This window comes from Strongylocentrotus purpuratus, unplaced genomic scaffold (assembly GCF_000002235.5).
Source record: "Strongylocentrotus purpuratus isolate Spur 01 unplaced genomic scaffold, Spur_5.0 spur5_scaffold_20, whole genome shotgun sequence".
In the NCBI taxonomy this organism is placed as follows: Eukaryota; Metazoa; Echinodermata; class Echinoidea; order Camarodonta; family Strongylocentrotidae; genus Strongylocentrotus; species Strongylocentrotus purpuratus.
In genome coordinates, this window is record NW_022145606.1 from 31,357,022 (window position 1) to 31,429,110 (window position 72,089).

General features: G+C 38.2%; 5 protein-coding genes and 1 long non-coding RNA gene across 6 annotated transcripts; 4 read left to right on the forward strand and 2 right to left on the reverse strand.

Moving 5' to 3' along the window:
- Nucleotides 1-3,760: 3,760 nt before the first annotated feature.
- Nucleotides 3,761-11,476, forward strand: LOC115927396 (uncharacterized transporter YybO-like). Its single transcript, XM_030993191.1, has 3 exons — nt 3,761-3,803; nt 8,417-9,397; nt 11,218-11,476. The coding sequence occupies exons 2-3, from the start codon at nt 8,431-8,433 to the stop codon at nt 11,361-11,363; spliced, it is 1,113 nt and encodes a 370-aa protein (XP_030849051.1). The 5' UTR covers nt 3,761-3,803; nt 8,417-8,430; the 3' UTR covers nt 11,364-11,476.
- Nucleotides 11,477-19,866: 8,390 nt separating this feature from the next.
- LOC115927686 (monocarboxylate transporter 2-like) lies at nt 19,867-23,809 on the forward strand. The gene is made up of 4 exons (XM_030993853.1): nt 19,867-20,008; nt 20,267-20,407; nt 23,431-23,616; nt 23,781-23,809. The coding sequence occupies exons 1-4, from the start codon at nt 19,930-19,932 to the stop codon at nt 23,807-23,809; spliced, it is 435 nt and encodes a 144-aa protein (XP_030849713.1). The 5' UTR covers nt 19,867-19,929.
- Nucleotides 23,810-24,022: 213 nt separating this feature from the next.
- Nucleotides 24,023-26,500, forward strand: LOC115927397. Its single transcript, XM_030993193.1, has 2 exons — nt 24,023-24,411; nt 26,232-26,500. The coding sequence occupies exons 1-2, from the start codon at nt 24,030-24,032 to the stop codon at nt 26,375-26,377; spliced, it is 528 nt and encodes a 175-aa protein (XP_030849053.1). The 5' UTR covers nt 24,023-24,029; the 3' UTR covers nt 26,378-26,500.
- Nucleotides 26,501-33,710: 7,210 nt separating this feature from the next.
- On the forward strand, nt 33,711-42,993 carry LOC105438055 (monocarboxylate transporter 12-like). The gene is made up of 4 exons (XM_011665379.2): nt 33,711-33,789; nt 34,547-34,687; nt 40,144-41,139; nt 41,832-42,993. The coding sequence occupies exons 1-4, from the start codon at nt 33,711-33,713 to the stop codon at nt 41,975-41,977; spliced, it is 1,362 nt and encodes a 453-aa protein (XP_011663681.2). The 3' UTR covers nt 41,978-42,993.
- Nucleotides 42,994-52,943: 9,950 nt separating this feature from the next.
- Nucleotides 52,944-62,565, reverse strand: LOC105438054. Its single transcript, XM_030993194.1, has 2 exons — nt 61,590-62,565; nt 52,944-53,212 (listed from the first exon to the last, which is right to left on the reverse strand). Exons 1-2 carry the CDS (start codon nt 62,554-62,556, stop codon nt 53,067-53,069), a joined length of 1,113 nt encoding a protein of 370 aa, XP_030849054.1. The 5' UTR covers nt 62,557-62,565; the 3' UTR covers nt 52,944-53,066.
- A 3,378-nt stretch (nt 62,566-65,943) lies between these two features.
- LOC115927398 lies at nt 65,944-69,272 on the reverse strand. Its single transcript, XR_004065610.1, has 4 exons — nt 69,228-69,272; nt 68,020-68,287; nt 67,327-67,413; nt 65,944-67,017 (listed from the first exon to the last, which is right to left on the reverse strand). It is a non-coding gene; the product is annotated as an uncharacterized LOC115927398 (long non-coding RNA).
- Nucleotides 69,273-72,089: the final 2,817 nt, after the last annotated feature.

Consider the following 72,089-nt stretch of genomic DNA (forward strand, 5'->3'; position numbering starts at 1 on the left):
CCTTATCATTTGAATTGGATTGGAATAATCACACTTCTACTTTGAAGGTAAAATTGTCATAGCAAGCTCCATTGTGTATTCCTGTGTATGTGATTGTTGTAGAAGCAAGTTCGTGCCATAAGAAGGTTTGTTCTACTTGTTAATGGTACTGTGATCGGTAAATGTGTCTGTGTTCTTATTACTACTATGGTTGAGTGGTATGTAACACGCCTTCGATGATTATCCTCCTATTATGTAAGCAAAAGTGTGATATGTCTTTATAATTACGTTCCCAACATATCTATATTGATTACCTCATCTATACACCGATTCGGTTTGGGGGTTTTATGTACCTGCCCGCCGGTGGCGGCGCTATAACTGGGGGGCTTCTCCGATCCAGCTGACAGTACAGAGAGCTCGAGAGCGGTTACTAGCTAGCGGAGCAGCGACCCTGGCCGGCCTGGGCGAGGTTCGGTATAGGTATAGCATACCCGTTGCAATGTAAGCTAGCTAGCTGCAGTCAGACGCGGTTGGTTGGTTCTTCGTTTAGATGGCGCTCTTCAATCTCAAAGATTATTTGCGCCAGTCAATTTCGTGTATAGCTTTGGCGTGGGCTTCGGAAATCAAGCCCACGAGCGACTTTCCTTGGTGAAATGAAATTAATAGTGATATGGTTTTATTAAAAAAAAAAAAAAAAAAAAAAAAAAAAAAAAAAAAAAAAAAAAAAAAAGGCTGCAATATTAAAATTGCATAAAATGCACAGAAAAGGCGAGATGGGAGTTAGTTGCAATTGTTCATGGAAAAACCGCAAATACTTCATTTTATATATTATTACAGGATCGACATAAGTTAAGGGGATCCCTGATAGCTTTAAAAGCTATCTAAAACGATTAGTATCGTATATGTAACCCAATAATTCACGAGTAAAAATTGGGTTAGACATCAATAATTGTTTCAGATTGGGGTTGTTCAATTTAATCCTTTCTTTTAAGAGACGTCTATCTTTGTCGTATTTTGTACAATAGAAAATAAAATGTTTAATTGTTTCATCTTCATAAGGTGACGCCAGTTATGGCGTCACCTTATGACGGCGCACTTCCACCAGAAGTCGCCCGAATCGGTGTATAACGTACACTACATCATTTTACACTGCAAGGAAATGTATACCCAAACCTTCAAACAGTCCTATATACATTTACATTCCATATAAATAATATTATTGCCCATCACTTATTTATTCAATGAACATTGCCATGATATGCAATCATAATCCAACTCTTGAAATATACCTAAAATCAATGACGGATTCCGCGTTAAACGGATTTTAAAAGAAATTGATCTGTGTAGAAGATAAAGGCCTAGCGAGGTGCATGCAACAAACAAAGGTCAAGGTAGCAATTGTCGAGTTACAGTTAAACTCCGATGAATTTGATAAATAATAGATTTCCCAAACCAGTCTTTAATAATTCCTGTTGAATATAAGGGGCCTTTCATTGGGAATAACAAAGCCGATACTGGCCAGAGATTCACAGACTTTGACCTATATAATATGCATTCATTCAAGCATTGCGTTTCGATTTCCATTTCGTTGACGTAACTCTCAAACTAGGCACAGCCTACGTCTACACGTTAAGTTCACCGTCCATTTCCGCGATAAAGGCCAATCGCTTTTATCTTTGGCACTGATTTTAGTACAAGTTTGATAATAATTTTGTTCTTGAATATTTATACTTTATTTTGTTTAGTATTGATTTAGAGGAACACGTAGATATTTCATGTAGGTTCTATTTGATGGGAAGCTGATGAAATATATAAATATAAGGAACTGCTTTGCCACGAGACTTTTTGCTTTAGGGCCTATGTCGGGTAGCAGGGTCGCGGCAAATTCGGCCCCACATTGATCCACCACTGATTACATTGCCCAGACTCTGTTCCTCTTCTGCATAGTCGTCATTCGAAATTCCGATGAATCTTTCGTTTTTTCTTCAATGCAGTCATAAATAAACAATTACATTTTTAATAAATGTATGCCTCCTTACATAGGGAATCATGAAGCCCATACTCTATATCCTTTTTCCCATATGCATTCATACATCCTCTTGCTATGCACATGTATTTGCATAGATAATAATAATATACCTTATATAGCGCATATCAGAATATGAGTCTGTGCGCTGTATACTACGGGTTTTTTTTTTTCTCCTTGTAATCCACGGAAAAACAAGCTCTGCTTTTTAATTGGATTTCTCTTTTCATTTAGATTAGACTTAAATTATAATATACTTAGGCCTGTATATTATATATATCATTTGATGATTTTATTACGTGTAAACAATTAAGATTATAATTACGAACACGTTTAATTTCATATGTTGTATTGCAAATGTCATTTAAAGTTCATTTAACGTACAAATTATCGAGTAATGGACAAAAAGATTTAAACAAACAATGTCACACAAATCTGTTTTCCCCAAGGTAATCTATTGAAAGGTGCATACATGACAATGGCGTACTCCGTGGTCTTTCATTGGGAATGATACTGCACATCATTGGTCCCATAGGCATTCAGGCATCCTCTTTCTATTAACGCGTATTTGCATGTTGTTCATATTGCAAGTTAATCGTCAATTGTCGCAATACAGGGATACTGATTTTAACTTTGAAACAGACTGTAGCCGGAATGTCGGTTTCTTGTTGAGATTCCTGCCAAGTTTTTGATATGTATACGACTATTTTCTAGTGTTCATTTAGATGAACTTGTAGATATTTCATCAAAACCTGTTTGAAGAGAAGCTGATGGGAATATTAAGAAAGCACATGTACTTTGCCACGAGACACTGTACTGTGGAAATACAGTAGAAGAACCGTCTATTCTTTGTAGCCTACACACTGAATAAATCAACGTGAACCTAATTTTGAAATAATCATCGACTCGAAAAGCAACTTTGGCGGACGTTTGTACGCAGGAGAATGATCTCTTATTTGGTGCAAAATTGTGGAACGGGCCCTATACCTCTTTGGAAGTCAGCTTCATCCGTCTAGTTCATGGAATGTTTGAAGCCCTATCTATTTTGCTAGACAACACTGGATTGTTTTGCCCAAATTGGTCCTGTTTAAGTGAAATCTTGCTTTGGTGACCCTATCATGTGAAGCGATATCTTCAGGGCTAAATAAAATACTTGTTGGATTCGATTGGATTGGATTAATCATACATCTGCATTGAGGGTACACAAGTTATAGCAAGATTCAGTATGTGGTATTGGGGCTACTGGATTGTTGTTGCCAAATCCGTGGTACTTTTTATAGTAACTGGCATCGCGAAGTCTTTCGGTGTTTTTATTCCTACAATGGTCGAGCGTCTGGAGTCAGATTATGCTACTGTCGGATTGATATGTAGCTTGCCTGCAACATCTATGTACCTCTTAAGTAAGTCAAATGTGTCCTCCTCCTCCTCCCCCACCTTGAATGTAATTCCTTATTATCTGTTTAAATGTCACCTCATATTCGGGTAGCAATATGGTATAATCATGTTGTCATGTAAGTATAACTCTGACATTTGGATGATGGGAAATTCCTAAACGTTTCTAAAAACAGTGTTTACTTTTGGACGTAATTATATCACGTTTTGTTCATATTTGTAACTTTAATTTAGTATCGTTTCTCCTTATTTGTCAACATATAAGGTCCTTTTGTAACACTTGTTCTGAAGAAGATCAACCATCGTGTTGTCGCTATGCTAGGCGGAGTGTTGTGTGGATCATGTATTATTGCCAGTGCTTTCTTCAAAAACTCAGTTACTGTAGGAGTCTGTCTCGCTTTATCAGGTAAGCAAAATATCTTTTAGTTTAGCTATGTAATGGAATATTTCATTATGTAGCTCATGTTGTGCCCTGCATGGTATATAGAGAACCATACATACGAAAGCTTATGAAAGTACCAGGCTGAATAAACATGACTATGATGTCATGAACGTCATGCGCATTGCTTAACTTGCGCTGCATGAAACGCATTGGACAGCGGGAGTTATAATTATGTAGCAGTCCCATATGTATTTCCTCATCATTTTCGTAATTACATACGCGCCATTTCGTAATGATTACAAATATGATTCTAGACGACCCATGTATGGACGAAAATATATTCCGTTATCAATAACGATGAAAATGAAAGCACAAGAAATGTTATGTAGATAAAAAATGAGAGAGGAGCTCGCAGATACGTCATAACGTTGCCAACTAAACTCATAACATTCATCTTTTTAATTGAATTTTGCTCAAACTTTCACTGAGCTGCTTCTTTTATCAAAAACCAACAAAGGGTGGCCTTCCCCTATAATGGTGTTGGTCCTAGGATGGGTGGAGTTAGTGATATGATTAATGCATTGGGCTTTAAAGCTGAATTCCATTCATATTGAATTAGGTATCGTTAGAAAGGTTATTTTCAGTTCTTCATTTTTGTTTTTAAGTTCATTGTCAATAAACATAAGGGGAAGGAGATATAATGGAATGAAGTTACGAGAATCAAGTTTTTCTGAGAGAATTTCGTCTACGATACCATTAGGAGATTTGAGCATGTGACGTCATTCCGTGGACTATTCACAACACGGTCACCGCGCGCATTCTATTCGCAATCAGATAGCACTGCAGTGTACATATCAGAGTGAAAGTATAGACGTTGTATCGGGATATTAATCATCAGTAAAAATGACAGAAAACAGCTCAGATGAACTCGAAATGATCTTTGAGTATGATGAAGAAGAAGTTAGTAGCAGTGATGATGGTATATAAGTGAAGATGATGGTGAATTGGGCGAATTAAAGACGACGAAAATGTAACGCTGATCGAATCGTGATGCGGGAGTTCAAGCTGCCAGCTAGGCCTACTCCAGGAAGCTCCGACGCCGCGAGCTTCGGCGGGTGCATAGAGAAACATTCAAACATGCAGCGGGTGAGGCGACATTATCTCAAAATATGCGAAGGGAGTAATTACAATTTTGACTCTAGGTTGCTCGACTTCTCTGAGCATCTGGCTGGCCAGTTGAAATTATAACTTGAAGTACCGGTATTAGTCTTCGATGGGGAAAAGGGGGAGATTCTTCGTCCTACCCCGACGATTCTTCCCTGTTGTATATCGTAGATTCAACATGCATGGCGAAGAGAAAGTACCGCACTACCGCGCCGTCTCTTTGCTGAGTTTTTTTTTTCGATCAGCACTGAGACATTATTTTCATCTAGACCAGTAGTAATTACAAGCCGAGTAATAATACTTAATTTGTTCGAATGACAGACGTTTCAGCTAATTTATAACCCGAGAAAAACAACTTTATCTCCAAAAAATGTCACGCTGCAATTGCAGCTCAGCTCAGCTCAGCCGTTCGTAGTGCAGTGTTCACTGTGTTCAGTGTTCACTGAACACTGCACTACGAACGGCTGAGCTGAGCTATCGCGAGTTCTCCCCGTGCCGCGAAATTCAAGTTACGCTAATTATCGAAACAAAACATAGGCGAAGCCGGTGTGTCAGGATCTGCAAGACGATCAATTTTACAGTACCAAACGTCAATATTTCAAGGAAACCAAACATCGGGAAGTAACCAATGCTTATATAATTGAAAGAATGTTTATTTCTTGATTGTAAATTCGATAAAACACTTCATTAAATATCACAAAAATTGCAAAATCTACTAACAAAATTACCAATGTTTGTGTACGTTTTTACATTGAAATAATACGTTGTACTTCCGGGTTTAGGAACAGTCCACGGAAATACGTCACATATACTACGTCACGAAGGAGAATATCAACGCTTCCGGGTTCCTCTGCTTACACTTTTGATCTTTCCAAGTCTAATAATAATTTAACAACACATGCACAATTTCTGTCAATCAATCTATTTGTATTCCTTATGTCATAAGCATTGCAACAATAGCAAACATGCATATTTTCACCACTTTCTTCCAAATTCACCTTTAAGAGGTTGGTTGAAGTGGATAGCTTGAATGGAAAAAAAAAGTTTTCTTCTTCTGAATTAATTTGACAGAACATCAAGAGAATCATATCATTATGTCAATACAATTATATTATAAAGTCATTCGTAGTTCCATTCATTAAAAAAAAAAATAACCTGGTGCATTACTGGAGCAGGAACACGGAATGATAGATATACGAATTGGCGCACATATATGCTGACGAAAGTGATGAGTAAATACATAACATATGGGGCTGCTAAATCATTATAATTCCCGCGGTCCATAGGCCATTTTATACAACGCCTACTAAGATTCTTGCAACCTCATTGGTCAATTCTTGATCACATGACATGCGCTAAAAGTACCATTGAATGGCATCATTGACGCGGAGTGCAATTTCGTTTGATCCTTTCGCACCATTGCACTCTGACGTCACTAACAATGTACAAAGTATATGGTAAGCTAAGTGACGTCAGAGTGCAATGATGCGAAAGGATCAAACGAAATTGCACTCCGCGTAACAATAAACATAAAGGTTTGCTGCCTGCTTGATAGTGCGCGCTCACTATCATCAATTTCATGAATTGAAAACAAACAAAAATCGCTGAGATTTAGGCCTAGGAAAACTGTGTTAAGCCCGTTAACGTCCGAGGTGTTGTATAAAACAAATAGTGAATGGTCTTTATTCGTGCAATGGAACAATATTTTGCATTCGGTGAAAGATGAGACGCTCCATTCAACTCGGCTGCGCCTCGTTGAATATAGCGTCTCTTATCTTTCACCTCGGGCAAAATCTTGTACCATTGCACTCATGACCATTCACTATTTGTTTATTATATACCTCATACATAGATTGTCATTCACTGATTGGTCAAAACTATATCACATGTCAAAGAGCATTTCGATATATCAAGTTTTTTATTACGTCACAGGGTTTGATAGCTACTATCAAACCCTGGGATAGGACCCCGAACCCCTCCCGCGACTTAGTTGCGCACACAATTTTTATGAGTTGCTATAGGCTACCGCGATCGCGCGCACGGTTACGCGCAGCGCGTAGGAATTCAATACTCTTGCCTTTAATTTTGACTTGATGTTGGATTTTTCTTATTCTAGTGAGTGAATTCCTCTTGATCTCGTTTCCTGATTTTTAAAGCCAGATCTAAACATACAGCTAGAACTAATCATGAATCAATAAAAAGGATGAGGTATATAAAACAAATATGGACTGCTCTGTAATCGGATGATGGTGGGAATTACCACTCCCTCGGTGGTGTTCACACCATCATCCTCATGAGCAGTCAATATTTGTATAGTATTGCACAGCGTAAGTTGAACGATATGGATGGCGTATCATGACGTCATAAATCATATTTATTAATAAACGTCCAGCCTGGCACTTTCATTCGCAAAGGCCCGAATTTACAAAGGAGGTTTGTCGACAAATCTAGGTTTATATGTGTCATATGACGCGTTTTGACGCGTTCCAAACCAAGGTTTGTACAACAAAGTTTGTATAACCTTGGTTTGAAATGCGTCGAAACGCGTCATATGACGCACATACATCTAGGTTCGTCGACAATCCTCCTTTGTGAATTCGGGCCAGAGAATTTGCCCAACAAAAGCCGTATTATCTATATTGAGCCCAACTACAACCGAGTTGGCCAAACTCTCCTAATCAGTAGCTCCGTGTAGGTACAGTTAACAGCGCCATCTCACGACGTGATTACTCAGCTACAAGAACATTACATATTGAAATGGTTTGACGGAAAACGCAATAATCGCCATCAACTTTTAAGAAAAAGCAGCTTGGTATTCCTATTTTGGTATTATCATGATAATAGTTATTATCATTATTAGCGTTTAAGTATTATACAGTGCGTCCAAGAAAAAACGAAACCGAGAATCATCGATGTTTTATCATAACTTAATCACAATTATAATTGATAAATGACACATATTTGGAAAGCTTAGAAACTCTTCTTTCATTTGATGCAACTCATATAGTGCATATTTCACGCATGAGTGATTAAAACCAATTTGAAGAGAGGAAACCAAACATTTGGCGGGCGGTATCTGAATTTCATAGAGAAAATCACATTTCTAGAAAGTTGAGTTTCTACCCTTTCATATGACACCTCAATCATGAAAAATGAGCAAGGAATGCCAAAGTTCCGTTTGTTTAAAGTAGTGCTTGCATTTCCATAATTTTATCAAACGAAATCGTTTTTACTGGCTGCCTGCCGTAGTAGCAAACAGAGTTGACAAAAGACTTAACTCCGTTTCGTAGACAATCAGCCGTAGATGAAAGACTTCATGCATAGCTGATTGTCAACGAAACGGAGTTAAGTCTGTTGTCAATTCTGCATTCTTCAGTAGTAATATTAAAAGTAGTATAGTAGTAGTAGTAGTAGTAGTAGTAGCACTAGCAGGGACGAACGCAGAATATTTCATTTTCATTTTTTTCCCACAGGTGTTGGCTTGTCAATGACCTACATGCCAACAGTGATTGCACTGAATGATTTCTTCAGAGAAAAATTCGTTTTGATGAACACAATCACGTTGTACGGCTACACCACTGGATCCATGCTGCTCCCTATTATAATGGAACGGTCATTCGAAGCATATGGCTATGTAGGGGCTTTTATTATCCTTGGCGGTATTGCTTTTAACCTTTTCGCGTGCGGTGCAACGATATGCAAAGCACCAAGAAACGCAGCTACAAATGAAGGCAGAAGTGATAATGAAGTAAAAGAGAAACAGAAGTGTCTCTCTAAAGGAGAGCCTTCAATGCAAACAGAAGGCATCTGTTATCGCGAGGAGGAGGAGGAAGTGGAAAGAGAGGAGGATAAGGAGGAAGATGATAGTGAAGAGTGCGTCTTAGAGAAAAGGCGTTTGATTCAAAACGAGAGACGTAACACCAGTACACAGGAAACATCCCCGAATGCGCGCTCATCTTGGACAAGCTCCGCCTTTCAAACCGGCAAACGGTTCTGTGGAATATTAAACGAACCACTCTATCTTTTCACCATCCCGATTAATTTCTTGTGCCTTTTCTCCATGTATTCGTGGATGCTGTTTCTGGTCCCCCACGCTGAACACCTGGGAATCCCTCCTTCCAAAGCTATCTTCCTCTCCACAATTGGCGGCATAGGTGGCATCATCGGTCGGACCATCTTCATCATCCTCGTCGGCAAAGGCATCAATGTTTATGTCGTCTACATCGCCATAGGTCTCATCGGCACGGCATCATTTCTGCTGGACTTCATCAGTTCTGCTTACGCGGTGCGTGCTACCTTGGCTTTTGTCCAGGGTTTCTCCTTCTTCATCGAGGATGCTATTATGTCCAGTTTATTCAAAGATGCAGTCTTTGACAATCGGAATTTTAACATGGCCGTGGCTCTCGGTTTATTCGCGGGAGGACTGGGGGCGACATGTGCAGGAACAATTTCAGGTGAGTAATTCATAGCCAGCTTCTTTTTATTAAACATGATGAACCTTTGAGAAATCAACTTAAGTTCAATTCCTCATTGTATATATTGCCATTATAAATCATTTTCGGATTATGGACTGACAGCATCAATGCTTTGGACTGGATTGCTGTTTGAGCAGCTAAATAGAAAATTTGAAGACAGAAAGTTATAGAGAAACCAGTGTCTCAAGTTCAATTTCCTTGTCGCTCTGCGGCCTCTATTAAGTTAAGAGACGTAGGTAGATTATCTAGTCAGGCCTAATCATACATTTCAAAAGATGACGCACGAGTCTAGTTTAAATTGCCTTAGCTTGATTTTCTCAAAGCTCTTGGTAATCATGTTTAGTAGTACTATTCCGTCACTATCAGTAAACATTTAAAATTATGTGTGGTATTGTGAATGGAAATTGTAAAGCGTGTTCACTGGTCACACAACATAACTCTCTTTTAATTTAGCTACGAGGAAGCAAGGTCACACTGGCAATAAAATACATGATAACAAGAATTTCCTTTTCGTTATTTTATTGAGGTACTGACCTGTACACTAAACACTTGCAAGGTGTTGTCATGCTAGCGAATAAATGATTCAGAATACGAATCACATAAATGAGAATCAAAGATAATGCACGGAGTTTAAATGGTCATGTAATGAGATGGACATGGATAAATGGAATGACATGAATGAAAGCTTACGACTGATAGAAATGGCGTCGAAAGTCCAATGAAGATTATGACGGGTAACACGAAGGAAGGTGCTCACGCGATGATGGTGCGGAGGCTTGATGGCGGAGATGTTGCTTCGTTGTCGTGGCTGAAGAGCCGTGAAGAATCTCAACGCTGACGCTCGTGATGATGATGATGATTATGAAGCTCACAGGCGAGAAGGCAGCTAGTCGCTCGATGTCGGAGGCCAATGTTGAAATGTGGACATCAAAGCCGGTGGTGATGAAGGGCAGAGGGTTGCTCGATGGATTAATGAGCCGGCCTTTGAAGTGAAATCATCAGAGTTGCAGTGAGTCGAACTCGTTGATGAAGGTTCAGACGAGCTACAGTGAATCGAGCTCGTGTGTGAAAAGAGCTACCGGAACGAACAAACTGGCAGCTCCCGGCGAATATCAAGAGCCATGTCGGGTCCTGATTTAAACGTTCCACTGCAGGACTGCCAACCCGTTGAAGACGGCAGAGAAAGGGTTTGCGTGCCGTAAAAGAGGTTATAGGCACGAAAGAGAATCTGCCCGGAGAGAAAATCATCAGACGTCTTGCTTGGCTCGACTGAGTTGTAAGCAGGAGTTGTTGACTCGACCGAGGATGTAATAAGCGGGAGTGAATAAAAAAATCGTGTTGTTGAAAATACGCGGGCTGAACGAGTGCACGGAACCACGATGCTCGATTGGAAGTTTAAACACACGTGCTACGAATAATAAATATAAATAAGTACCGTGATAGAAAATTATTATGTACAATATGAATGTATAATAAAAGTAAGGCGAATGAATGAGTCGCTACAAACAGGCAAAGACTTTCGTGAGTTTTAGGTGAAGAGAGTTAGCTATCGACGGCGCTTCTGTATACGAGTCATATATAGTTGAGAGAGAAAGATGCGTCTATGGAAATTGCTCTTGCTCGGTCAGGCAATTCATGTAGCCTCAAATAGTTCGAACTCTGTCACAAAGATCTACCTGGTAGGATACTAATAGGAGTTTTAAAAGGCTATGGTCGAAACTGTATTTTAGCACGCTTTGCAATTTTAATATTACAATTCCTTGACAAATACTTATGATTATGTTATGATCATTTCCTAGGTTATCTGTTTGATGTCACCCAGTCATTCACGATGGTGTTCATCATCGTCGGCTTCATTCACGCCATCATGGTCGTTCATCTCTTCATCATAGCGATCCTCATCAAGAGACGACGACAAGATGTCAGCTCTGATTTTGACCATTGAGGTTTTAGAGGAGGAGTCAGAAACTTCTACCTATCCTCCTTCCTTTTAAAATAAATAAAGGAGGTGCCCTTAACAAGTTGATACCGAACAACCGATTAATATAATAATAACTAGCTGTTTTTTCCATGATTATAAACTATCTGTTTTAATTGGTTTGAGTTTACATATTTAAAATGATAATGGTTATTGGTTATCTATGAGTCGGGGGTATACCCTGTAATTACTTCCGAACTTTTACTCAAGGTTTATATACTTCGCCATGTTATTGGGACATTTTGTATGTTAACTTTGGTTTCATTGACAAGACTGATAACCTTTAACGGAAAAAGAAGAAGTTTGGAACCGATTGTGACTGGCTGCCTTCCTGACACAGCAGTGGACTGATATTTTTTTTCAGGTCGTTCAGGGTATTGTCAGGTTGACCTTACGCCTGGGCGCGGCTTAGTGGTTGGTTAGTAACGATTTATAATGGCTAACTGTATTCCCATGAATCTAAACCATATGTTTTGTTTTTCTAGTTTACTCATTGAAAATGGCCCTGGATAATGACATGGTTAATATGCATGCATTTATCAAAACAGGGTTTTGGAAACGACACAAATATTATGATTATTCCAAACTATTTGATAAGTAACTTCTAAATTGTCTGGGTTAATAAAACTGAAATAAGCTTTCAACATTCCTTTATTCAACATACCACGCCTCAAAAACATGGTTTTTCCCAAGGTCACTTATTGAAATGTGTGAACATAACATTGACGTAATTCAAACCCGATGTCTATAGGACAAACAGGCCCGAATTCACAAAGGGGGCCTGTTGACAAACCTAGGTTTATGTGCGTCATATGACGCGTTTCGATAAGTTTCAGACCAAGGTTCAGACAAATCTTGGTCTGAAACGCATCAAAACGCGTCATATAACGCACAGGTTTGTCGACAAACCTCTTTCGTGAATTCGGGCCAATGTGCAGGGCTTCTCAGAGTCCAGACCACCCGGGAGGCTTTTTTCCTTCTTTTTAATCCTGAAAGAGCCGGGGCAGGATCCACCGCCCGGCCGCGAATTTTTTTTTCCCAAACAGGTTTACCTATGAGAGTAAAATCCTGCCTCCTGATTGGTTCAGAGGTATACGCATCATGAATATTCATGACTGAGCTGAAAGATACTAGTAGTATTACGCACGCTCATCGAAATCCAAGTTTGAGTTCGTTGATGCAGCGCAGCTATAGTACGTAGGCTATACACTGCATGCATGGATATGCATGCGCAGTGATTGGCTCTAAGTTATAACTTTTACATGAGCTATTACTATTAGTATTATGGCGGAGTCTACAAGTAGGCCTACAACTCTCTGCAATTTTGGTATGCATATCAATAATAAAAGCTTGTCTTTGACATGTGTAGAGCCTGTATATATTACTTCATGTCCTTTGTTTTCTTTGGCCAGGTTCATCTGTCACAAAGGAACCAGAACCACTGATATGTTTGTTTGTTTTGTTTTATTTCCACTTTTTCATATCAATACAAAGAAACATACAAATAAATATAATGAATAACATGTAAGTTTGACAAAATTTGTTTCTAGTTAAAATAAAAGTTTCATACAAAAGGAAAAAGCAGGAGACCACATGTCGTAAGCGTAAATGCTTGAACATGACCGTGGCATCTGCTGAGTTAACAAAATAAAAGAACAACCCATGCAACTGCATTGTATTCAATGTTAAATAAGATATAAGTGAAGTGATTAAAAGTGAGCATGGCTGAATTAATTTTGAGTGAAAATAACAAAACAAATTTAGTGAAATATTTCGTGTTGAGAAGTGCATTTGTGCAAGGTGCAAAAATTAGCTTGGTGGAACAAAAAAGAGACTAATACCGTGATATTAATTGTGTGTTGGTTTCAGTTACGGGTGATAATATTAAATGTTTGTCAAGATATCATGCTCAGAGCAACACAGTGGCTTTGACCCACATCCAACCATCTCATGTCGGACCATCCTGATAAGATAATTCATACCCCTTGTGTGTGTCTATTGTGTATTCTTGACAGCTAGTGTGTGCATTTGTTGCTTATGTGTTTGTAAATACATGAGGGTGGGTGGGTGTGTGTTTATAGAGAGAGAGAGAGAGAGCGCGCGAGAGAGAGAAAGAGAGAGAGAGAGAGAAAGATAGTGTTTGTATGTATAGCCTATGTGTGAAATTGGAATATTAGTGTGTGTACTGTAAGTGAACTCTTTGAGAGAAAAAAATCCGCAGTGTAAAATTATATAAACCAAGCACCAGAATAACCAGAAATGTTCACAAACAAACAGACCCCCCCCCCTTCCCCCAATAAAAATCCCCTCGCACCACAGCTAGCTCACATACATTTTGTACACCTAAATGGCCAGCAAAACTGAAGTCCACGTGCATGCGTAATACTGGTACTGCAGCTCAGCCACAGTGCTGTGAACTCAGCTCGTGAATATTCATGACGCGTATACCTCTGAACCAATCAGGAGGCAGGATTTTACTCTCATAGGTAAACCTGTTTGGGAAAAAAAAATTCGCGGGCCACCTATCTTTTGATACCAAGTTTATATAATTTCTACCAAAGTAAAGGCAAAATTCGATGCGTAGCATGCAGCACAAATGGACATTTCGCTATTAACATTATGAACTGTACACAATGCAGAATTGTCAATTTGTGGATATTTGTAAAGTTCATTAGTAATCATTTGAGATATAGATATTAAATTTTATGAACTCATTCTTTGTGAGATATTCTATGTTTGCTAAGTTAGATTATTTACCTGTTTTCGATGGCCGAGATTCTAAGAGTGCACCCCCCCCCCCTCTCTACCTGTCCCGGCTGAGAGAGTACCAACATAACCCTGCACTTTTAGGTTTAACCTGTAACAAGTCACCTTATATCGGATAAAGACCCACGCGTCTAAAGCAAGCCTTTTTCCAACAGTACCGGTATATCAGTTCCAGTGGCTGATGCAGGGGGCCCAGGGGCCCACCCCCCCGGAAAAGATTTTCCCCCTTTTTTATGGAGATGCCCCCCCCCCCCTCCTGGCGCTCAAGTGCGGAGGGGGGGGGGGGGTGCAATTTTTTCAGATTTTCAAAGGCATCCCAACAAAAAATTGTGTACATTACCCCCCCCCCCCCCCCCCCCTGAGCAAAAAATCGGCCGGCACGATTTTCATATTTCATCACACTAAATTCAAAATTGATTTCAAATTTGGGCCCCCACCCCTAAGAAATCCTGGATCCGCGCCTGATCAGTTCCATTACAGCAATTTTCGAGGAGTACATCATCTGAACATTTTGCCTCGATATCTTCGTCTTGCAATCACGCCATGCATGCTGTATTATTTTCCTTTTTTACCAGAACTCAAGACTTTAAGGCAGCTTACTGCCGGAAAAATGTACAACTTTTACCAACATTTTGTCCATTTGTCAACCGCTAAATGTTATTATTCTTAAATAACTGAGCTACAATTGTTCCCCTTTATTAATATATGGCACCAAATATAATTTCATCACAAAGAAGACGAAATACCTGATGCATGGCTGATCTTCAAAGAAACGGAGTTAAGTCTTTTGTCAACTCTGTTTGTTTCTACGGCAGGCAGCCAGTGAAAACGAACTCGTTTGATCAAATTATGGAAATGCAAGCATTTTTTAAAACAAACAGAACTTTGTTATTCCTGGCTCATTTTTCCTAATTGAGGTGTCATATGAAAGGGCAGAAATTGAACCTTCTAGAAATGTGATTTCCTTTCGAAATGCAGATACTGCCCGTCAAATGACTTCTTGGTTTCCTCTCTTCAATTTTTTTTTAATCACTCATGCGTGAAATATATGCATCATAAGAGTTGCATCAAATCAAAGAGGGGGATCTAAGCTTTCCAAATATGTGTCACTTATTAATTATAATTGTGATGAAGTTATGATAAAGCATCGATAGTTCTCGGTTTCGTTTTTTCTGGGACGCACTGTACAGTGTAGCTTACGCTGTGCAGGGACGTGATAGAGAAGGACTGGAATCAAGCCGCTCTCCTTTGACCCCATGCTCCAAGCCGCCGAAAAGTTATGCGCTAATCTGCAACTGTTGACCAGGTGGTGAGATAAAAGAGCGCATGAAATTTCAGGAGTTAGAATTCCTACATCAGAAAATGGTATCACTGCAACTGTTCGCTGTCCCTTCCAATGATTTTTCATCCATTGCTGAATGTGTAAAGAGTAGAACAAGCGAACACAAACTTGTGTACTTTCATCCTTTTTTAAACTTGAAAAGTACAAAAAACACGCGAAAACACGCATTAGCAAACTTAATGTTATTGAAGATTGTAAATCATGGATCAAATAACGGGACATTAAAGCATGCACAAATTAGCCCATCATCCTAAAATATTGAGTTTTTGACAGGATGTAATTTTTCTTTTACCAACTCTGGCACACAAATTAAAGGAAGGACGGAGTTCTAAATTTGAAAATTTGTTTGATGCACTATTCCCAATAAAATCCCCATATAAAGTTTTTGATTTACACTGAAATTTTGCCGGTAATTTAATATTTTGTAATAAATGTAAAACTGGTGCCTGGCTTTCGAAAGTCCCCGCAGTGGAAGCGCGGTTCGGAGCATGGAACTTCAAAGCCAAGTGGAATGTTACACATCCCATTGTTACGCTTTAGAACTCAAGAATGCGTTTGAATAAATTACAAGAGTTTCGCCTCCTTTTCTTTCACCTCCCTGCGCTGTGCCTTCTCTATCATTTATTCTACCCGTACAATATATTGTAAAGCTTTGCATGAAATCTATTTTATAATAACTGTGGTTTTGAATTAGACAGTGCCAGTTGTTACACTGGGAATTTATTTTCGGTGTATCTTTGACATCGGATACTAATAAATACCTCTTTGGAATTATTGGCACAAAATATATGTTTCAGACTTATATTTTTAGTGCATCTCCGTGTTTGATAATCTTTAATTAATTGAACCGGCGAGGACATACAGAAGGCCTGTGACATATATCTGTTTTTTCATTTTCGCAAGGACTATTGTACATCAAAGGGCAGAAATACATCTTAGTTTCCAGATTACCTGCGCTTTTTCTTTCGGGAGAGGATTCTTTCGAGTCGATTTTTCTAACATAGTTGAAATTGTGCTTTATTTATATGTGAATAATTCGATATGTGCAGCTCTTTGTAACTGCAAAGAAAAGGCACAAGGCTTAATTCAAATCCTTATCATTTGAATTGGATTGGAATAATCACACTTCTACTTTGAAGGTAAAGTTGTCATAGCAAGCTCCATTGTGTATTCCTGTGTATGTGATTGTTGTAGAAGCAAGTTCGTGCCATAAGAAGGTTTGTTCTACTTGTTAATGGTACTGTGATCGGTAAATGTGTCTGTGTTCTTATTACTACTATGGTTGAGTGGTATGTAACACGCCTGCGATGATTATCCTCCTATTATGTAAGCAAAAGTGTGATATGTCTTTATAATTACGTTCCCAACATATCTATATTGATTACCTCATCTATACACCGATTCGGTTTGGGGGTTTTATGTACCTGCCCGCCGGTGGCGGCGCTATAACTGGGGGGCTTCTCCGATCCAGCTGACAGTACAGAGAGCTCGAGAGCGGTTACTAGCTAGCGGAGCAGCGACCCTGGCCGGCCTGGGCGAGGTTCGGTATAGGTATAGCATACCCGTTGCAATGTAAGCTAGCTAGCTGCAGTCAGACGCGGTTGATTGGTTCTTCGTTTAGATGGCGCTCTTCAATCTCAAAGATTATTTGCGCCAGTCAATTTCGTGTATAGCTTTGGCGTGGGCTTCGGAAATCAAGCCCACGAGCGACTTTCCTTGGTGAAATGAAATTAATAGTGATATGGTTTTATTTAAAAAAAAAAAAAAAAAAAAAAAAAAAAAAAAAGGCTGCAATATTAAAATTGCATAAAATGCACAGAAAAGGCGAGATGGGAGTTAGTTGCAATTGTTCATGGAAAAACCGCAAATACTTCATTTTATATATTATTACAGGATCGACATAAGTTAAGGGGATCCCTGATAGCTTTAAAAGCTATCTAAAACGATTAGTATCGTATATGTAACCCAATAATTCACGAGTAAAAATTGGGTTAGACATCAATAATTGTTTCAGATTGGGGTTGTTCAATTTAATCCTTTCTTTTAAGAGACGTCTATCTTTGTCGTATTTTGTACAATAGAAAATAAAATGTTTAATTGTTTCATCTTCATAAGGTGACGCCAGTTATGGCGTCACCTTATGACGGCGCACTTCCACCAGAAGTCGCCCGAATCGGTGTATAACGTACACTACATCATTTTACACTGCACGGAAATGTATACCCAAACCTTCAAACAGTCCTATATACATTTACATTCCATATAAATACTATTATTGCCCATCACTTATTTATTCAATGAACATTGCCATGATATGCAATCATAATCCAACTCTTGAAATATACCTAAAATCAATGACGGATTCCGCGTTAAACGGATTTTAAAAGAAATTGATCTGTGTAGAAGATAAAGGCCTAGCGAGGTGCATGCAACAAACAAAGGTCAAGGTAGCAATTGTCGAGTTACAGTTAAACTCCGATGAATTTGATAAATAATAGATTTCCCAAACCAGTCTTTAATAATTCCTGTTGAATATAAGGGGCCTTTCATTGGGAATAACAAAGCCGATACTGGCCAGAGATTCACAGACTTTGACCTATATAATATGCATTCATTCAAGCATTGCGTTTCGATTTCCATTTCGTTGACGTAACTCTCAAACTAGGCACAGCCTACGTCTACACGTTAAGTTCACCGTCCATTTCCGCGATAAAGGCCAATCGCTTTTATCTTTGGCACTGATTTTAGTACAAGTTTGATAATAATTTTGTTCTTGAATATTTATACTTTATTTTGTTTAGTATTGATTTAGAGGAACACGTAGATATTTCATGTAGGTTCTATTTGATGGGAAGCTGATGAAATATATAAATATAAGGAACTGCTTTGCCACGAGACTTTTTGCTTTAGGGCCTATGTCGGGTAGCAGGGTCGCGGCAAATTCGGCCCCACATTGATCCACCACTGATTGCATTGCCCAGACTCTGTTCCTCTTCTGCATAGTCGTCATTCGAAATTCCGATGAATCTTTCGTTTTTTCTTCAATGCAGTCATAAATAAACAATTACATTTTTAATAAATGTATGCCTCCTTACATAGGGAATCATGAAGCCCATACTCTATATCCTTTTTCCCATATGCATTCATACATCCTCTTGCTATGCACATGTATTTGCATAGATAATAATAATATACCTTATATAGCGCATATCAGAATATGAGTCTGTGCGCTGTATACTACGGGGTTTTTTTTTCTCCTTGTAATCCACGGAAAAACAAGCTCTGCTTTTTAATTGGATTTCTCTTTTCATTTAGATTAGACTTAAATTATAATATACTTAGGCCTGTATATTATATATATCATTTGATGATTTTATTACGTGTAAACAATTAAGATTATAATTACGAACACGTTTAATTTCATATGTTGTATTGCAAATGTCATTTAAAGTTCATTTAACGTACAAATTATCGAGTAATGGACAAAAAGATTATATCAAATGAATTGGATTAAACAAACAATGTCACACAAATCTGTTTTCCCCAAGGTAATCTATTGAAAGGTGCATACATGACAATGGCGTACTCCGTGGTCTTTCATAGGGAATGATACTGCACATCATTCAATTGGTCCCATAGGCATTCAGGCATCCTCTTTCTATTAACACGTATTTGCATGTTGTTGATATTGCAAGTTAATCGTCAATTTTCGCAATACAGACCTACTGCTTTTAACTTTAAAATCGATTGTAGCCCAAATGTCGGTTTCTTGTTGAGGTTCCTGCCAAGTTTTTGATATGTATACGACTATTTTCTAGTGTTCATTTAGATGAACTTGTAGCTATTTCATCAAAACCTGTTTGAAGAGAAGCTGATGGGAATATTAAGAAAGCACATGTACTTTGCCACGAGACACTGTACTGTAGAAATACAGTAGAAGAATCGTCTATTCTTTGTAGCCTACACACTGAATAAATCAACGTGAACCTAATTTTGAAATAATCATCGACTCGAAAAGCAACTTTGGCGGACGTTTGTACGCAGGAGAATGATCTCTTATTTGGTGCAAAATTGTGGAACGGGCCCTATACCTCTTTGGAAGTCAGCTTCATCCGTCTAGTTCATGGAATGTTTGAAGCCCTATCTATTTTGCTAGACAACACTGGATTGTTTTGCCCAAATTGGTCCTGTTTAAGTGAAATCTTGCTTTGGTGACCCTATCATGTGAAGCGATATCTTCAGGGCTAAATAAAATACTTGTTGGATTCGATTGGATTGGATTAATCATACATCTGCATTGAGGGTACACAAGTTATAGCAAGATTCAGTATGTGGTATTGGGGCTACTGGATTGCTGTTGCCAAATCCGTGGTACTTTTTATAGTAACTGGCATCGCGAAGTCTTTCGGTGTTTTTATTCCTACAATGGTCGAGCGTCTGGAGTCAGATTATGCTACTGTCGGATTGATATGTAGCTTGCCTGCAACATCTATGTACCTCTTAAGTAAGTCAAATGTGTCCTCCTCCTCCTCCCCCACCTTGAATGTAATTCCTTATTTATCTGTTTAAATGTCACCTCATATTCGGGTAGCAATATGGTATAATCATGTTGTCATGTAAGTATAACTCTGACATTTGGATGATGGGAAATTCCTAAGCGTTTCTAAAAACAGTGTTTACTTTTGGACGTAATTATATCACGTTTTGTTCATATTTGTAACTTTAATTTAGTATCGTTTCTCCTTATTTGTCAACATATTAGGTCCTTTTGTAACACTTGTTCTGAAGAAGATCAACCATCGCGTTGTCGCTATGCTAGGCGGAGTGTTGTGTGGATCATGTATTATTGCCAGCGCTTTCTTCAAAAACTCAGTTACTGTAGGAGTCTGTCTCGCTTTATCAGGTAAGCAAAATATCTTTTAGTTTAGCTATGTAATGGAATATTTCATTATGTAGCTCATGTTTTGCCCTGCATGGTATATAGAGAACCATACATACGAAAGCTTATGAAAGTACCAGGCTGAATAAACATGACTATGATGTCATGAACGTCATGCGCATTGCTTAACTTGCGCTGCATGAAACGCATTGGACAGCGGGAGTTATAATTATGTAGCAGTCCCATATGTATTTCCTCATCATTTTCGTAATTACATACGCGCCATTTCGTAATGATTACAAATATGATTCTAGACGACCCATGTATGGACGAAAATATATTCCGTTATCAATAACGATGAAAATGAAAGTACAAGAAATGTTATGTAGATAAAAAATGAGAGAGGAGCTCGCAGATACGTCATAACGTTGCCAACTAAACTCATAACATTCTTCTTTGAATTTTGCTCAAACTTTCACTGAGCTGCTTCTTTTATCAAAAACCAACAAAGGGTGGCCTTCCCCTTTAATGGTGTTGGTCCTAGGATGGGTGGAGTTAGTGATATGATTAATGCATTGGGCTTTGCTGGTTGAAGTGGATAGCTTGAATGAAAAAAAAAAAGTTTTCTTCTTCTGAATTAATTTGACAGAACATCAAGAGAATCATATCATTATGTCAATACAATTATATTATAAAGTCATTCGTAGTTCCATTCATTAAAAAAATATAACCTGGTGCATTACTGGAGCAGGAACACGGAATGATAGATATACGAATTGGCGCACATATATGCTGACGAAAGTGATGAGTAAATACATAACATATGGGGCTGCTAAATCATTATAACTCCCGCGGTCCATAGGCCATTTTATACAACGCCTACTAAGATTCTTGCAACCTCATTGGTCAATTCTTGATCACATGACATGCGCTAAAAGTACCATTGAATGGCATCATTGACGCGGAGTGCAATTTCGTTTGATCCTTTCGCACCATTGCACTCTGACGTCACTAACAATGTACAAAGTATATGGTAAGCTAAGTGACGTCAGAGTGCAATGGTGCGAAAGGATCAAACGAAATTGCACTCCGCGTAACAATAAACATAAAGGTTTGCTGCCTGCTTGATAGTGCGCGCTCACTATCATCAATTTCATGAATTGAAAACAAACAAAAATCGCTGAGATTTAGGCCTAGGAAAACTGTGTTAAGCCCGTTAACGTCCGAGGTGTTGTATAAAACAAATAGTGAATGGTCTTTATTCGTGCAATGGAACAATATTTTGCATTCGGTGAAAGATGAGACGCTCCATTCAACTCGGCTGCGCCTCGTTGAATATAGCGTCTCTTATCTTTCACCTCGGGCAAAATCTTGTACCATTGCACTCATGACCATTCACTATTTGTTTATTATATACCTCATACATAGATTGTCATTCACTGATTGGTCAAAACTATATCACATGTCAAAGAGCATTTCGATATATCAAGTTTTTTATTACGTCATAGGGTTTGATAGCTACTATCAAACCCTGGGATAGGACCCCTAACCCCTCCCGCGACTTAGTTGCGCACACAATTTTTATGAGTTGCTAGGCTACCGCAATCGCGCGCACGGTTACGCGCAGCGCGTAGGAATTCAATACTCTTGCCTTTAATTTTGACTTGATGTTGGATTTTTCTTATTCTAGTGAGTGAATTCCTCTTGATCTCGTTTCCTGATTTTTAAAGCTAGATCTAGACATACAGCTAGAACTAATCATGAATCAATAAAAAGGATGAGGTATATAAAACAAATATGGACTGCTCTGTAATCGGATGATGGTGGGAATTACCACTCCCTCGGTGGTGTTCACACCATCATCCTCATGAGCAGTCAATATTTGTATAGTATTGCACAGCGTAAGTTGAACGATATGGATGGCGTATCATGACGTCATAAATCATATTTATTAATAAACGTCCAGCCTGGCACTTTCATTCGCAAAGGCCCGAATTTACAAAGGAGGTTTGTCGACAAATCTAGGTTTATATGTGTCATATGACGCGTTTTGACGCGTTCCAAACCAAGGTTTGTACAACAAAGTTTGTATAACCTTGGTTTGAAATGCGTCGAAACGCGTCATATGACGCACATACATCTAGGTTCGTCGACAATCCTCCTTTGTGAATTCGGGCCAAAGAATTTGCCCAACAAAAGCCGTATTATCTATATTGAGCCCAACTACAACCGAGTTGGCCAAACTCTCCTAATCAGTAGCTCCGTGTAGGTACAGTTAACAGCGCCATCTCACGACGTGATTACTCAGCTACAAGAACATTACATATTGAAATGGTTTGACGGAAAACGCAATAATCGCCATCAACTTTTAAGAAAAAGCAGCTTGGTATTCCTATTTTGGTATTATCATGATAATAGTTATTATCATTATTAGCGTTTAAGTATTATACAGTGCGTCCAAGAAAAAACGAAACCGAGAATCATCGATGTTTTATCATAACTTAATCACAATTATAATTGATAAATGACACATATTTGGAAAGCTTAGATACTCTTGTTTCATTTGATGCAACTCATATAGTGCATATTTCACGCATGAGTGATTAAAACCAATTTGAAGAGAGGAAACCAAACATTTGGCGGGCGGTATCTGAATTTCATAGAGAAAATCACATTTCTAGAAAGTTGAGTTTCTGCCCTTTCATATGACACCTCAATCATGAAAAATGAGCAAGGAATGCCAAAGTTCCGTTTGTTTAAAGTAGTGCTTGCATTTCCATAATTTTATCAAACGAAATCGTTTTTACTGGCTGCCTGCCGTAGTAGCAAACAGAGTTGACAAAAGACTTAACTCCGTTTCGTAGACAATCAGCCGTAGATGAAAGACTTCATGCATAGCTGATTGTCAACGAAACGGAGTTAAGTCTGTTGTCAATTCTGCATTCTTCAGTAGTAATATTAAAAGTAGTATAGTAGTAGTAGTAGTAGTAGTAGTAGCACTAGCAGGGACGAACGCAGGATATTTCATTTTCATTTTTTTCCCACAGGTGTTGGCTTGTCAATGACCTACATGCCAACAGTGATTGCACTGAATGATTTCTTCAGAGAAAAATTCGTTTTGATGAACACAATCACGTTGTACGGCTACACCACTGGATCCATGCTGCTCCCTATTATAATGGAACGGTCATTCGAAGCATATGGCTATGTAGGGGCTTTTATTATCCTTGGCGGTATTACTTTTAACCTTTTCGCGTGCGGTGCAACGATACGCAAAGCACCAAGAAACGCAGCTACAAATGAAGGCAGAAGTGATAATGAAGTAAAAGAGAAACAGAAGTGTCTCTCTAAAGGAGAGCCTTCAATGCAAACAGAAGGCATCTGTTATCGCGAGGAGGAGGAGGAAGTGGAAAGAGAGGAGGATAAGGAGGAAGATGATAGTGAAGAGTGCGTCTTAGAGAAAAGGCGTTTGATTCAAAACGAGAGACGTAACACCAGTACACAGGAAACATCCCCGAATGCGCGCTCATCTTGGACAAGCTCCGCCTTTCAAACCGGCAAACGGTTCTGTGGAATATTAAACGAACCACTCTATCTTTTCACCATCCCGATTAATTTCTTGTGCCTGTTCTCCATGTATTCGTGGATGCTGTTTCTGGTCCCCCACGCTGAACACCTGGGAATCCCTCCTTCCAAAGCTATCTTCCTCTCCACAATTGGCGGCATAGGTGGCATCATCGGTCGGACCATCTTCATCATCCTCGTCGGCAAAGGCATCAATGTTTATGTCGTCTACATCGCCATAGGTCTCATCGGCACGGCATCATTTCTGCTGGACTTCATCAGTTCTGCTTACGCGGTGCGTGCTACCTTGGCTTTTGTCCAGGGTTTCTCCTTCTTCATCGAGGATGCTATTATGTCCAGTTTATTCAAAGATGCAGTCTTTGACAATCGGAATTTTAACATGGCCGTGGCTCTCGGTTTATTCGCGGGAGGACTGGGGGCGACATGTGCAGGAACAATTTCAGGTGAGTAATTCATAGCCAGCTTCTTTTTATTAAACATGATGAACCTTTGAGAAATCAACTTAAGTTCAATACCTCATTGTATATATTGCCATTATAAATCATTTTCGGATTATGGACTGACAGCATCAATGCTTTGGACTGGATTGCTGTTTGAGCAGCTAAATAGAATATTTGAAGACAGAAAGTTATAGAGAAACCAGTGTCTCAAGTTCAATTTCCTTGTCGCTCTGCGGCCTCTATTAAGTTAAGAGACGTAGGTAGATTATCTAGTCAGGCCTAATCATACATTTCAAAAGATGACGCACGAGTCTAGTTTAAATTGCCTTAGCTTGATTTTCTCAAAGCTCTTGGTAATCATGTTTAGTAGTACTATTCCGTCACTATCAGTAAACATTTAAAATTATGTGTGGTATTGTGAATGGAAATTGTAAAGCGTGTTCACTGGTCACACAACATAACTCTCTTTTAATTTAGCTACGAGGAAGCAAGGTCACACTGGCAATAAAATACATGATAACAAGAATTTCCTTTTCGTTATTTTATTGAGGTACTGACCTGTACACTAAACACTTGCAAGGTGTTGTCATGCTAGCGAATAAATGATTCAGAATACGAATCACATAAATGAGAATCAAAGATAATGCACGGAGTTTAAATGGTCATGTAATGAGATGGACATGGATAAATGGAATGACATGAATAAAAGCTTACGACTGATAGAAATGGCGTCGAAAGTCCAATGAAGATGATGACGGGTAACACGAAGGAAGGTGCTCACGCGATGATGGTGCGGAGGCTTGATGGCGGAGATGTTGCTTCGTTGTCGTGGCTGAAGAGCCGTGAAGAATCTCAACGCTGACGCTCGTGATGATGATGATGATTATGAAGCTCACAGGCGAGAAGGCAGCTAGTCGCTCGATGTCGGAGGCCAATGTTGAAATGTGGACATCAAAGCTGGTGGTGATGAAGGGCAGAGGGTTGCTCGATGGATTAATGAGCCGGCCTTTGAAGTGAAATCATCAGAGTTGCAGTGAGTCGAACTCGTTGATGAAGGTTCAGACGAGCTACAGTGAATCGAGCTCGTGTGTGAAAAGAGCTACCGGAACGAACAAACTGGCAGCTCCCGGCGGATATCAAGAGCCATGTCGGGTCCTGATTTAAACGTTCCACTGCAGGACTGCCAACCCGTTGAAGACGGCAGAGAAAGGGTTTGCGTGCCGTAAAAGAGGTTATAGGCACGAAAGAGAATCTGCCCGGAGAGAAAATCATCAGACGTCTTGCTTGGCTCGACTGAGTTGTAAGCAGGAGTTGTTGACTCGACCGAGGATGTAATAAGCGGGAGTGAATAAAAAAATCGTGTTGTTGAAAATACGCGGGCTGAACGAGTGCACGGAACCACGATGCTCGATTGGAAGTTTAAACACACGTGCTACGAATAATAAATATAAATAAGTACCGTGATAGAAAATTATTATGTACAATATGAATGTATAATAAAAGTAAGGCGAATGAATGAGTCGTTACAAACAGGCAAAGACTTTCGTGAGTTTTAGGTGAAGAGAGTTAGCTATCGACGGCGCTTCTGTATACGAGTCATATATAGTTGAGAGAGAAAGATGCGTCTATGGAAATTGCTCTTGCTCGGTCAGGCAATTCATGTAGCCTCAAATAGTTCGAACTCTGTCACAAAGATCTACCTGGTAGGATACTAATAGGAGTTTTAAAAGGCTATGATCGAAACTGTATTTTAGCACGCTTTGCAATTTTAATATTACAATTCCTTGACAAATACTTATGATTATGTTATGATCATTTCCTAGGTTATCTGTTTGATGTCACCCAGTCATTCACGATGGTGTTCATCATCGTCGGCTTCATTCACGCCATCATGGTCGTTCATCTCTTCATCATAGCGATCCTCATCAAGAGACGACGACAAGATGTCAGCTCTTATTTTGACCATTGAGGTTTTAGAGGAGGAGTCAGAAACTTCTACCTATCCTCCTTCCTTTTAAAATAAATAAAGGAGGTGCCCTTAACAAGTTGATACCGAACAACCGATTAATATAATAATAATAACTACACTCAAAAAAAAAAAGTGCTAAATTTAGCACTTAAAGATTCAATTTTAGCACTTTTTAGGAGCTCGCATAGTGACTGCACTCGAAGTGCTGAGTTAGCACTTGCACCCGGGCTACTTTGCTAGCACCCAAAGGAGCTGACTGTTGTGCTAAATTTAGCACTTAAAGATTCAATTTTAGCACTTTTTAGGAGCTCGCATAGTGACTGCACTCGAAGTGCTGAGTTAGCACTTGCACCCGGGCTACTTTGCTAGCACCCAAAGGAGCTGACTGTTGTGCACTTAAAGTGCCAAGTTTTGCTCTCTTTTGGGTGCTAGTAGAATAGCCCTTGTGCAAGTGCTAACTCATGCGTTGTTTGACATGCCCCGTCTACATTTGGTATGTGGTCAAGGTGGATGTCCTTCGTCATTTACCACTTTCAACTCTTACAGGAAACATTTATTAAACCAACATCCACAAGAAGAACCTGAACCTGAAGTTGTACAGGGTATGGAGGGTCTAGTTGATGCTGATTTGGGTGTTGCTGTTGGTGAAGTGCACAATCCTGCAGCAGATGATGCATTTGATGATGATGATGATAGGATAGGCCTACTACAAGAACAAGATGGAGCAATGCATAATGACAGTACAAGACACTATGAATATGACAGACAATGAAAGCGGACAAAATATACAGTTCCTTAGGTAGACAAAGGAACATCCCTTCACTGCTATTATGTAAAAATGTGTAGAACAGGTGTCACATGCATATTCACCTGTTCTACACATTTTACATAATAGCAGTCAAGGGATGTTCCTTTGTCTACCTGAGGAACTGTATATTTTGTCCGCTTTCATTGTCTGTCATGTTCATAGTGAGACCAGCTGCATTTTTCATTGGTTCTCTTTTATCAAACACCAACATGACCCATGCTATGACAAACGGAGTGTTATCTGCTGCAACAGCTTTGAATACTGATGTTGTTGACAGTTTAAGGAGCAAAGTTATTCAGACTTTTGAGGCCTTGGGTATTGACCTGGAGAATGAAGAATGTAAGAATCTCTTAGCTGAATTTGATTCAAAAACAAATATTCACAAGGTAACAGCTATTATACTAACCGACCAATCAGATCAGGTTATGCAGTCAGCACTCGATGTTAAGTGCTGCATATTGTTATAGCACTCGTTTTCTGCACTCAAATATTCAGCACGTTTCGGTTTCCTTGTTAAAGTTAACCCGTCAAGTGCTGATTTTGGCACTTCAAGTGCAGAATCTCACTCAGCACCCAACATTTAGCACCTCAGTTTCTTGCGTGTAGCTGTCTTTTCCATGATTATAAACTATCTGTTTTAATTGGTTTTAGTTTACATATTTAAAATGATAATGGTTATTGGTTATCTATGAGTCGGGGGTATACCCTGTAATTACTTCCGAACTTTTACTCAAGGTTTATATACTTCGCCATGTTATTGGGACATTTTGTATGTTAACTTCGGTTTCATTGACAAGACTGATAACCTTTAACGGAAAAAGAAGAAGTTTGGAACCGATTGTGACTGGCTGCCTGCCTGACACAGCAGTGGACTGATATTTTTTTTCAGGTCGTTCAGGGTATTGTCAGGTTGACCTTACGCCTGGACGCGGCTTAGTGGTTGGTTAGTAACGATTTATAATGGCTAACTGTATTCCCATGAATCTAAACCATATGTTTTGTTTTTCTAGTTTACTCATTGAAAATGGCCCTGGATAATGACATGGTTAATATGCATGCATTTATCAAAACAGGGTTTTGGAAACGACACAAATATTATGATTATTCCAAACTATTTGATAAGTAACTTCTAAATTGTCTGGGTTAATAAAACTGAAATAAGCTTTCAACATTCCTTTATTCAACATACCACGCCTCAAAAACATGGTTTTTCCCAAGGTCACTTATTGAAATGTGTGAACATAACATTGACGTAATTCAAACCCGATGTCTATAGGACAAACAGGCCCGAATTCACAAAGGGGGCCTGTTGACAAACCTAGGTTTATGTACGTCATATGACGCGTTTCGATAAGTTTCAGACCAAGGTTCAGACAAATCTTGGTCTGAAACGCATCAAAACGCGTCATATAACGCACAGGTTTGTCGACAAACCTCTTTCGTGAATTCGGGCCAATGTGCAGGGCTTCTCAGAGTCCAGACCACCCGGGAGGCTTTTTTTCCTTCTTTTTAATCCTGAAAGAGCCGGGGCAGGATCCACCGCCCGGCCACCTATCTTTTGATACCAAGTTTATATAATTTCTACCAAAGTAAAGGCAAAATTCGATGCGTAGCATGCAGCACAAATGAACATTTCGCTATTAACATTATGAACTGTACACAATGCAGAATTGTCAATTTGTGGATATTTGTAAAGTTCATTAGTAATCATTTGAGATATAGATATTAAATTTTATGAACTCATTCTTTGTGAGATATTCTATGTTTGCTAAGTTAGATTATTTACCTGTTTTCGATGGCCGAGATTCTAAGAGTGCACCCCCCCCCTACCTGTCCCGGCTGAGAGAGTACCAACATAACCCTGCACTTTTAGGCTTAACCTGTAACAAGTCACCTTATATCGGATAAAGACCCACGCGTCTAAAGCAAGCCTTTTTCCAACAGTACCGGTATATCAGTTCCAGTGGCTGATGCAGGGGGCCCAGGGCCCCCCCCCCCCGGGAAAAGATTTTCCCCTTTTTTATGGAGATGCCCCCCCCCCTCCTGGCGCTCAAGTGCGGAGGGGGGGGGGTGCAATTTTTCAGATTTTCAAAGGCATCCCAACAAAAAATTGTGCACATTACCTCCCCCCCCCCCCCCCCTTAGCAAAAAATCGGCCGGCACGATTTTCATATTTCAGCACACTAAATTCCAAATTGATTTCAAATTTGGGCCCCCACCCCTAAGAAATCCTGGATCCGCGCCTGATCAGTTCCATTACAGCAATTTTCGAGGAGTACATCATCTGAACATTTTGCCTCGATATCTACTGCCGCAAACATGTACAACTTTTACCAACATTTTGTCCATTTTGGCAACCGCTAAATGTTATTATTCTTAAATAACTGACCTACAATTGTTCCCCTTTATTAATATATGGCACCAAATATAATTTCATCACAAAGAAGACGAAATACCTGATGCATGGCTGATCTTCAAAGAAACGGAGTTAAGTCTTTTGTCAACTCTGTTTGTTTCTACGGCAGGCAGCCAGTGAAAACGAACTCGTTTGATCAAATTATGGAAATGCAAGCATTTTTTAAAACAAACAGAACTTTGTTATTCCTGGCTCATTTTTCCTAATTGAGGTGTCATATGAAAGGGCAGAAATTGAACCTTTTAGAAATGGGATTTCCTTTCGAAATGCAGATACCGCCCGTCAAATGACTTTTTGGTTTCCTCTCTTCAATTTTTTTAAAATCACTCATGCGTGAAATATGCATCATAAGAGTTGCATCAAATCAAAGAGGGGGATCTAAGCTTTCCAAATATGTGTCACTTATTAATTATAATTGTGATGAAGTTATGATAAAGCATCGATAGTTCTCGGTTTCGTTTTTTCTGGGACGCACTGTACAGTGTAGCTTACGCAGTGCCTTCTCTATCGTTTATTCTACCCGTACAATATATTGTAAAGCTTTGCATGAAATCTATTTTATAATAACTGTTGTTTTGAATTAGACAGTGCCAGTTGTTACACTGGGAATTTATTATCGGTGTATCTTTGACATCGGATAGACGGATACTAATAAATACCTCTTTGGAATTATTGGCACAAAATATATGTTTCAGACTTATGTTTTTAGTGGATCTCCGTGTTTGATAATCTTTTATAAATTGAACCGGCGCAGACATCTAGAAGGCCTGTGACATATATCTGTTTTTTCATTTTCGCAAGGACTATTGTACATCAAAGGGCAGAAATACATCTTAGTTTCCAGATTACCTGCGCTTTTTCTTTCGGGAGAGGATTCTTTCGAGTCGATTGTTCCAACATAGTTGAAATTGTGCTTTATTTATATGTGAATAATTCGATATGTGCAGCTCTTTGTTACTGCAAAGAAAAGGCACAATGCTTTATTCAAATCCTTATCATTTGAATTGGATTGGAATAATCACACTTCTACTTTGAAGGTAAAATTGTCATAGCAAGCTCCATTGTGTATTCCTGTGTATGTGATTGTTGTAGAAGCAAGTTCGTGCCATAAGAAGGTTTGTTCTACTTGTTAATGGTACTGTGATCGGTAAATGTGTATGTGTTCTTATTACTACTATGGTTGAGTGGTATGTAACACGCCTTCGATGATTATCCTCCTATTATGTGAGCAAAAGTGTGATATGTCTTTATAATACACCAGTTTACAGTTGTATCAGTGCGCATGCGCAGACAGTTGACCTCGGGTCATTGGCCCCGGAAGCGGGGCCAATAACTATGACCAGTGGTATTTATGCGTAAATTAAGATTGCGCCCATAATACACCAGTTTACAGTTGTGTGCGCCATTTTAAACAAGGCCAATGACCTAGAGGTCATGTATTTATGCGTAAATTAAGATTGCGCCCATGCAAATTATGATGATATCACTGCGCCTGCGCGCTGCGTAACGTTGTGCGCGCATATCATCATTTGCATGGGCGCAATCTTAATTTACGCATTAATACCAGAGGTCAGAGGTCATTGGCCCCGGAACAGGGCCAATTTGGCACTGTTCCGGGGCCAATGACCCGAGGTCAACTGTCTGCTCATGCGCACTGATACAACTGTAAACTGGTGTATTATATGCAATTGATGATGTGCGCGCACAATGCAGCGCGTAGGCAGTGATATCATCATAATTTGCATGGGCGCAATCTTAATTTACGCATAAATACATGACCTCTGGGTCATTGGCTTTGTTTAAAATGGCGCACACAACCGTAAACTGGTGTATTACGTTCCCAACATATCTATATTGATTACCTCATCTATAACTTACACTTCATCATTTTACACTGCACGGAAATGTATACCCAAACCTTCAAACATTCCTATATACATTTACATTCCATATAAATAATATTATTGCCCATCACTTATTCATTCAATGAACATTGCCATGATAATTATGCAATCATAATCTAACTCTTGAAATATACCTAAAATCAATGACGGATTCCGCGTTAAACGGATTTTAAAAGAAATTGATCTGTGTAGAAGATAAAGGCCTAGCGAGGTGCATGCAACAAACAAAGGTCAAGGTAGCAAATGTCGAGTTACAGTTAAACTCCGATGAATTTGATAAATAATAGATTTCCCAAACCAGTCTTTAATAATTCCTGTTGAATATAAGGGGCCTTTCATTGGGAATAACAAAGCCGATACTGGCGAGAGATTCACAGACTTTGACCTATATAATATGCATTCAAGCATTGCGTCTCTATTTCCATTTCGTTGACGTAACTCTCAAACTAGGCACAGCCTACGTCTACACGTTAAGTTCACCGTCCATTTCCGCGATAAAGGCCAATCGCTTTTATCTTTGGGACTGATTTTAGTACAAGTTTAATAATAATTTTGTTCTTGAATATTTATACTTTATTTTGTTTAGTATTGATTTAGAGGAACACGTGGATATTTCATGTAGGTTCTATTTGATGGGAAGCTGATGAAATATATAAATATAAGGAACTGCTTTGCCACGAGACTTTTTGCTTTAGGGCCTATGTCGGGTAGCAGGGTCGCGGCAAATTCGGCCCCACATTGATCCACCACTGATTACATTGCCCAGACTCTGTTCCTCTTCTGCATAGTCGTCATTCGAAATTCCGATGAATCTTTCGTTTTTTCTTCAATGCAGTCATAAATAAACAATTACATTTTTAGTAAATGTATGCCGCCTTACATAAGGAATCATGAAGCCCATACTCTATATCCTCTTGCTATACACATGTATTTGTATAGATAATAATAATATACCTTATATAGCGCATATCAGAATATGAGTCTGTGCGCTGTATACTACGGGGTTTTTTTTCTCCTTGTAATCCACGGAAAAACAAGCTCTGCTTTTTAATTGGATTTCTCTTTTCATTTAGATTAGACTTAAATTATAATATACTTAGGCCTGTATCATTTGATGATTTTATTACGTGTAAACAATTAAGATTATAATTACGAACACGTTTCATTTCATATGTTGTATTGCAAATGTCATTTAAAGTTCATTTAACGTACAAGTTATCGAGTAATGGACAAAAAGATTGTATCAAATGAATTAAATTAAACAAACAATGTCACACAAATCTGTTTTCCCCAAGGTAATCTATTGAAAGGTGCATACATGACAATGGCGTACTCCGTGGTCTTTCATAGGGAATAATACTGCACATCATTTGACCTATAGGCATTCAGGCATCCTCTTTCTATTAACGCGTATTTGCATGTTGTTGATATTGCAAGTTAATCGTCAATTGTCGCAATACAGGGATACTGATTTTAACGTTGAAACTGACTGTAGCCGGAATGTCGGTTTCTTGTTGAGGTTCCTGCCAAGTTTTTGATATGTATACGACTATTTTCTAGTGTTCATTTAGATGAACTTGTAGATATTTCATCAAAACCTGTTTGAAGAGCAGCTGATGGGAATATTAAGAAAGCACATGTTCTTTGCCACGAGACACTGTACTGTTGAAATACAGTAGAAGAATCGTCTATTCTGTGTAGCCTACACACTGAATAAAGTTAAATCAACGCGAATCCAACTTTAACTTAATCATCGACTCGAAAAGCAACTTTGGCGGACGTTTGTACGCAGGAGAACGATCTCTCGTTTGCTGCAAAGTTGTGGAAGAGCTTTATACCTCTTTGGAAGTCAGCTTCAACTGTCTAGTTCAAGGAATTTTTGAAGCCCTTTCCATAGCTAGACAACACTGGAATGTTTTGGCCAACTTGGACCTGTTTAAGTGATATCTTGTTTTGGTGACCATATCGTGTGACGCGATATAAGCAGCGCTTTCTTATTGCAAAGTAAAAGGGGCGTCAGGCCTAAATCAAATAATTATTTTTTTGATTGGATTGGATTACTCATACTTCTGTTTTAAGGGTGAAATGTCTATTATTGCAAGCTTCAATTCATGGTCTTGGGGCTACTGGATTGTTGTTAGCAGATTCGTGGTATTTTTTATTGAAACTGGCATCGCGAAATCTTTTGGTGTTTTTATTCCTACAATGGTCGAGCGTCTGGAGTCAGATTATGCTACTGTTGGATTTATATGTAGCTTGCCTGCAACATTTATGTGCCTCGGATGTAAGTAAAATGTGATATATACAAACTGTTGGTATTAGTAGTGCAAGTGGTAGATAGCATTATATGTAAATTTAATGATGGTAACGAGAATTATAATACTATGTATGATCATCATAATCTCTATCATCTTCATAACAAAAATCATATTTATAATTATACTAATAATATTGATAATAATAATAATAATATAAACAATCATAATTAAGGTAATAACATGATGCAAACGATGATTATACAACAGCTGCAACAACTACAATAATAATCGTGATAATAACAATCATCACCATAATACTCATCGTCATCATTAGTCAACAATGGTAAAAATGGTTATTGCAAGTAAGAGAAAACATGACGCATTTTTTTTGTAATTCTCTAACTACAAAGTCCCCACTAACTTTACCTGGGTAGAAAGTAGCGAATATTTTCATCTTGCCAAAGAACATTACCTGGGGTAATGCAGGGGTAGGAGCTGCACCCCCCCACCCCATTCCTCTCTCTCTCTCTCTCTCTCTCTCTCTGTTCTCGTCGTCATCCTTCTCCTCCTTCTTGAATGAAATTCCTAATTTATTTAAGTATTCGTCACCTCATATTCGGGAAGCAATATGGTAATCATGTTTTCATGTAAATATAAATTTGACATTTACATCTAAAAAAAGTAGATTCTAAAAACAGTGTTTACTTTTAAACGTGATTACCTAATCTTTTTAGTTGTAATCTTTGATTTAGTATGTTTTCTTATTTTTTGTCAACATATTAGGTCCTTTTGTAACACTCGTTTTGCCGAAGATCAACCATCGTTTTGTCGCTTTGTTAGGTGGAGGGTTGTGTGGATTATGTATAATTGCCAGCGCTTTCTTCAAAAACTCAGTTGCCGTTGGAATCTTTCTCGCTTCATCAGGTAAGCTAAATATTTGTAACTTAGCTACGTAATCGAAAATATCAAAATGGAGCTTATTTTGTGCCCTGCATAGTAGGTATGTGCGTACAATTTTGTGCATTCGATTAAGAGTAATATTGAGAGATAAGAGGGAAACTTCGATTTCTTTAGATTGACTAATTGGAACTATTGTTAATCTCTGTTATACAATGAAATCTCATCAGTATTTGTTGCCTTTTGATCATGTATTTGATTATCATATCGCCAGTTATATATATTCATAAATATTCCGTGCTACTACTTTCTAAACAACTGACAGCGTTTTAGAATATAACAACTAGTGATTTGGAGGTGATTTTTGCACTCCCCCCCCCCCCCAACCAAAAACTCGGAGGAGGGGGGGGGGGCAAAACGCATTTTTGTCCCCCCCCCCCCCCAAACAAAAAAAGCCTCCCCCCCAACAAAAAAAACAACAAGCAAAACAAAACAAAAACAAACAATGGCAGTAAAGGAGTAAAGATGGCTTGTAATTTTGACCAAAAAGAACCACAAAAAAAAACAACAACCCTGAATTGAATCATATAATATATTCCATTCAAAGAAAATGAAAGTTAACAGGAATTGAATTTCCTAAACATTCCGCATGCCACCTATTTTTATCAAAAAAGGTTTTGATAAAAGCGATACGCGCATATCGTGGAAATATTGTGAGAGGATGGGAAAGCGTGTGTGTTTTTTACCATAGGGGTGACAAGACATGAGCCTCTGAACGCTGGCGTACTGATTGGGGGGGGGGGGGGGATTTCTAATTCGAAACTAGTGATTTAGAAAAATTACAAATTTTGCTGAAATGACATGATTTTCCGATATTTGTATACACTTGTTGGACAATTTGAAATTCCCAAATTTACAGTCGGGCGAAAAATATGCGAATTTAGAAGCCTTCATATCCCCCATTTGGCTCAACCCCCCCCCCCCCCTCCCCTCAATTATTGAAAAAGTATGTTACAGAGAAACAGAAAGAAAGAGAAAGAGATACAATAAGTGACCTGCCAATGTCACAAATGACGTATCAAAATATGCTCATCTGACCGTAGTTAAATGCCTAAAACCCCTGAGCTTGCGGGGGCTACGACCCCTTGACCCTAAAATGGCTCTAAGTGGGCCCCTGGATGCTTATCTGACCGTCATTTAATATCTAAAACCTCTGAGCTTTCGGGGGCTCTGTCCCCTGGACCCCCATATGGAAACGATTGCTTGGATTTGTCTCAAAACAGAAGTTGACCACAAACTGACTCCCACATGGTGTTGGTTGCTCAAAGGTCACGGGCCACTGGCTTCATCGGGCAGGTAGTTCCATTATGTGAATGGGTAAATTAACTATTACAAAATGAGGGGACACATTACATTATACAATAGGGACACACATTGTTTTTATTGTGCAGAACATACTCTTGTATTGACTTACTTATTGAATGAAACTATAAAACCAAAATGCATTTTGTATCCTAACAATTGGAGTACAAAGAATAACAGGGAATGAAATGCATAAACACCACAAACACCTAGGAAGGAAGCGTTCATAAATTTGAATAGATATAGTTGATAAACGACTCCGCATGAAACTATAAAACCAAAATGTAATTTGCATTTTGGCAATTGGACTACAAAGAGTGATAGCACGTGAATGAAATGCCTTAACAAAACAAACACCTGGGAAGGAAGCATCCATAAATTTGAATAATTTAGTTCATAAACGACTCCGCATGTGGACGTTTGGCGGAGCAGAAAGCAGTGAATTCTTAACAACATGAACCCATTTAACAGAATGTCGGAACGAAAATTAAATTTGGCGCGGTTGAAAAATGCATCTTTCTACCCTGCGACTTTAATGGTAAGATCCAGTAAATTCAAACAGTAAAATGGCTCTTATTTAAAAATTACTCATTAAATAAAACCCAAAACTTCAGTGATATCATACAAAATATGTTATTATCTTACAAACAATAACAAAAGAGGTATAGATATTGTGAAAGTGTAGCATCTTACGATAAAAGACACCGATTTTAATAGCGAAGATGACGTCATTAGAACCTGTTTATGTGCGCTTGCATCAGGGAATCCAAGGTCAAAAGGTCAATTCAGACGCTAGTTATTGGTTATTGGTCAAGCCTTTTTGTTTCCTTTATTACGACAAAATTATACAATCAATCAAAACAAGTTTGATACCAGAAGAAAGCTAACGATTATTATTTTCATTAACGCTTGCTCCAAAGTCGCTTGACCACAGTGAAACGAGTGAGATCTTGCAAGAGCGGCCAAAATGTGATCGAAACTCGTTATTTGCTCTTCTCCAACACAAAAAGAGACGACATTGTGCTGGATAAAATATATTTTTCCGACAAAAGTACAGCAAATTTGCATATGGTCATTTTATACTATACTTAATGAAATGTTACCCGACTGACTTCCGGGCACCACAATGCTGGAAAGAAACGCACATTTTAGAAAACTTCACTTTTTTCATGGAAAATGCTTATTTGTTCTATGCACGCAAGTCAGATTGAACGAATGATACAACGTTTCCATATGCCAAGGGCTCTAAGTGGCGCCCCTGGATGCTCATCTGACCGTAATTAAATATTTAAAACCTCTGAGTTTCCGGGAAATCTGCCCCCTGGACCCAATCAAGGGTCCTAAAGAAGGCCCCTGGATGCTTATCTGACCTTTATTAAATATTTAAAAACCCGAACTTCCGGGGGCTCTGCCTCCTGTACCCCCCCCCCCCCCGCCGCCAATTAGTGACCTGCCAATGTCACAAATAAGGTATCTAAATATGCTTATCTGACCGTAATTGAATGCCTAAAATCCCTGAGCTCCTGGGGGCTTAGCCCCTTGACACCCTGCCGGGGCTCAGGCCCTAGACCCCACGCAAATTTACGCTTGCTCCGCTATTCCTAATCGTTAATACTCCACTTTGAAAAACGTTCCGTGGGGCCTGCATGTAACATGTAAGAGTAGTGGTGATGTTAATTTTGTTCTCCCCCCCCCCCACTTCCAAACGTTTTTGCTCATTACGCCACTGACCCTCGAAGGTGGTCCCCCTGGCATGTTTGCCCCTCCCCCACTCCTAAACTGCTTCTGGCGCGCCTGGTTGTAGCAGTATCATTACTACAAGACAAGAATCTTGAGAGCAGCATTGAATGTAAGCTGAAAGGACCATAGTTATAGGAAATGTAGAGTTGTATTTAGACACAACGCCATATACTGAGAGAACGCCTCCTTCGTTTCAGTGGTTATTGCTGGAGGAGCAAGGGTGAAATGATTTCACAAATGCTCTTCTGCCAGCCTTCAAATGACAAACGTGCCAGAGGTTGAACAGCAGTTCAAAAAAGGAACTTATCTATTATCTATTAACTCATAGCCTGTCATGAGGCTGCATGCCTTCTATCGCTATGCCACCTATTGAGTGTCATGTGCGTGCAAGGGCGCTTTCGAAATAGCAGTTATTAATTGTTCATGCTCATTGGACTGTGCTGTGTGTTTTGCACTCGCCATTCATAGAACCATCGCGTTAATCAGATTATCTCCAAAACAACCTGGCACGGGGGGATTTCGAGCTTGGCACACGCTAGGAACATGACGGACAAAGAAAAAGGACAAAATATACAGCTCCTCAGGTAGACAAAGGAACATCCCTTCACTGTTATTATGTAAAAATATGTAGAACAGGTGAATATGCATGTGACACTTGTTCTACACATTTTTACATAATAGCAGTGAAGGGATGTTCCTTTGTCTACCTGAGGAACTGTATATTTTGTCCTCTCTCTTTGTCCGTCATATTTATAGTGACACTGGGGATTAACCCTGTGGCATGATAAAAGTTAAAACTGATATTCTAAGCAACTAGATGTCCCTTAATTTGGTACCTACGGCAAGCATTTATTATTTATAAGTTTTTCAATTGCATAGTATATCACAACAAAATTCTGGCTACTCGAAATTGAAATGTCGAAAATATCCGCCTCTCTTTGCATAGAAAATCAGTCACGGCGCTGGTCTACTATATAATGACGTAACGTCCGGGAAAGAGCATATTCACGTACCCGGATGTTCCATAGAAAGCATGTGCAAAGAGAAACGATTTTCTGCTTATTTTTGTTTCAAAGGCTGAAAAGTCTAATAAATCATAAGTCTATGTACAATTCTTCACCTCCCCCTAATATTTCATAGTATTAATATCAATTCCCCTTTTAAAAATTATGGCATATACATGCCAACGATGTGCTATTAGTCGACATTTCATCATGTAATTTTTGTTTTGGTGTTGAAATCGGCCCAGGCACGGGGTGAACAGTACCATACAGCGATCTCCTGATGGTTTCTACTTCCTTATTCGCATGTCTTTCGCCTTCCTTGGCCCTGAAGATCCTTCATCTTCTTCCATGCTGTGCATTACGACACCGGTAGTCAGGAGCAAGTCTTTGTTAGTTGGTTTTTTTTTAAAGCTGGTAACGTCGCTTTCATTCTACTGCAATTGCCGATAAATATACAACTAGCGCACGTACGTTCCATCACAAGCAAGCCGCGCCTAGAGCAGCGGCCTGGTCTTACCTCCCGATTCTGCTCTCTTCACGAACGTTCGTGCAAGAGCCGCATCACTCGCGGGTGAATATCGTTCGATCACTAGACGTTGTCAAAATATAGAGGAAGCGTGCTTGCATGATCTCGTTGAAGTTTGATATTTCACAACATAAAATGTTTAACTTGTAGTGTATCCTTTTTTTAAGGCAGTTACACACATCTATGATAAGTACTATCATAGTTCCAGGCCTATTTGTTTTACAAAACTGCTCCTAGTTATCTGATGACAAGATAATGCATCATTCCGCCTATTCATAAGTGCATTTTTTAACCTTGTTTCCCAAGCAGTAAACTCGTCTTAAATCTCTACCAAATAGGTGAATATGAGGATATAAAAAAGAAATCAGCGACTGAAAAATGTTGCTTCGATATTCTTCATTCAAATGAAAACAGAAAATCCATCAAATATACTCATTAACAACAACAAATCTAAGCTCTGACAGGATAGCATTTACGTAGGAATATCACTGCCATTCACTCTCACTGAGCCCATGAGTCCCGTTCGTGACGTCACGGATAGAGGCCCGACTCTACATGCACTTCCGGGTTTCAGACTTAGATAGTTTGGTAGAGTTTACTCGCATAAATTCACCATTCTAAACTTGTTGTTGTCAGTTGGACACCAGTGTTAATCTTGGGGTTAACAACTTTCTATTGATGTAATTATCTCAATATTTGGGATTCTCTTAGAATATCAACTTTAAGGTTAGGCCACTGCTAAAGAACATTGAGACTAGAACTGAATGGAAATTGGGGAAGGGGGGGGGGTACGCTTCATCTTTAGCAGTAGTCATTATTATCATTTTAATGTTTTTTTTGTATCTCTGCAGGTGTTGGCTTGTCAATGACCTTCATGCCCACAGTGATTGCACTGAACGACTTCTTCAGAGAAAAGTTTGTTTTGGTGAACACAATCACGTTGTACGGCTACACCGCTGGATCCATGCTGCTCCCCATTGTAATGGAAAGGTCATTCGAAGCTTATGGTTATGTAGGGGCGTTTATTATCCTTGGCGGTATCACTTTTAACCTTGTCGCTTGTGGTGCAACGATACGCAAGGCGCCAAGAAACGCAGCTGTAAATAAAGGCAAAAGTCATGTTAAGGTGAATGAGAAACGGAAGTGTCTCTTTGAAGGAGAATCCTCAAAACAAACAGAAAGCATCAGTTATCATAATGAGGAGGAGGAGGAAAATGAAAAAAAGGAGGAGGAGGAGGAGGAGCAAGAGGAAGAGAGTAGTGAAGATTGTGTCTTGGAGGAAAGGCATTTGATTCAAACCGAGAGACGTAACATAAGTAAGCAGGAAACATCATCGAATGATCGCTTATCTCGGAAAAGCTCCGTCTTTCAAACCGGCAAACGGTCATGTGGTTTATTAAACGAACCACTTTATCTCTTCACCATCCCGATTCATTTCTTGATAATTTTCTCCATTTATGCGTGGATGCTGTTTCTGGTCCCCCACGCTGAACACCTGGGAATCCCTCCTTCCAAAGCAGTCTTTCTCTCCACAATTGGCGGCATAGGTGGCATCATCAGTCGGACTATCTTCATTATCCTCGTCGACAAAGGCATCAATGTCTATGTCGTCTACATCGCTATAGGTCTCATCGGAACGGCATCATTTCTGCTGGACTTTATCAGTTCTGCTTACGCGGTGCGTGCTACCTTGGCTTTTGTCCAAGGTTCCACCTTCTTCATCGAGGATGCTATTATGGCCACTTTATTCAAAGATGCAGTCTTTGATGATCGGAATTTTAACATGGCCGTGGCTGTCAGTCAATTGGCGCAAGGACTAGGGGCGATAAGTGCAGGAACATTTACAGGTGCGTAATTCATAGCCAATTTCTTCTTTTCGAACATGAAGAGCCTTTGACAAATCCATTTATCCAACACCCCATTGTATGTATTGGCATTATAAATTATTTTTCGGGTTATGGACAGACAACATCAACTCTTGGATTGATTGCTTTTCAAAAGCGATAATCTGAAGACAGTAGTATAATTATCGATAAACAAGTTTCTCAAGTTCAATGTCCTTGTCGCTCCACGGCATCTAAGTTATAGCTAGATCATTTAGTTAGGCCTATACTCACACATTTTAACAAAAACGACGCACGAGTCTAGTCTAATTACCTTACCTTGATTTTATAAAAGGTCTTGGTAAACATGCGATCAGATTGATATTTCTTAAATCCATGTGTAGAAGAATTGTTCCGTCACTATTTTTCAGTCAACATGCAAATTGTATCGCGGTATGACTTTCGTGAGTTTTAGGTAACGAGATTTAGCTATCTATGGCACTTTATGCGTGTCATAGCTAGTTGAGAGAAAAAGATGTAGGCAGGCAATTCATGTAGCCTCGAACAGTTCGAACCCTGTAAGAAATATCTACCTGGGAGGAAACTTATGTATGTCTGCTTAGGTTATGGTCAAAACTGTGTCTTAGTATGCCTTGCAATTTTAACATAACAAATCATTGACAAATACTTATAATTCTGGTATGATCATTTCCTAGGTTACCTGTTTGATGTCACCCAGTCATTCACGAAGGTGTTCATCATTGTCGGCTTCATCCATGTCGTCATGGTCGTTCATCTCTTCATCGTATCGATCCTTATCAAGAGACGACGACAAGATGCCAGCTCTGATTTTGACCACTGAGGATTTAGAAGAGGCAGAAATGTACCCCCTATACCGAACAACCGAGTAATATCATGCCATTAGCTACTAATGGCTAATAGTAATGACTAACTGTTTTTCTCATGATTCTAAACTATCTATTTTGATTGCTTTTAGTATACATATTTAAAAGGATACTGGTTATTGGTAATGTATGAGTCGGGAGTATACCCTCTGATTACTTCCAAACTTTAACTCAGGGTTTCTATACCTGGCCATGTTATTGGAACATCTAGGTTCCAATTTAAGAGTATGTATATGGACCGAGATGAATTTGACGAATTTGACGATTCACATATAAGATACACATGTAGTTTACTAACCAAGACAAAAAGTGTTTCGCCTCATTAATAAATCGGATATAATGAGTAGGTAAACTGATTATGAAAAACCTTTTGTACGCACAGGTAAAGCTAGTGCCGCTCCCTTCTTCATGCATGAGTTACCTATTTGCTTGACCGAAAAGTCGGGGCAAATTTACCTACCGCGTTGACAGGTACGATCGCATCTGAGAAAGGGCAGGGCAAGCGCCATTGGAACTGTGCGGGGTGTATTTTTTCTTTACACGACAGTCTGTGAATTTACGGTTTTAATTTCAATAAACGCGCTCACCAAGAGTCTAGCTAGCTAGCTTACCCTACGCATGCGCACATGGTAATCATTAGAGATAGTGATAGAGTTATAATAATCATGCAAACCCTTTTATCAACCAATAGTTAGATCAATCGGGAAGGACAGTGTAATGCAATCTTGTTGGTTCGAATCTCAGTATTTATTCAGTTCTATTTTTGGCCTTTATAAATGGTGAGGCAAATCAATAACTAATTAAAGTCCAATTTTTTGTGTTCTCTTTTTAAGCTTCTGTAGCTAAACTAGATAGCTAGCTAGACTCTTCGTGAGCGCGTATATTGAAATTTAAGCCGTAAAATCACAGGCTGTCGTGTAAAAAAAAAAATACGCGTGCGGGGGGTAGCGGTTGTCAAGCTGATTTGTTATTGTAAATTTAGTTAAGAAATGTATTTGTATAATTTAGTTAAGAATGAAAAAACGAAGACAAATATAGAAAGTGTATAACTAATTATCAATTCAGAGAGAGAGAGAGGGGAAAATGATAATATTAAAGTCATTGGTAAAAGTAATCGATTATGACTATTATAAGGAAAGAGGAAGAAGAGACCGCGTTTTTGATGGGTCTTGTTGGTTGGGGCTAGTATTCATTCGCTGAGTTTATTTAGTCCCCCCTCCCCAAACTGAATCCTTTGTTTACTTTTATAAGATGAGTCAGGCACGGAAAATGTGTATCATGTATAATTTATGTTGGAAATACTTAGTACTTTTAGTTAAACTGTATGTACATTATAGTAAGTAAGATTTTTTTTTTTAAGTAGATGAATATGTATGGCCTCGGTCAAGAGTGAGGGGTGGATACTTGGAGATGATCATACAGAAGATGTCAGTAAGAGGAGGGTCAGGAAGTCTCGAGTGTAGGAGATAATTCCAGTGAATTTACTATATTTCCAAGGTATGTTAATAATAATATGTTAATATATATACTCATATGTGATTTGGCATAACTTTGAAATTTTAAACAGTGACAATGTTTTGCCCATACATTGCACGCTAGCTGCACGCACAACAGATTTTTCTCCATGACTGCGAGTTCGCTGTGATATAGAATGTTTGACTCTTTGAATAGATACTTTTATTTTGTATATATAATGAGATGTGATATAGCAGTAGATTATCTAAAGGAATTCTGTCATTATATGAGAGGTATCTGTCTTATTATTCAAGTGGTTTTAGTATTTAATTGTGGAATTATACTGAGTAATTTAGTTAGAGGGTGCATAGTCGAAGCACATTGTTGCAAGTTAGTGTGGCTTTATTTCAGAGTTTGCATACTAAGCGGATGATGACTAGTGTAGCTTTTGGTAAGAATCAGTTCGTTAGTATTGTAGGTCATATATTATTGATATCAACAACTTTGTTATATAATAATAATACCATCAATAGAGATACATTTTGGTCCGGTTTAGAAAAGGATATATTATCGCAGGGAGATTTAGCAAAATGACCATACTAGATAATTGACATGGTTTTAGGACACCTACCCCCTGGACATCCACCCCCGGATAACCACCCCAGTCAACTACCCCCTAGGACGACTAACCCCTAAGACAACTTCCCCTAGACAACTTCCCCTTAGGAAAACTTCCCCCTAGGACAACTACCCACGGACAACTACTCCCCAGTCAAGTAACTTCTACCACAACCATCCTCTAGCACAACTACCTCCCGGACAACTATCCTAGGGGAAGTTGTCCGGGGGTAGTTTTCCTATGGGGTAGTTGACCAGGAGGTAGTCGCCCTAGAGGGTGGTTGCCGTAGGAGATGTATGTCCTAGGGCATGGGTGGCCAACCCGCGGCCGGTGAGTTCTTCTGGTGCGGCCCGTGGAGCATCGAATAAGCAATTATAAAAATAGCTCATGAATGAAATGCGGCCTGCCAGCAGCGATGAAGTAGGATAAAACATATACACAGCTACCTCTATGTCCATAATTTGTTTTCATCATTCACAACATATTGTCTCGTTAGTGGTTGATACAAAACTCCTCAAATTCTCTCTCATTACATTACACGACATGAACATCACTCGCCTTATTAATTTCAGTTTGAAATTTCCGCACGCAATAACGTTTGTAAAATATACAAATGTTGTGAATGGAGACATATGTTTGGAATGCCATACTTGAAACTTACAACCCTTTTCTCCTGCCGTTGAGTTTTCTCATGAATCTTAATCTTAAATTGGATAGTCCCCTTCTATTTACGGCGCGTTCAATGAAGTGTGCAATGTACAACTAATAAAGTTACGATATTCTTTCTGCTGTGCCCTTGATTGTGTTTGAAATAATAACCAACATGGCGTCGACTTCGAGACCTGCGAAGAAAAGGATACTTTCTGATGAAAGTAGAAACTTTAAATCGAATTGGTCTCTGAAGTATTTCTTCAATAAAGAGAAAGGTAAACCACTTTGCCTCAATTGAGTGTGAATGTAATGAAGGTTAATCACACGAAAACAAGTCAGCCTGATTTTTTTCACTGATTTTGTGGTTTGCTCTTTTTGTTTTTGAAAAGTTGCGGGTGTGTACATGTATTGCATGTGTGTGTGTGGGGGGGGGGGGGGGGGTGGGGTTGAAGACTACCTACGGCCCGCCAAATTATGACAATCGTTAGCTGTGGCCCGCGAGCTTTAAATGGTTGGCGACCTGTGTCCTAGGGGGTAGTTGACTAGGGGTGGTTATCCGGGGTCGATGTCTAGGATGTAGGTGTCCGGATACGAATTGATATGTGTGTCTGAAATTTTAGGCGGTCAGCAGTAAGAGACCTCTGTTGAGTGACTTCTAGCAGGTATGATTTGTTGAGTTTGATTACAGCTGGGGACACCCGAGGTATGATTTGGTCTGTTTGTAAATATGACGATTGAAGACAATGATCATATTGATTGTGAACGCGCCAATAAAGGAAACGTTGAAACAACTTGTTGAGTTCTTATTTCTCTTTATTCTGTTCTTTAGTAACAAGTCATCTTCAAGTCGCTCATCAATCAGCGAATCAGTGATTAGCAAATCAGCAATCCAGCAATTCCGTAGTTAGCGAATCATCATCATTTAGCGATTCAGCAATCCAATTAGCGGTTCACTGTAAACAACAAAGTAACAAAGCATTATAAACATATGCATCATATAAACAAAATTAAATGCATGTAACCCTGTCTACTTTACAGTGAATCTTGTAAATACTCTTGACATATAAACGCATATTATATACAAACGATCTACTGTTTAAAATGAATTTAGTCCCAAGAAAAGAATGTACATTTTGTAATGAACAGATTGAAACAGTTATACATCTCCTATGTGATTGTACGCATGTTAAAAATATTTGGGGTAGGTTAGAACACTGGATTAATACTAGAACCGGAAATAAATTAACATTTTCATTACAAGATAAATTATTTGGTTTAAAAGGTTCAAATAATTATGCATTGAATTGTATACTGATTGTGGTGCGACAGATGGTGTATACTTCCAAAATAAAAAAACAATTGCCCGACTTTGATAACATTAGAGTTTCGATTTTAAATTACTTCAAAAACGAAAAGTATATTGCAAATTCGAATTGTAGAAATAATAAATTCACAAGAAAATGGTTTCAATTCAGGAATTTGTTTACTTAAAATGATATTTTTTCTGTATTTGTTTTTCTTTACATGAGTGTCAGAAATGAATTATTGATTTGTTAGTTTTCTCAACAGTTCAACAATACTTGTATTTTTAAAAGCCAATTTCATTTATGTTATAAATGTAAATTACCTTGGAAATATATTTTGTATGTGTTTCAAATGAAAATCAATAAAATCCCTGTGGAGGGAAAAATATGAAGAAAAAAAAAATAAATAAATAAACGTGATGTTTATATACGAAATAAACTCCAAAAGGAATGTAACTATCCAGCTATACAGTGTATTCATTTATGTCTCTGCTTAATATATATATATATATATCTTCATAAATTCCTGTGCTTAGAATGTGCCTGTAATGCACGGTGTTCTACAGATACGGCTTCATAATGCCCCCTTAATTAAGCAATTACAAGGTAGTCTATGTGATTCCAGACCCTATACAACTGACATCAATAATGTTCCCTCAAAAAACGGTTCTACTCACTCCTTTTAATGGTAATTAACTTCTTTTAACTCTTACAAGCTGTGCAAGTCGCTATAACATATCATACTTATTAAATCATGCACCATCTTAGAGCTTGTTTATATGAATAAACCCCTTTATGCAAGACACATACCTGGGTGCAATTGCAACCACTCATCTTCAAAGTCTGAACTTGTGTACGTTCATTATACACACACATGTATCCCATCCGTAAGCACTTATACTTTACGTGCTTTAACAACATTACAAACTGGCGAACTTTGCCTAAATTAACATAAACCTATTTACACAATGAAATCATTGACCTGGCTAATTTAACAACAAACAATCATTCTTCATTTATCTTGTGTCAAACTCACCAACTATTTGCTCCTTCCGGAGAACTTTCCTTTCAAATCTTGGTAACAATCAAGACGCCTTGTTTTCTTATACACGGTATTTGCTGCACAAATTATCCCTTCGCCGTAGATGGCGCTTCACATATATTCCTGACGCTGGGTAATTTTTGGTTTTATAGAGATCGCATATTTCCAAACACCTTGATAAGACACCAAGGAGTACAGCTAAATCTAACATCAGTTGTTGTTCTGGCTAAAAATTAGTTGGATGAGTCAGTCAGGATGGCTAAGTTATATTGATTATGTTGTATAAGTATAATATACAAATAATGAATGGTTATGAGTTCAATAGTGCGAATATGTTCATGAGTTGAAAGATTAACATTCTATTCAACGAGGCGTCAGCCGAGTTGAATAGAATTAACGTTAATCTTTCAACAAATGAAAATATTTGCACTATTAAACGAATGAAAAACATTCATTATTTGTTTTATACAACATCGAAGAAGACTTAATAGAACGTTAATCAACAAATTATGCTTTACTCCTTATAAAGATAAATTAAAGTTCGAGTCAAGCCTTCTCGATTACATGCAGATTGCCTTCGCGTCAGATACACGCAGGGATACGCGCACATGCAGCAGAGAGGTACGCAGTCTGCATATAACCAAAAATGCACGGCGCATATAACCAAAAATGCACGACCGTGCAATATACCATCTATTGAATATCATGTGACCAACAATCGTCCAATCAAATGACAAGGATCCACGTAGGTGTTGTATAAAACAGTTTAATTCATGTTTAGTGTATTGATGTTAACAAATTACGATATAATAAGCATGTGTTCATGTGGTAGCTTCCATTTAATGTACCTTTAAATATGTTTATAAAATACATTAAGGATTAAGCGATTAAGTGAGTCGGATAGCAGATTGTTCAAAACTGAGATGGTGTGTGCATGTTTGTTAAAAAGGTGTTGATATATTGGTTGAACATATCGAACTTCAAAGAGAAGGACTTGATACAATCAATATAAGATGGTTCGATCATAATGGAGATAATAACTTACATTCATGATCAATGATCATTTTCTTACGGTGCACTGTTTTCCCTTTTGTTTTGTACTTTGCATGGGTATTATTTTCTGTTTCTCATCTATTTTAAAATGCCATTTTTTTCTCCTTGTATATATCAAATCACGACCCACCCTTCTCCTATGTATATAGCCTGATTGATAGTCTGCGTTCTGACGAAGTGTCAGCCCCCCCCCCCCCCACAAAAAAAAAGAAAAACAAAAAAGAAGGCTAGACCACAACAGCAACAGTAGTAGCAGAAGTATGGTAAGCAGATTTATTAGTAATGGCGATAATAATAATTATAATAATATAGGTTTTCCCGGCCAATTTCGTCAAAGCAGCGATCAATTTCACTAACGTGCATTCATGTTCGAGCGAATTTTCTTCACTCGTTGCTCCCCTGTTTCATTTTAAAACTTTTTGCATTCAATTTCGTTTCGAGTCATCGAATTTTCTAAACATGCACATTCAAATTAAAGCTTGCATGGTTCAGTCAATTTGGAAATGCGTAAGCGTCATTCAATTTCGCCAATCTTGAGTGGAAGGAGAATTCTTTGGCGAATTACGGTTTCATTTACGTCTATGGGCACCCACTTTCGCAATCGGGTCATTCAAATTAAAACTAGACCTCATAATCATTGGATACTGGCCCGGTCCCACTGGCCGACGGACACAAAACGTATGCATAAAGGACACAGCGGACGAGCAAAATTTCGGAGGTGGCTCCATCCGTTTTCATCCGCTCCAGAAATGGACAAAATTTGCGAAAATTTGCGAAAACAGAACGGAAAATAACGGACGTAGGTAGTATGTAACGGGGATGTTAAACGGATGTTCATCGGAGGCCTAGCGGATGAAAGCGGATGGAAGTGGATGACAGCTTTGAATACTTTATATACGAGATGCAAACGCTTACATCCTTTCTATTTCCGCGCTACTAGCGATGTATATACGTTCCATGTACCTGATCTTTCCTCCCTCTTTCCGTTTTCAGCTGCAGCGGATGTGAGTTGTGAGGATGCCTAGAGGATGAAGAGAGGATCAGCTGACGTTTAACGAATGATAACAGACATAAAACGTTTGTTGCTCGTATTTGTCGCGGATTTACATCTTACACGGCGGAAGTTCATCCGTTCTAAAAGTTTTGTGCAGCTCAAAACTTTTTGCACGAATGAAATCACAGTGGACGGATGCTCGACGGATAGAGCGTATGCAATGAGTACAGAACGGATGCATAACGTTTTCCAACGGATGGCAATATTGTTTTACGTTTTACATCCTCTTTGCATCCGTAAGTGCAGTGGGACCGGGCCTTGAGGCTCGATTTTTATTCGGATATTCACTTGTTCATGTTCATTTTGTTTCTTCTATGATCTTTTCTGAAATGATTTCACATTATACTACAATCTCCTTATTTGTCCGATATATTTATATTGCATTTAATGTTTTCTCTTTCTTTCGATCTTTATTTTTGTTGAACCATTTCTTTATACATGTTATTTTTGTAATGGTTTGTGTTGATTAATCTTGATTGAGTAGGTGATCTTTCATTCTTTTTATTTTACGTCTTTTTATTTATTGAACATTTTATTTTGTTTCCATCATGTCCATGTCTAAAGTTCAACTGTACCGCTGTCCAGGATCTGTGTATATATAGCTTGTGCTTAGAAGAGTAGTCACAAATTGTGCACCTTCTCTGGGAACAGCTACCTGTGTAATGACAGATATCTGCTAACAAATACACAGGTCATTCCTAAAAGTAAACTTATAGCATTAAATTATTCAAACAGATTGAAGTATATTAAGTGACAAATTAACATCAAATGAAAATATCAATATGGAAATCGATGAAATATCTACCTGTTTATCTAAATTAACACTAGTAAATAGTCGTATGCATATCAACAACTTGGCAGGAACCTAACAAAGAAACCGACATTCGGGCTACAGTCGGTTTCAAAGTAAAAAGCATTATGCCTCTATTGCCAAAATTGACGATGAACTTGCAATATCAAAAGCATGCAAGCACATGTCAATATAAAGAGGATGCATGAATGACTGTGAAACAAATGATGTGCACTACTGGCTTCATCATTTCATATGTAAGGCCCCATTTATTCAAAATTAAATCGTTTATTTACGACTGCATTGAAACAAAAATCGAAGGATTTATCGGAATTTCAAATGACGACTATACAGAAAGAGATGCATGAATGCCTATGGGACAAAATAATGATGTGCAGTATCATTCCCTATGCAAGACCTCGGAGCACGCCATTGTCACGTACGCTCATTTTAATAGATTACCCAGGGAGCAAAACAGATTTGTGTGCCATGAAATGTTCAATTCCATTCAACCGATATAATCTTTTTGTCCATTACTCGACCAAAACATGAGAAAAGTCATACGTACAATGAACTTCAAATGACATTTGCAATACAACATATGAAATGAGACTTGTTCGTAATTACGCAATCTTATTTTTTTACACGTATTAAAATCATCAAATGATATAAAATATACAGGTCTAAGTATATCAGTATACCCCGGGAAAAATAGATTTGTGTGACATGGTTTGTTCAATTAAATTCAACTAAAATTATTTTATTTCCATTACTCAATCAAAACATAAGAAAATATTTACATCAAATGAACATCAAATGACACTTGCAATACAATTTATGAAATTAAAATTGTTCGTAATTACGCAATCTTACTTGTTAACACTTAATAAAATCATTAACGGATACAATTTATATATATATATAAGCATATCATAACTTAAGTCTAATTTAAATGAAAAGAGAAATGCAATTAAAAAGCAGAGTTTGTTTTTCCGTGGATTACAAGAAGAAAAAAAACACGTATTTGATTAGTATATACATTAAAAAAAGACAAATGCGACTGCGTGTCCTATATGCCTCCGCCCTAAATTCAGTATAATAAATGGATGAAATTACTCGTGATATATCACATTGCAAACAAACTCCTAAGCTTAGTAATCAAATGCCAATTGATGACTATGATCTGAACCTACTAGCCTCAATATGGAATTGGATCATTTTTCCATAGTAATACTGTTATCATATTTGAAGCTCAAACCTCAAGAAGTTCTTGACATATTGTGCTAATGAGGGTTATACATCATCAACACTTCATGACCTTTGACCCTTGACCTCTATGCGTTTCACGGAAAACAAATTGACAGTCAGTGAACACAAGGTGGAGCTGTAATCATTTATATTCTGGTTCATGTCTATACCTGTGAAATACTTGTTAGTAATGAAATAGGTGAAATATTGGTAACATTATTTTGTTTACACTCTTTGAAAACGGTGTGACCTTTGCTATTTTTAGGCACACAGGCACACAGCCGCTACAAAGGGATACATTAATAATAAATATAAATTACGAGGTCGATAACTAAGAAATTATATTCTTTAAAACATTGAAGGAAAAAAAATTCCTCGTCATAGCTAATTATTTAATAATTTGAAAATTCAACAACATTGACAATAATAAGAGGATTTGTAAAATGAATATACAAACATTGAACAGCAATAATAACATTAAGAAGATCTAAATACGTAATTTGGTTTTGTCTTTAAGAAATGATATCTTGGTGGGAAGGAGAAAACATGAGTTGTGGTTAGGATTACCTAAAAAGTCGTGAAATTCTGTTCTAATTATTTTCCCAATAGAGGAAAAATAGTTACAAAGTGTTTCAGCTATATCATTACAGTTATCGCAAGTTTCATTTCCTCCACTTAATCGTTGACGGGATGGCGCCAAGCCGCGCCCAGGTACCAAATTAACATGAAAATTACTCCACCCGACCTAAATGGCCAAATCAGCTAGGCCACTGCTATGTCAGGCGGCCAGTCACGAGGCACGTCATATTCCAATCTGTTGCGTATTACTGAGAAAAACGAATGTGTAAATTATTCAGTAATAGATTTGATGAAGTCTTATTGGTCATAATTTTTCCAAAAAGAGAATGAATTAATGACGACCAATTTTTGTATTGTATAAGCCATAATAAATCACAAGTGTTTACCTTGACAAAATTTTCTAAAAATATGACAGAGTGAGAAACCTTTAGTATAAGTTTGAAAGGAATGTTGAGGGTAAACTCCTAAGTTAAACAAAGCCTTTATCCAGGGCCACTTTCAATGTGCATACCCCAAAATTAACGAATAAATGTTCTAGATTCATGGGAATACAGTTAGCTATTATAAATCATTACTTACCAACCACTATAAAGCCGCGCCCAGGCATAAGGTCAACATGATGATACCTTGACAGACCTGAACCCAAAGAAAATCTGGCCACTACTGTGTCAGGCAAACAGCCAGTCACGATCTGTTCCGAACTTCTTTCCTTTTTCCCGTTAAAGGTATTAATAAGTCGTCTAAATAAAACCAAGGTTTAAATACAAAATGCTCCAAAAACTTGGCGAAGTATAGAAACCCTGAGTAAAAGTTTTGAAGTAATCAGAAGGTAAACTCCTGAATCATACATGACCAATAACCAGTATCATGTTACATTTGTATACTAATAACAACAACAACAGATAGTCTAAAAAAAATCATGGACACACAGTTGGTTATTACTATTAGCCCTTATTATAAGATGATGACGTGAGTCCTAATTAAACGATTGGTTAAAAGCGTACACTTGACCAGGCATTTATTTTGCCTAACGCGTAATTTGGATAATGACCGGTCACTATCCACTTCTAATGACCGATCATTAGTAAAATCATGGAAATACAGTTATACTGATATGTATTATTTGTATACTAATAGCCATTAGTAACCAATGTCATGAAAGCAATAGGTTGGTCGGTATTAACGTCTTCAGGGCACCTCCCTGAAAGATTTCAAAAGGAAGGAGGATATGGGGAAGTTTCTGCTTCAACCTCAGCGATCACAACCACAACTGCTATCTTGTCGTCGTCTCTTGATGAGGATTGATACGATGAAGAGATGAACGACCATGACGGCGTGGATGAAGCCGACAATGATGAACACCTTCGTGAATGACTGGGTGACATCAAACAGATAACCTTGGGAATAATCATACCAGAATTATAAGTATTTTTCAATGATTTGTAATGTTAACATTGCAAACCGTACTAAGACACAGTTTGGGCCATAGCCTCTTAAAAGTTTTCTCCCAGGTAGATATTTGTTAAAGAGTTGCCTGTTAAAGAATTGCCTGACTAAGCAGGAGCAACTTCCATAGACGCATCTTTCTCTCTCAACTAGCTATGACTCGTATACAGAAGCGTAGTCGATAGCTAACTCTCGTAACCTTACACTCACGTAAGTCTTTGCCTGTTGACTGAATATGATAGAATACTGCTACTAAACATGGATTTATGAAATATCAATCTGATCACAAGATTACCAAGGCCTTCGAGAAAATCAAGCTAAGGCAATTTAAAGTTGACCCGTGCGTCATCTTTTAAAATGTGTGTGTATAGGCCTGACTAGATGATATATCTATGTCTCCTAAAGGTAAAGACCAGTATTGGAAAAGCCCCAATTTCAAAAAATAAAATGGAAGCTCTTTATTACCAATCATGTGAAAGAATATGTTTTGACTAATACATGATGATAATAATTATGCCGGGAAACCGCTTCTAATTGATATATTTGGTAAATTAGTTTATATATTGGACTGTGAGAGATACACGCACGTGTCGCGCACGTGTGCGTACCCTTGTAAAAAAGTACTGCAAGTACTGCTGTATTACTGCAGTACCTGTAGTTTATATGTGGTACGTGTAGTACATATGGTATTACTGCAGTAATACTGCGGTACTACTGCAGTAATACCGCAGTAGTACTGCAGTATCTGTAGTACGTATGTGGTACTTGTAGTACCTGTGGTATTACTGCAGTACTACTGCGGTACTACTGCAGTAATATTGCAGTAGTACTGCAGTACCTGTAGTACATGTGTGGTACTTGTAGTACCTGTGGTATTACTGCATTATTGCTATTGACTATTGCACATTTTGCGGTACCCATGGTACTACTGCAGTACTACTACTGTACTGCCGTAGTACTCGCGGTACAATCTGCGGTACCCATGGTACTACTGCAGTCCTACTGCAGTAATACCGTAGTACAATCTGCGGTATATACCCATGGTATACTCTTTTTAACCCATGAATAAGTAGTTTGATAACTATAGATTCTACATATTCCTTGCTTTTTTCCCTATTCTTTTCGACTTTTGAGATGTCGTCCTATTTTGTTTATTATGTTTGTGGATTTAGATTTTTCTGACCCATTTTTTACTTATGTTTCTGGACTTTTGAACTAGTTTTTTAATCTTTCATTATTTCCTGGCTATTTACCTTATATTATCAATACTTATTTACAATTTATTAGATTTTTGCTAGTTGCCTTTAATTTCTAATACTTTTGGGGCTTTCTTCCACTAGCTGTATTTGATATATATACTTTAAGAAATCATTTACCAACATTTGTTTGTCAATATATCATAACAAACTAGAGGTTTATGAAGAGTGCAAATTTACAAACAGTGAACGAAAAAGAAAACAAAAATGAAAGGCATAAATATTATCAAAAAAAATGAAACACGCGCCTATAGTACCCCAAAACAACACCATGTAACAACTACTTTTAAGTGTGTTTGTCATTTTGTTGGCTCCTTTCCATTTCCTTTATTGATGTACCATCATTCTTCTGTAATTAGTTATTTATTCCTTCCTTCCGTCATTTTGTTGCTATATTTCTGGCATTTCTAATATTTAATTTTTCTAGGTCTTTCCATTTTATATTTGTGTAATTCCTTTCAATTTTTGTAATACTTCTACATGATATTGATAGATGTTGTTTTGCGGGGAGGGGGTGGTCATAAATTACACTCTTTTAGAGACCCCTTCAAAACAATCTACCTAAACTGTTCAAAACCCAGGAAATTAGCCAGGAAATAATGTTTCGATGGTTGCCCACCATCAATTTATGTTTGTTTTTAAACATTCAGTAGTATTAAAAGAAATTCAACAAATTAATATTCAAAGTTTGTCTTTCTGTGTAAATACAAATGAGTTCAAAGATGATTCGAACAAATTACTGGCCCTCCATCCATGTTCGTTGATCTAACATGGCGAAGAGAAAGTACGCATGCGCGGTCACGGCGGAGGAAATATTAATATTCATGATAGGAGGGGGGTTTTCGGCCACTTAAGACAAAATCCTATTTTTAGGACTCTTTACTTCCTATTATCATTTCTTGTTCAAATCATGAAGCAAATATAATTATTCAAACAATCAAAGAATCCCAGAAAAAAAATCATAAATTGCCATGACAATATCCATTTCAATTTTCACTGTTTTGGAGACAGTTATCGACCTAGCGAGACAGTTTTCGGTCGTATGTACAATGTCAATAGGAAGCGCGCCCACGTCGTGCGTTTCCCCGCTGGTCTATAGCACTAGCGGGCGGAGCAGGTATCCCGAGCCGGAGATCGCCATGCCAAAAACTAGTTCTTCGGTGATCGGAAATAGGAATCTGAATTAGAAAGAGATATCGTGTGTGCGTTGCGGTGTCCGGCTGCATTGATTTTATACATGCGATGATATACTTTTGAGCTTGCGACTCACACAAAATCGTGCTCTAAATATGAAAAAACATGTACTTGAAATAAAGCTCATTTTATGGTAATAATAATAATAATAATAATAATAATAATAATAATAATAATAATAATAACATTTAATTTTCATATAGCGCTTAATACAAATGTCTCTAAGCGCTTTACAAATATACTACCAATATTTTTTTACAGACAAGCGTAAGATACTCGATTTTATAGATTCGGGTAGCGGGACCGCTGATTACATCGCTAAAATGTGATATTTTAGGATATATTTTCCATTGTAAATGTGGTTCTTCAGTGACTCTAGCATGGTATGGCATATGTGGGATATGTGATGCTATTATGCGATGTATTTTAAAAGAATTTTACCATGCATTTAAAGGACCGACCGAAAACTGGTGATGGTCGATTACCCCCTCCTTTACTCTAGGCGCCGTCCGCTCTAAATTGCTGTACAGTGCGTCCCAAAAAAACTATACACTTTTGAAATGGCTGCCGAATAAAAAAATATATGATTCTGGGGGAAAAGTTTTATATGAATGGAAAGCTCATAAACTCAACTTTCATTTGACACCAAAAAGTCTGAAAATAATTCATGCTTGGTTGAGCACTGCTCACTTTTGTAAAGGGTATGAAAATTAGGTTGCGCAGGAATTAGCCTTCCAATTTGTGAGAGGTAAATCCTTTGGTGCTTACAAAATCGAGGGTGATATGATACATTCATGATTTGCTGAGTGAATTACATGGTTTATTAAACCAAAATTTTATGCACGAGTGAACAGGAATTTCATTTTTTATTGTAGCATTGTAACTTTCCCTGGTAGACTCAGTGGATAGGTGTGTTCATGGGAGTCAAGATGGGGTGATGGTACATGTTGTAATTTCCATCTTACAAACTGTTATTTTTTACATCTGTGACTTTGAATAAAAACCTTCACCCCACATTTCAGTTATTGTAAGATAAGTTGAACATCTCATTGATTTAATTAATAACTAGATGGGGATTATGTAAATTGATTATTCAAATACGGTTTGATGAAAAGAGGAATATCGCACATGTTGGCTACTTATTCTTCAGGTTACCCATTTACCATTTACATAAACTCAAGTGCTAAAATGACTGGTTGGTGGGTTGATAGATTGAGTGATTGATTAAGTTATTGATTAATTATTATTGAACGATTAAATTGATTGAAATACTGAATGGTGATTGAATGCTTGATTGATTAATTGATTGACTGATTGGCTGATACCGTACATTGTTGATTAAGTGATTGATAGCTGAATGTAATGGATTGTCAAGTTATGCACAAGCACACCCAGGCAGAGAGAGAGAGAGAGAGAAAGAGAGGGGAAGGGGCATACATGTCCTCTTGACCCTTATCCAATCTACCAAACATTTCACCTACATTTCACCTTCCCTGCACCATGTACCATCACCCCGTCCTGACTCCAATGAACACTTAACTGAGTCTACCATGGAAAGTTATATTGCTATACGGTAATAACAAATGCAATTCCTGTTCACTCATCCATAAACCACAAATTTCACTCAACAAACCCAAACTCATCAAAAAAATTCATAAATTAGTCGTATCATCCTCAATTCCGTAAGCTCCAAAGAATTTACCTCTCACAAATTGGAAAGCTATTCCTGCGCAACCTAATTTGCATACCCTTTACAAAAGTGAGCAGTACTCAACCAAGCATGAATTATTTTCGGACTTTTTGGTGTCATATGAAAGTTGAGTTTATGAGCTTTCCACACATATAAAACTTTTCCCCCAGAATTATATATTTTTTTATTCGGCAGCCATTTCAAAAGTGTATAGTTTTTTTCGGGACGCACTGTATATAAAATTATAAGAGGTTGAGAAGGGCTTTCTTTCTTCGATTCATGCATAGAGTCTATTCAGCAATTTCGAGTAAACAGCGCTGTTTGAATCGTTTTCATAAACGGGCTCTGAGCTAAGCACATGCACATGTAAGTGCATGCATCATTCATGTAGTGATCGGTCCAGTGATCATAGTTGGAAAGCAGCTAATCAGCCCGGCCCCCTATCACGCCGGGTTGGAGGGACCATGTTCGTGTACCCAAAATCTCTGGTAAAGGGGTACTTTAACGCAACAAAGTCTGGCCCATATTGACTTATAGGGTGCTTTAAAAATCTGGCCCTTATTAAAATTACACACAGGAGATAGGGGGTGCTTTCGAAGGGGGAGGGGGGCAGCTCATCAGTCATAATTAATGCATGTATATAGTCATTTGGGCATCTCATGTCATGAATTTACATCATACCTGTACATCATATCTGCCAACATTTGAAAATGAGGATTAAGAATTTTTAGCATGGTATGTCTTCGAAAATAAGAAATCTGTACCCTTAACAGACATTCGCACATGCAGCCGCAGTGTAACTGGCAATACGCGGTACATCTGTGCAAAAAAAGCGAATACAAATTCGCTGCTCAATCATGAAGCCCTTCAACGCACGCAATATGTGAACTCTCACATCGCGGCATATGATAAAAACAAGCTTAATTTGGCATAAGCAACAACAAAAAAAAAATAAAAAAATTTGGGGTCCTAAAAATTCAGAAAAACTGAATATTCCGGATAATTCGGAAGGGTTGGCAGGTATGGTACATTAATACATGAATGCTAATATCAACTCATAATTTTCGCTATCTTTGATTTGAGAGCATAATACAATTCTAAAATGTGCTAATTCTTTATTTATTTTTAGGGTATCTTCGGCTGCGGAAAAGTCATGAACGCGGACTGTTCCAGTAAACATGCATTCTTGATTTGTAAGACGAAACTGTCCAACACACTTCAAGGAAATTATGCAAGACATGGGTTAGAGTTTGAGAATTCATCTGTATGGGATCCCCATAGAGTCAAACTTTTAAAAATTATGCCAGTTATGCCGACCAGCAAACATTCAGCAAGTACATCCAGTACAATCGACCATGTCACCTTTGTTCGGTCGGAAGGAATCTGAGAAAGTAATCTTCAATACACAGCTTTTTTCAAGCAAAACTTTTAAATTTGCCGCACAGATGTGACGTATACGCCTCTGTCTGTGTTGTAAGGACCCTACGTCACAAATAATGTCGCGCAATGCATTGTGAGGGGAACCGACTCGATCATTCACTTGATTTTTGCTCATGAAAGCCTTACTGCACTACTTGTAGCTACTTGCTCCATCTATATAGAAAACTTCCCCAATCGGTGCCTGTTGGTTTCCCATGATCCTCTTTTTCTTAATGTTATTTGAGAGCCGAGTTGATGAGATAGCCACCTGTCAGTGATCTCGCGGTGTGGTCTAATCCCTAGTGGCCAAACGACTACAGATGGCCTTTTAACAAAATTGTTAAAAATATGTCTGAGGACCATTTTCCAAAACCAAGTTATTTTGGGGCTGTATGGATCTCTGTCTATCTAATCGATCCAACTTTTCAGTGGAGTGGACTTGTACTTTAACACTTATTAAAGTAAGGCTGTGCATACCCGGGTAATGAGGTACTCGAGTAGACTCCCAGTCTTACAGTCGAATACTCGGACGCCATATTCTTTTGGGTTGAATTTTTTTGATATTTTGTTCTTTTTTAAGTAATAATAATTCATCAATACAAAATTTAAAGATTTTTTTTTTTAGAATATTTATTTTTGTCATGACATCTCATTCAAACTTGCCAGATAGCCTTGCTACTGGTAGGACGAAGCACTTTATAGTCATCTTTAAGCTGTTCAATAATGGTTCACATTTATTTGCCAGTTTTACCAGTATTTTATCAGGAAAAATATAAAAATGCCTGTTTTCATGTTAGGAATTGCTTGTAACTTTACGAAGACTGGACCAAATTTCTTATAATTCCGATGATTCCAGAACCTTGCAGTACACACTAATACTTATATATGCTAGATGATCAACCTGTCCTGATCGATTCCACAACGTTTCTTTCACAATGCAATCGCATGACCAGAACTTAACTTAATTGTTAAGCTGTTCAATATTGGTTCACATATATCTGCCAGTTTCACCGGTTTTAAATTACATTGTTTATTGTGCTCTTCAAACAAAAGCTGATGGAAGATCGAAGATTGTTTTCACGTTACATTTTTTTTCTTCTATTAAATGTGAAAATATTTAATATCGAGTTATTTACTCATCCATTTACTTGCCGATGCCAAAAATTTTGCTAAAATGTATTCACTTAGTGTAATCTTTCATTGTGCTAAAACTAACTTGTGTTCAAGAAAATATATATTTTTCCCTAATTACTTTGTAAGTAAGAGTACCGGTAGTAAGATTCCACTTGCCTGGTTAAAACGTCATCTTTAGTAAGTTTCCTCTTTACCATCGGATGAATTAGGTATATGTTACATTCTTTTATATATAACCTAGCTAAAATAGTCTATTTTTGTTCAAAATGTGAGATTCAGGATTTTAGTATTTCCTAATGAGGGTATCTTAAACCCTCTGCGTAATTTTAAGCGTCATAAATCATGTGTACATGTAAATATAATATTGTTTTTAATCCAATGAAATTGATAATTTTACAGCGTTTCAATAGAAGCTGTTCTTTGTAGTGGCCCATTTTCTCCCTGACTTTGACCTCAAATCTGATTCAGCAATGTTCTAAATCTGACATTTTTAGCTCTGACATCTTTAGCTCTGACATTTTTTCCTCTGACATTTTTACCTCTGACATTTTTACCTCTGACATTTTTTTCCTCTGACATTTTTACCTCTGACATTTTTACCTCTGACATTTTTCCTCTGACATTTTTACCTGGCACCGTGAAAACAGTACCTAGAACAACTTCCATACATGCAATTTGTATTAATGTACACAATTTTTAAATTTTCAGATATTTCCTGGAGGACATTCAGGTTGTTATGATTGACATCCACCTTGCATGTATCTTTACTGCAGTTTTATATCTGGGATGTACTGCTGTAGTACCGCAGTACAAGCGATTCAGTAGTACCGCAGTAGTACTGCAGTATAAGTACCGCGAAAGTACTGCAGTACCACATTATTACTGCAGTACAAGTACCGCGGAAGTACTGCAGTACAAGTACCGCGGTAGTACCACAGTATTACCGCGGTAATACCGCAGTAGTACTGCAGTACAAGTACCGCGGAAGTACTGCAGGACAAGTACCGCGGAAGTACTGCAGGACAAGCACCGCGAAAATACTGTGGTAATACCGCAGTAATACCGCATTAATACCGCAGTAATACCGCAATAGTACTGAAGTACTTGTTCAGCACTACTACCACAGTAAATATTATACTGCGAAAGGCGACAAATTTACCGGAGTAACTGTACTGCGAGTAGTACCGCAGTAATACCGCAGTAATACCGCAGTACTTTTTTACAAGGGTAGTCCCATATACATCTTTCTGTGTACAGAGCTTGTAAATTTACGAAGAATGGGCCAAATTTCTTATCATTGTGATGATTTCAGAACCTTGTAGTACACAGCAATACTTATATGCTAGATGATCAACCTTTTCTGATCGATTCCACAACGTTTCTTTCACAATGCAATCACATGACCATAACTGGTCTTTTTCTTTAACTTAGAGGCCGTGTAGCGAAAAGAAAATTGAGTTTGAGACCATGGTTTCTCCATATGTTTCTGTCTTCAAACCTTGTCCAAGCATTGATGTTGTCAGTCCATAATCCGAAAAATAATGTATAATGGCAATACATGGGGTATTGAACTTAAGTTGATTTCTCAAAGGTTCACCGTGTTTCAAAAGAAGAAGCTGGCTATGAATTACTCACCTGTAAGTGTTCCTGCACATGTCGCCCCTAGTCCTTCCGCGAATAAACTGAGAGCCATGGCCATGTTAAAATTCCGATTGTCAAATACTGTATCTTTGAATAAACTGCCCGCAATAGCATCCTCGGTGTAGAAGGTGAAACCTTGGACAAAAGCCAAGGAAGCCCGCACCGCGTAAGCAGAACTGATGAAGTCCAGCATAAATGATGCCGTGCCGAAAAAGCCTATGGCGATGTAGACGACATAAACATTGATGCCTTTGCCGACGAGGATGATTAACATGGTCCGACCGATGATGCCACCTATGCCGCCAATTGTGGAGAGGAAGATTGCTTTGGAAGGAGGGATTCCCAGGTGTACAGCGTGGGGGACCAGAAACAGCATCCACGCATAAGTGGAGAATATTAACAAGAAATGAATCGGGATGGCGAAGAGAAAGAGTGGTTCGTTTAATAGTCCACAGGAAGGTTTGCCGGTTTGAAAGACGGAGCTTGTCCAAGATGAGCGCGCATTCGGTGATGTGTCCTGTTTATTGATATTACGTCTCTCGTTTTGAATCAAACGTCTTTCCTCCAAGACGCACTCTTCACTATCCTCTTCCTCCTCCTCCTCCTCTTTTTCTTCTTCCTCATCCTCCTCCTGATAATGGATGCTTTCTGTTTGCTTCGAGGATTCTCCTTCAGAGAGACACTTCTGTTTCTCATTCACTTCATTATAACCGTTGCCTCCATTTGTAGCTGCGTTTATTGGTGCCTTGTTTATTGTTGCACCGCACGCGACAAGGTTAAAAGCGATACCGCCAAGGATAATAAACGCACCTACATAGCCATACGCTTCGAATGACCTTTCCATTACAATAGGGAGCAGCATGGATCCAGCGGTGTAGCCGTACAGCGTGACTGTGTTCACCAAAACGAATTTTTCTCTGAAGAAATCATTCAGTGCAATAATTGTGGGCATGTAGGTCATTGACAGGCCAACACCTGCGGAAAAAAAATAAAAGGATGAAAATAATGACTATTACTAGAAAATGAAACGGACTCGCACTGCTCCATTTCAATTCAGTTCTAGTCTCCATGATCTTTAGGAGTGGCCTGCCCTCGAAAGACAAGTTCTTTTTTTGTTTTAACTGCTGTTTAACCTCTAGCCCGTTTGTTTCTTGAAGGCTGCCAGAAGAGCATTTGTTAAATCATTTCACTCTTGCTTCTCCAGCAATGACAACCGAAATGAAGGCGGCGCTTTGTCAGTCCTCTGGCGTTGTCTCTCTATACAACTCTATAATGTATATAATATGCTCCCCCCCCCCCAGAGTCTTGTCTTGTAGTATTTAAAAGGCTACACCTACCACTACTTCTACTACTACAACTACTACCACTACTACTATTACTACTAATATTTCTATTATATAGTAATAAAACAATTATAATGTTAAAAACTATTATCATGATAAGACTAGAGTAGGAATACCAAGCTTTTTTTTTTGTTCAAAATTTAATGGCGATTATTGTATTTTTCGTCCAACCTTTTCAATATCTGTTGTTCTTGTAGCTGAGTAATCATGTCGTGAGCACTCATATGAACAAATTTGACCCACATTCGGCCAAAAGATCAATGAGGCATTTTGTGTATCTCCCACACAGACGACGAACAATTGAGTGCAATAGAGCTTAACACCAAGGTGCCTGACTCGTCGATTTTTATGAAATATGGGTTTATCGTAGAAAACTGGTGAGAGTGTGAATGTCAATACCGCTGTGCGAGCGTGACTTGTCAACTCTCTCTCTCACTGTCCATGTCCATGCTCTGTCTCTCTCTTCCCTCTTCTTCTCCCGAAAAAAAGAAAACAAATCAGGAAATTATATATGTTAGTCTAGTAGATGCAGATGCACATCACAATGCATAAGTCCATTGTAATCCCTCCGTCTAAGATGGGCGGGATCACCCTGCAATATGAATACGCGATTCCTTCACTAGCAGATCGACCATGAATATTTAGATCTCTGCTCATAAAGCGAGTTCAGAGTGCCATTAATTTGCTAAATTTCAGGAAAACTAAAGAATTCAGTGTCTCGTGAAAGATATAATCTAATCCCTACACACCTTTTTTTTGTAAAAGATCGTCCATAATATCTAAATTCCCTTCAGTAAATTGCTGAAATCAACATAAAATGTGTCTTTTCCATCGCCGCGGAGCTGAGTCAAATGTGGTGGTCGAAATACTCACGGCTGCGAGCACGGTGTGTAAGCCTCATTGTCCGCTGTGTAAAAACTTCGCTTACGCACAATGCATAAATTACGGAGGTCGATGCGTAAATTTCAGAAAGCTTCTTTTTATTGGATTGAAATTGGCCCTTATTTCTCGACAAACAATCAAATTATGTGTTACATCAGACGGTAGGGGATTACATATCCTCTGTTCAGGCGCGTACGCAGGATTTTTTCAAGGGGGGGGGGGGGGGGGGGGTTTTAACATTTATAAATCGGTCCGAAAATTTCGCAACGACTCAGCCAGCCGCTGAATAAGCGGGGGGGGGGGGGGGGGGGGGGGGGGGTAAGAGGACACATTTTTTTTGTTTTGGTCCCAAAAAAATCGCAACGACTCAGCCGACCGCTGAATAGGGGGGGGGGGGGGGGGGGGGGGGGGGGGGGGGGGGGGGGTAAGAGGACACTTTTTTTTTTTTTTTTGGTCTCGAAATTTGGAAATTTGACATTTTGCTCGGTTGGGGGCGGGGGTAAGGTCACCTTTTTTAGGTCGGCCATGGGAATAATTTTTTTTTAATTTTTTTTTTAAATAATTAAAAAAAAAAAAAAAAAAAAAAAAAAAAAAATCCAAAAGGGGGGGGTTTTAGGTTTTTTTTAGGGGGGTTTACACACAAAAAATTTCCAAAGGGGGGGGGGGGGTTTAACCCCCCAAACCCCCCCCCCCCCCCCCCCTGCGTACACGCCTGCCTCTGTTTTGGCGCCCGAGCTGGCCCAATAACAAGTCGCAGTTACGAGCATTAGCTCCTTGAAGTACACAACCCCAGGGGGGTGTTTCACTAAAGACCTAAAATCGATCTAAAATCGATTTGATCGATTTTAAGGGCCTAAAATTGATTTCGATTTTAGCAGCAGTTTCACTAAATAAATAAAATCGATTTTAGCCTTAAAATCGATTTTAAGTTAGAGTGTGATCCATATCAATTTTAAATCAATTTTATCCTTATTCATTGCATTATTGATATGCTATGTTCAGCATTCATTGGTTTTAAAGGCGCAAGTGTCGGCTAGCTTCAATTTGAACATACATCTGAAAATGAAGAATTATGTTCTTGGGGGAACAAATCTTTGTTTATAACCAATTTTTTTTAAAAATCATCATAGTTAGGCATTATCAATACAAAATGTGGCACTCTGGAGGGGGGGGGGGGCACAATGGCCCATTTTTTTCTTCAAAAATACATGGGCGGCCCGTTTTCCCCTTCACCCTATCTAGCCTGGGGGGGGGGGGGGGGCCTTATCCAGCCGGCGGCACGGGAGGGGGCCCAATTCGTGAAACAATATTTAGCAGCGAAACAGCCGGCCGATAATTCGCTCAGTGTGGGGGGGGGGGGGGGAGGAGGGGGGTGGTAATGAACAATAAAAAAAAATTATTGGGGGGGGGGCCTCGAAAATTTGAAAAATCGCACCCCCCCCCCCCCCCCCCTTGAGTGCCAGGGGAGGGGGCCCATCTCCAAAAAAAGGTACAGTTAACGTGTTCTTACACGTTTTTTTCTCCAGGGGAGGGGGCCCGGACCCCCAGGCTATGCAGTTTCAAAATAACCCATGCTAGATAGGGTTTAAGTGCCCCTTTTACATCTGATTAACATTCCTTTTTGTTTATTACAAGTGCACTTTTCCTTCATGTAGTTTGTCCCGTTTCACTTTGTTTTAAAGTTCCTCTTGTTATTCCTAATAACTTTTTATGTTTTCTTCTTAGAAGTGACCCTTTTCCATTTTGTTATGTGCCCCTTTTTCTATATTTTTTTAACCATATGCGCTTACAATTATGTGTCCTTATTTCGTTCATAATCTCTCTCTCCCTCTCATTAACATAAAACGACACTCCCATCACAACGCTTTGCTTGCCGTAATTTTGTTTCTTCATAAACACCCCCCTTCCCCCACAAAAAAATAATTAAAGAACAAAAATGAATAAATAAACACCAACTTATAACAATAACTCACCAGCATACAAACACACCATTCTTGAATCACATCATTGCCCTTTATCATCATGTAATTATTATCACCATGCGCTAGCGTACAATCTCATCTATGCATCCCCTTTTATCTTCTTAGAAGACAAAAATACATACAAAATAAAATTAACAGAGATTTTAAAGTATAATCAATATGTTTATGCTTTAATGAATGAAATCTACATTTTGTAAATGATGAGCATAGCAAACACATTTAAGGGATACAATTACAATATTTTAAATGACACAAATAAAAGTGCTCCTATGAAAGTATCAGCCAGTTGTTAAAACTACTGCAGCTGATATCTGCCACTCTCTATTCGAGTTACCTTTATGGAGATTAAAAGAGTAATACTTGTCACAAATATTTCTGTTACTCATACGGTTTTTAATCCAAGGATGATATACATTGTCATGTAAGGTCACGCAGTCGGTGAGAATGCGGTTTCTTGATGCAATAGTTTGTCTATATGAAATTAATCATCTATTCTTTTCTATCAGCTTTGACAAAAAATTCTAAGGACAACATAAGTCAGAGTTAATATATTTCCTGCAGGAAAAATCTGTTTTCACTCAATCACAATGTTCTGTTGTTTATTTTGTATTTGTTGTTGTGCAATTGCTACAATAGCACTTTAAGCACCAACAGGTAATTATCGATACATAGTCATGCAAGAAATGCCTCTAGGAAGAGTTCCAAATAGGTCATCAAACTGCTGCTCAGATGAATTGCTAATTAAGAAATTCCAATTTGATATTTTAAGATTTATTGCCATGAACAAAATTAACTATGTAATGTGAGTTTGGTAACAATAACCTCCATGACAGAATAATAGCTTTTTATTTCTTCTCTTTTCTTCTGCAAGATTCTAAAATTCTGTTTAAAATATAGGAAATCTTGGAAGTATCATTAAAACGTTTACTTCCTTTAAAATATTTTATGTTAACATTTTTATCAAACCCAAAACCTCAAACTCGATGGCAAAATTTTAGTACCTTGACTAGAGCATTTTTAATAGCTTATAGGAATTAATTTGTAAATCTTATTTTACAAGTAGTGTTGGTTGTAAAAAGTGACCAGTCCATGATACCAAGATCTGTATCTCATTGTGGTTCCTCTTGCTTAAAGCTGGAAAAGGGAGCTTCTGTCTGTAGGCTCGCTGATGTTTCATAAGAAGCATAACGTTGCAGGTAATTCAGGCTCTGCAGTCTAGAATAGGAATTGAAAGTTATGTAATAAATGAATCAATTACTAAATACTAGTACAACTTTTCAATCAATCTTCATTTTTTGTACTTATGATTATTTCAAATACTTTAATTGCTAAATAAATAAAGTAGGAGAATAAAAAAATAGTTACAGAAGATAAATGATTAATTGTTTGCTTTGGATAAAAAAAAATATCCTTTCATTACCATTTGTGTATGTTTTATCTAACAGAATGGGTAAGATGGGTATTAGACTTCTTACAAGGATTATGAAAAATGATAGATCAATTTTTGTAATTGATACTGCTTACCTTTTCAATTTGAAGAGATGGACAATAAATGTTCATTTGTCATGAACTAGCAGTACATGCAGATGCCATAGCTCTTTATTTTGCAACCTAGGATTTAAAACAGAGATACATATATTTGTTATGAAGAGAGCACATCTATTTTTCAGAAAAGTAATTGTCACAGTATCAAATGTGTTCGAAAGAACATAAGTACATTTTTATCAGTAATTACAACAGTAATTTACATGTATTCGGTCCAAGACATTGTTACCAACCAAATTGTAAGTTTTAGACATTTGTTTTAGACATTTGGAAGATTGACTATGGAGTCTAATCTTGATCTCGGATACCCTGCTCTTGAACCAAACACTGTTGTACACATATTCAATGAACATTCCCCTGTCGTGAGTAGAAGGCAAAGAGGTATAAAACAGCGCAGCTTTCATCATACATAAATTCTCATTATAGTTTGTTCAATCACCTCTTTATTCATTAATTGCTGCCCTATTATTTGTACAATATTAATCAGGCTGGCTGATAAAGTAATTTATCTATGATTTAGACATGTCATAGTTGACTTCCCCCTCACATGGATTTATCAGTTTGCCATTATACGTAGAAAAATTTAATGAAAATCAAGATTTACACACTCAAAAACAAATAAGTAATCTATTTATACATAGGTCTAGAAGAACCACACAAAAAAAATCTTACCTTTGTTTCATTATTGGTGTGCAAATTTTGCTAGTAAGAAGATCACTTCATGAGGCCGCTTAGCACAGTAGGATCTATAGCTGTACACCTAGATATTGAGCTTGAGTACATTCTGCATATCCGAACCCTTTCCTTGAGCCTGAGGCCAAGGAAGAATGAGAAGTCCAAGACTGTAGACACGGCAGAAGAGAACTTTTGAGTCTTGGACTAAAGCCAAGGTCTATTTGGTGGATATGACTTGTGGTCCACTCCATCTTTTAGTCCGACTCTGAAATTAAAAAAAAAAAAATAAATAATTCTAGTATAGTCTAGAGCTTGGAGTTGGACTGTGTTAGGGACCCTAATACCAGGGACGGATCAAGAGGGGGGGGGGGGGCACAGGGGGCATCCTAGATCTAGATCTATCAAGTAGTCTATCATGTAGATCTAGACCTAGACTCTAGACTAAATCTACATCTAGAGTAGATCTAGACCTGGGTCTGACAGTAACACTCTAGGACCTCTAGATCTAGATCTAGAGTCTAATTTTCTTTCATAAAATTTTACCTTCAAAACAATAAAATAATATTATTGATTTTTAATAATTAGGCCCTAGACTAGGCCTAGCCCTAGGCCTAATAGATCTAGACCTAGAGTCTAGATCTATCATTTATAATTAGACCCTAGGCCCAGATCTAGACCTAGCTCTAGATCTATAGACTAGACTAGTCTAGATCTAGAGTCTAGACCTAACAGTTAGACTAGACTAGCCTCTAGACTATATCAGGATATCAACAAAAACAATATTCAATAACAAGACAATGCTAAAAAAAAATAAGGGATAGATCTAGGGCCTAGGCCTAGATCTAGGCCTAGATCTTGATTCTAAGCCCAAATCTACAACTAGTAGCATAACTAGTAAAACCAAAATACTACTGCAAGAATAAACTAGACTAATGAGTTTGTACCTGTCTGTCCCAACCGAATAATAAACGTCGTTAGGTAATTACTATTGAACCTGCATGAATTTATATGAATGGGACTGAAATGGTTGAACCGGTGCAATTCGTCCACTTGGAGAGTGATATAAATTGATTTTATTTAACATTTCGTTCAGTTACACAAAAATGAAATTGCATAATAATGAGAGGAACATTTTTCTTCTTCCAAAATAACAGATTTGTTATCAACAGAATTGATATTTTCAAAGAAAAACAGATTTTACTTACTTTTCAAGGACTCTCACTGTAGTTAAGCAAGGCCATTTGTGATCGATTTACCCCAAATTGACTAGCCTTGATTGCAGACACCTAAAAATCTATTTTAGCTTAAAATCGATTTGATGAAACAGCTCACATGTATCGGTTTTAAGCTAAAACTGATTCGGCCTTAAAATTGATTTTTAAAATCGAAATCGATTTTAGTTGATGAAACACCCCCCAGTGAATTAATAAAAGGGCGAATTTTCACGTGACCTCCATAGAGAATTCACAAAGTAAAGGATTGTTGTCCCCTTTTGAAGACGAAAAGGCCCTAATTTCCAGTGAACAAATCACTTCGAAATTGGTTTCAATGGAAAGAACAGTAATTGAATATGTGATTTCCACCCGAGCTGATGTGAAATCAAAGTTTCTTTTCATTGTATGAGCATTTCTTTGCACACTTAGCGCATTTTCAAAGAAGATTTCACGTGTTGTAGACCGCGGAGCGAGTCCGCGTTTAGCAGATGCCCGAAATTTGTTCATATATGGTGCTGTTTGCAATATCTACTGATTAGGCGAGTCTTCCGTTGGGATCAATATAGATAATACGGCTTTTGCTGGGCAGGAGGTTTGTCGACAAACCTAGGTTTATGTGCACCAAATGACGCGATTCGACGCGTTTTAAACTAATGTTATACAAACTTTGTTGTACAAACCTTGGTTTGAAACGCGTCAAAACGCGTCATTTGACGCACATAATTTTGTCGACAAACCTCCTTTGTGAATTCGGGTCTTGCGTTTGAAGGTGCCAGGCTTGGCGGCCATGACTAATTATGATCTATGTCGTCATGATACGTCATCTTCATCGCTCAACTTACGCTGTGCAATATAATTGCCTAAGACCACGGAAATTATATGATGTATCAATCCTATCAATAACTCCCCCAGCTTAGGACCAACTCCATTGAAGGAGAAGTCCAGCCTAATGAATATGTAGTTGGTTTCTTCATAAAAGGAGCAGCTCAGTGAAAGTTTGAGCATGATCCAATAAAAAAGAAAAATGTTATGAGTTTAGTTGGCACTGATATGACGTATCTTGCGAGCTTCTCTCCCATTTAATGTCTTGAAATTTCTATTTTTTGTTATTGACAACGGAATAACAAAAAAAATCCATACAGGGGTTGTATATAATCATATTTGCAATTCTTGTATTTAGGTTGCATATATGATGTTTTTGAGGGAAAATAAAATGTTCTTATTTTGTTATAATAGGCAAATGTCACAGGTGCTCGCAAGATACTTCAACGAGTTGAATGTGTGTTTTATTGATTGCACCTTTTATAACTTGCTTCTTTTAAATCGATTATGCTCACACTTTCAGTTCACCCTGATATTAAGGGTAGACTTCCCCTTTAACTCCATGTAAATAGCCTAGCTCAATCCCTGTCCAAACCTGCATCAACTCCATCCATCCTATACAGTACCAACTACATACTGCCTAGCATCAACTCCATCCAAATTATAGCACCAGGGGTGGTATTCTGAACATTGTTGTAAGTTTTGTGTTATCTTTTGTTGTATCTTCCAGAGATAACACAGCGCTAATATTGTTGTAAGTTGGTATTCTGAACATCATTTTATCCCTGTGTTATCTCTTGAAGGACCGCCTCTTTCTTATCTTTGACCACTGTTGACACGCCCATTTGTATAGACCCTACCAATCAAAATCTGTTTTATATAAGCATGATACGTAGGTTAACCAATAGGAGTACTTTATGCCATACTGAAGATGCGCCCAGCGCATACTAATCTTGGCGTAATTAGTTAATTGAGCGCTTGTAATATATGCGCGTCCTCATCATGCGCTGTGCATGTGGCACGTGGATCATGAATACAAGTCACGCTTTCAAGAAACATCACAGAGATGAGAGCATTAAATTCGTCATATCCTAGCATGTAATTTCTTAGAAATTTCTCATCTGTGATGTCTCCAGTCAACACAAAACCTTCTTCTAACTCGTCTATTGGCACTGAGTTGATTCTGGGCAAGAAAGATTGCCGCCATTATATCACCATAAAAGATACAACAACCCCCTACCTGTTGTAAATATTGTTGTAAATACCACGCAAGATAAGATAAGATAAGATAAAAGATACAACAACTTTCAGAATACCAATTATCTCGACATATTATCTCGTGCGCATATGCAAATGAGGATTAAACGCCATTTTATTAATAATACGCACAATTACAAGCGCACCAAAGTATAAGCGCAGGCGCGGCTGAAGAGATAAGAGAAAAGATACAACAAAAGATAACACAAAAGATACAACAGTGTTCAGAATACCAACTTGATCTTATCTCCAAAGATACAACAATATTAGAGATAACACAGGGTTCAGAATACCGTCCCAGCTCCAACCATCCTATACAGTACCAACTCCATACAGCCTAGCATCAACTCCATCCAAATTATAGCACCAGCTCCAACCATCCTATAAAGTACCAACTCCACAACTCCATTAGGCCTACCAACATTAAGCCTTACATTAACTCTGTATATATATCGCCCCGACCAATCTCTATGTAAGCTTGCACCAACTCCATCCAGCCATACATGGGGCTCATGTAAGGCTTATTTAAGTTGGCTGGATAGACGTTGGTGCTAGGCTGGATGAAGTTTGGTGCTAGGCTGGATGGAGTTGGTGCAAGCTTAAATAGAGATCACAATTGGTTTCATATGAAATAAATAAAGGCTTAATGGGAGTTGGTGCTAGATGGATGGAGTTGGTGCTAGGCTGGACGGGGTTGGTGCTAGGCTGGATGGAGTTTGGTGCTAGGCTGGATGGAGTTTGGTGCTAGGCTGGATGGAGTTGGTGCAAGCTTTA

Coding starts and splice junctions, on each gene's coding strand:
- LOC115927396 (XM_030993191.1), top strand. CDS start 8,431: ATGACCTACATGCCAACAGTGATTGCACTGAATGATTTCTTCAGAGAA. Junction 9,398..11,217: donor ATGTGCAGGAACAATTTCAG/GTGAGTAATTCA, acceptor ATCATTTCCTAG/GTTATCTGTTTGATGTCACC.
- LOC115927686 (XM_030993853.1), top strand. CDS start 19,930: ATGGTCGAGCGTCTGGAGTCAGATTATGCTACTGTCGGATTGATATGT. Junction 20,408..23,430: donor AGTCTGTCTCGCTTTATCAG/GTAAGCAAAATA, acceptor TTTTTCCCACAG/GTGTTGGCTTGTCAATGACC. Junction 23,617..23,780: donor GGCTTTTATTATCCTTGGCG/GTATTACTTTTA, acceptor TATCGCGAGGAG/GAGGAGGAAGTGGAAAGAGA.
- LOC115927397 (XM_030993193.1), top strand. CDS start 24,030: ATGCTGTTTCTGGTCCCCCACGCTGAACACCTGGGAATCCCTCCTTCC. Junction 24,412..26,231: donor ATGTGCAGGAACAATTTCAG/GTGAGTAATTCA, acceptor ATCATTTCCTAG/GTTATCTGTTTGATGTCACC.
- LOC105438055 (XM_011665379.2), top strand. CDS start 33,711: ATGGTCGAGCGTCTGGAGTCAGATTATGCTACTGTTGGATTTATATGT. Junction 34,688..40,143: donor AATCTTTCTCGCTTCATCAG/GTAAGCTAAATA, acceptor GTATCTCTGCAG/GTGTTGGCTTGTCAATGACC. Junction 41,140..41,831: donor AAGTGCAGGAACATTTACAG/GTGCGTAATTCA, acceptor ATCATTTCCTAG/GTTACCTGTTTGATGTCACC.
- LOC105438054 (XM_030993194.1), bottom strand. CDS start 62,556: ATGACCTACATGCCCACAATTATTGCACTGAATGATTTCTTCAGAGAA. Junction 53,213..61,589: donor ATGTGCAGGAACACTTACAG/GTGAGTAATTCA, acceptor ATTATTCCCAAG/GTTATCTGTTTGATGTCACC.